This window comes from Tiliqua scincoides, chromosome 9, assembly GCF_035046505.1.
Source record: "Tiliqua scincoides isolate rTilSci1 chromosome 9, rTilSci1.hap2, whole genome shotgun sequence".
Classification (NCBI taxonomy): domain Eukaryota; kingdom Metazoa; phylum Chordata; class Lepidosauria; order Squamata; family Scincidae; genus Tiliqua; species Tiliqua scincoides.
The window spans coordinates 7915316-7986423 of NC_089829.1; the positions used below are offsets into that span (position 1 = coordinate 7915316).

The following is a 71108-nucleotide window of genomic DNA, read 5'->3' on the forward strand; positions in this document are numbered from 1 at the left end:
TTCAACAAACCTCTTGCGATCACAAGCTCACTGTTGCATAGGCCGTTCGTTTCCATTGAGTAGGATAGGATTACAACCTAGGTGTTACTGAACACAATAAGCTTACTTCCAAGTCAGGTAAATAACACTGTTTTCAATAATACTCTATGCTTGCCGTATGCTTTGGATTTTCCTGTCTGAACAGGTTAGGAAAGCCGTTGCAGAGAGTCAAAAAAACAAGAGTCATGTTTCTTATTGGCTGTTTAAAAACAATATTTGGTATGTGCCAAGTAATGGCTAGTATATATTTAGGCCAAAATATAAAAAGAGATTTCATTGACATTTAAATATTTCAAGAAGAATGTTTCACGGAACCAAAAAGAGAAGAAAAATCAAGTTTTTCCATCACAAATACTGCAGCATTAAAACAAACACTTAGCAAAAACAAAATATGAGTGAGATATATATATAGTTGCTTCCTTTAAGTCACAAAAAGCACAATATAAATACAGAATCTTGTGTGTGAACTCATTTTTCCCTGTGGCAATAAAAATACATTCTTTACAATTAGTGCAAGTCCCATCTAGGCAGTCACTGCAGCCTCTCACGCCCTTAAGTCCTTCCTCCTCGGCTGGATCAGTTGAAGGGCACCTCATATTTGAAAATCACACTGAAGATCTTCCCGCCGAGGCGATCAGCCAGCCAGGAGTTCTTGATGACGGCAAGCTTGAGGCTTTCGCACTTGAGCGCTGCGTAATAGTTGGTGTGAATGGAGCGGCCCATCCCCTCAATCACCACCAAGTCCGTCTTCCGCTCCCGGACGAGGTTGGCCAACCCTTTGTCCAGGCGGCTGTAGCGAGAACAGGAGGAAAAGGAACAAAATTACTTACTGTGAGTTTCTTTGGTTGGTGCAAGGAGTCCAGGGTGGGTTATTGCCTTGCACACTCCAGAGGGTGGACTAATGCTAACTAGCCAAGGCTTAGGAGGCCATCCAGTTTTCTGAACATACAGCAGCTTGAGACTTAACTATAGAGCTTTTATGCCCCATTAGTAGGCTGAGTGACTCCCTCTAGTGGCCACTCTTTCCTAAAAGTAGAAAAATGCCTCTCTCAGACACAAAAAGTAAGGTAGGTGTAGAGAAGGAAAGATCAATGGAGAACAGAAGGAATTGCTCTCCCAAGTAGGTCTCCAAGGCCAGACCCTTCTTTACAACCTTTGCAAAATTATTCCAAGTCCTGCCTCTAGTGTGGAGGGGAGAAAACCCACTCTGGATGCTCTCCTTCCTCAACAGAGCAAAACAGAACAGTGAATGCATCCAAGCCGTTCAGACTTCAGGCCAAACTCCACAGAACTCCAAAATCCTCAGGTCAAACTCCACCGAAGAGAAGTACAGGCATGAGCAAATCAAGCCATCATGGGACACCCTACTGCCACCTTTAATAGCAATTGACATGCTTTTCCCTTCCTCTTCATTTTATCTTCACAGCTATTTATATGTGGCTGGTCTTATGACCGTAATAAAGTTCTACTACTACTACTACTACTACTTCACAGCTAGTACTCAAATTACAATGAAGTCTAAGGGGGAACACTACCCTTGGCTACTGGAGGGGGCATGATTTCGCTAAAGTTGGGAGGAGTGGGGTGTTGGGTTAAGAGCTTGCCTTCCCTTCATAATTCAAGTATTGCTCAGAAATACTTGCTGAGATCTGCTAGGCTCAGCCTTCTCTCTCCCTCTCTTCCATTTACAATTCGTTAGGGAGAAAAAGCCCAAACATATCCTGCACATGGTCCCATTTAACTAAAAAATGGGAACTCCACCTGCACTGAGTGGATCCAGGCCACTTACCTGAGGTCCAAGCAGGGCGAACTCGAGCCTGTCTGTACCAAAAGCAACTTCTCTTCCTTCAAGGCAGCTCTAAAGAGAAAAGACCCCCAAAACGTTTAGCGATAACTTGATAACAATGAGACTTTATCTTAATGCTAAAATATTTCTAAAACAATATAAAGCTGGTCTTATTATTTTGCTTTCGATGCACCGCTATTTATAAAATGCTTATGTTTCCCCTGTTTACACCACCTTCTGTCTTCCCACCCCACTGTCTCTCTTTTATCAATATCTAGATTGTAAACCCCGTGGGGCAGAGATATGTGTTGAGAGCAATATAAAAATAAATAAAACACCAGTGGCAATTCCTTTTATTATAGCCAAACTTGCTTAAAACACAAGAGCTACATATGATAGACTTCAGATATTTGAGAACCTCAATATTTCAAGAAGTATTTAAACATTTTACTAAACATCGAACTTGTGTTTTAATCCAGTGGACGCTCAGTTTATACCCAGTCAATTATGATGCTTGAAATTTTTAATGTACCTTCTACATCAATTGTGATGCAAAAAGTAACTCAGCCAACCTATTTCTGAAAGCCGCACATCGTATATTGATTGTGGCTCACGAGTCACAGTTTGGGCACCCCTGTAAGCCACCTTGGGTACACTTGTAAGCCACCTTGGGTACACTTTTGGAGGAGGAAAGTGGCCAAGTGGTACATGCTGTAGCACAGTGTTTCTTGAACCAGTGGTATGGGTACCACCAGTGATACTTGAGCTGGTGTCTGGTGGGCTTGTGGAACACCTGCCACCTGGCAACAAGACCAAGAACGTAATCCAACAAACAGCAGTGGGGACTTGGCTTGGTGGGCAGAAGTATGCTTTCCTGCGCTCGAAAAAGCCCTCCTGTCTACCCTGAGCCTCTTTCTGGTGTTGGCTGTGTCGCTTCTGGCCTCCCAACCCAGAAGAAACTGGTGATGATGTCATCACCAGTTACTTCTGGTGGTACTTCAAATAGGTGGACCGTATGCAGTGGTACAGCAGAGGACAAACCTTGAGAAACACTGCTGTAGCATTTTCAGCCCAAAAGGAAAAGAAAGAAGTCTGGCAGGTAGAATAAAGGGAAAAACACCCATCTTTATGTACATTTAAACAAACAGAGGAATGTATGAGCCATTAACTTTCTATGAACTTTGGCCAAGAGATGACCAGAACAGCAAACAGGCTCCTGTCTGCAATGCATACCTAATACCTGGAAGGTTTTTGCCAGTAATCATCAAAAGTTTCTGCTACCAGTATATTGTTGTTCCAAGGTTGTTTACAGACTATATTCAAAGAAAGCAAATCCTTACTGAGTAGCACTGAAAACACGGGACAGGTGAAATTAGACATGCCCAAGTCCCACTAATCTTTCATGGAACTTGGTTAGGGTTCAGTTTGATACAACCCAATATCTACAATAAATGACATGGCTGAGATCTCTGAGTCCTCTAGTCATTTAGGTTGATCCAGTTATGTAAAGGATTTTGGGGTGAACCAATTTTTAATGCCGTTTTATAAATATGCTTTTAACCACATTTTCCCAAAAGGGTTTTTAGGGCCCACAAGGCCACGTACACGCACAATTTCCGAACTCTCTCTTCCAACAAACCACTCGCTTTTCATTTTCATAGTAAATCTCAGATGACCCTTTTCCCCTCGCAACCCTGTTGGGGGGGGAGAGGGTGAGACACGCACAACTGGCTCTCACCGTATTACTGGATCCATAGCTGCTATCTTCTCCGCGACAATCAAGGATTCACTGTAGGTGACATCGTTCAAAGCAGGCCCAGAATTGCAGGCCAATATAACCTGCGGCAAAGACAGGAAAAGGCATCGGTCATTCTGGACCCACAAGAATGCTTTGGAAATCCTGGTGTACGTGCACATGCATTTGCTGGAGTACCCCTTTTCCAAGTACTCCCTCCACACCACTACCACCAGACATGCAGAAGCGAGTGGCGGGCTCCTCACTTGTCTTTTGCAGCAAAGAAGAAACTTCTCCGGTTGCTATGAGGAGGTGATCAGGTTGAGCCCATGCCTGATGTGAAGGGCTTGGCTGTCACATAGTCTCCCTTTGCTACCCATGAACTGCCTGCAGCCCTCTCCACATTCAGAACAAAGTCATGTGATTGCTGTGGCAGTGGGGCCAAGTGGCGCTAGTATGAAAAGCACCAATTTAGGCTATCAGAGTACCTTTTTTTATTGCCTGCTACATGATGCATCATGCAAGAAATATCTAGGCCCATTGTTAGCCAGGATGCAGGGCTGGGAGGATTCAATCATGCTTCAGTCTCTCCTTTCCACACCTGATTCTGAGACTCTGGATAATGTCGCTTCCTTTTTATCTGGGGTAATAGCCAGGCAGAGCCCTGGAACTCTGGGTAGTGTGTGGGGAGAAGACTGATGTTTATGTTCATGTTGTGTTGTCTTTGTATATTATTGTTTTGTTTTGTTTTTTCCTCTGTATTTTATGCCAATAAAAGTCTTAATGAACTGAACTGAGCTATCAGAGATTATAAGAACCCACCCATTTCCCCTATAACAAGCATGTTGCTTTCATGAGCTCCTTCCTTTCACTATAGAAACAGCAGTGTAGCTGGCAACTGCCTCCCAGGGAAAAGGAGGATTTAGGCCTCCCTTGTTCATGGGAACAGGAAAGGGTCAAAAATGTCCCCTACTAAAAGACTAGTTCTCTGCCAGCATAGGGTGTATAAAGGGCATTCGTTCTCCCTTAATTCCTAAACACTCGCAACTCAAGATGTGAAATTTCACAGACACTTTGGGGGCAGCATGCCCAATGGCTCTGTTCTTGGATTTTTACCTTGGAAAGTCACAGTAATTCAACTGACCTCTGTGCCCCGAGAGAGCAGTTCCCTGACAAAGGGGAAGACGCCTAAAATGATGTCTATTCCACTGTTATCTGCAAAAATTAAGGCACATTTATGAGGGGGGGCCTGCAAAGGAAACAAAAGAAAAAATATGAGAGGTATCATTCAGACAGGAAGTGGACAGGCTGCAAGGCTTAAGCTACACAATAGTGGTATAGCTAGAGGGGGTGCAAAGCAGCAAGTTTTGCAGGGAGCCTTACCAGGGTGGGCAAGGGGCCCCCTCCCCTTCGAAGCCATCCATACACCTCCATTTCGCCCCCCCCCGGAATGGCTCCAAAGGGGAAGGGGGCCCTTGCACACGACAGTGAGGTTCCCTAAAAAAACATACTCACTTTTGCACCCCCTCTAGCTATGCCACTGCTCCACAAGTACATCAACATACGTACGGAGTTCAGCCACCCTACCTCCTCCGCCAATTTGGTAAAATTGTTTTGTTTTTTTAATTATTGTAAATTGTTTTTTAATGTATTTTTAAGGTGTCTGTAAGCCGCCTTGTGTGCCCGCTGGGCAAAAAGGCGGGGTATAAATTAATAAAATGAAATAAAAATAAAAGCCTTTTGACAATCTGTCACAAACTCTAGTAAAATGATTCTGCCTGAGATAAAAGGATATGCAGCAAGTTTGTTTACAACCAGAGACCACACAAACTCAAGGGCATGCAATGAAGTTGGATTGTCAGGAGATTCAGAATGCATAATAAAAATATATATAATTTACTGCCGGCGAAGCAGCTATAGTCGTAAGAGGGCATCTGTCACTCATGGACCTTCCTTGTCCAGAGGTGGCACAGCTCTGAATATCAATTGCTTGGGATCAGAGCACGCAATACTAGGGGAAGGCTGGGGGCTTCCTGGAGGTTCCTAGTAGGAAATGAGATACTGGACTAGACGGGTCTTTGGCTCTGACGTCCACAAGTAAACTCCCATTCGGTTCAAAGCTGGTGTGCTGCCAGGAAGCCATGAATTGCAATGGCCTTTTCCCCTTTCACCTATGAAGCATCAGAACAGTGGAGCAAGATGGAGGGAGGGCAGGAAAAAAAGGGAACTCGTGTGTCTCAGGTTGCTTTAAGTCACCTGACAGGCACCCACATACAGCCAGCTCTAGAATTCTCACCATGTACTGATAGTTGAACACTGAACATGGGAGCCAGAGCACACAGACAGCATGGATAGTTGCCAGTCCGGGTTCAACAGGCTGATCCCTCGGTGCCCAAAGTCCGGCACCTCTCCTACTATTGAGCAGGAAACAAAAGGCAAGCTGGCACTCAGGACAGTACGGGTCTCATCACAGGGAAGCAAGACTGCAAACAGTGCTGAAGCTTGTATCCCTGCTACTGTATTGTTAGCCACTATGTCCCTTGTGAGGACTTGTTCTGAAGAAGGGAGTACAAGTATTTTAAAATTTGATCTGGGGAGGTTGCTCCTTTGCACGCGCTCTCTCTCTCTCTCTGAATTGGTTTTTAATTCTTGGGAGAAGCTGTAGGTGGGGCCATACAAAATGGACATGCATCACTGCAAACATCTGTAAAACCTTTGGGGCACTGAGCATTTCCAAATTAAAAACCGTGAGTGCAGAATTAAACCTGAATCAGGGCACAAAGACAAAACCTTAACTGTCCTATTGCTGCATCAAATGCTCCAGGGCCACCTGGATTCTCTCAGACCTTGCCACACCAGTGTGATTTAATAGCTGGCCCCCAACACTACCTGAAACCACCAGGCATATTCAACAGGTGCTCTATCCAAAGAGAATCTCTTAACAGCTCAATTGCATGCTATTCAGTTGATCAAGATGACAGGCTGCAGGTACCTTGAGTCGTTCTAGCCACTCATCGTATGAATCTTCCAACCAGGGGCGTTCTGTATGAGGGCAAAGAAGAAATGTGTTGTCATAACACCATTATAGCCTAAGGGCACAATCTTAACCCCTTATGTCAGTGCTTTCCAGCACTGACACAACAGTACCTATGGGACATGTGCTGCATCCTGCAGTTGGGTGTCACTCACGGAAGCCTCCTCAAAGTAAGGAAATGTTTGTTCCCTTACCTCGGAGCTTCACTGCCCTTATGACAGTGCTGGAAAGCACTGCATAAAGGGTCAGGATTGCGCCCGAAGCAAATAACAGCCCAGTACACATTTTGGTGCCTTTAGACTTATTCTTGGTTATATCTGGGGTGCCAATTCCAAAAATGGCACTGGTTTTGCCCTATCAGCTCTAGTTTTGGAGATACATTTCAGTAGACTCAGTGGGATTTTGATGAAAGACCATCAATATCAGGCTATTCAAAACAGCCCAAACCTCGCTAGCATTTAATATGGCAACAGCCCCCAAGTGTTGGGTAGCTAAGTTTCCATCAATTAAAATGTAGGAAAACAAGTTCAGGACTGCCACTGCAGTGATCTGAGGTGGACATGTCAAACTGAGATAAGGCAGAATAAAGGATCAGATAAATTTGGGGGTGGGGGAGCTCAAGAAATTCTCTTGGTGCCGGAACACACACAGAAAAAGCATCAACATTTTATTTTTCATTATTAAAAACAACTTATGCATGGTTTTTCATCCAAAGAAGTTCACAAAAAAGTTTACCTAGTGAAATAAGTACAGATGAGAGAGACAGTAATTCACTGAGGCTGAAAGCGAAATATAGGTGTAGAGCCAAAGCTGTCATTCCGCAAGCACAAAGCCTGTTCCAGGGGCCATTTCTGACTCGTTCAAATGAAAGGAATTATCCACTTTTGGAGAGCATGTAGCTTAGTGGTTAACCACCTGCTTTGCATTCAGAAGGTCCCTGCTAGAGTCCATGGTAGCATCTCCAGGTAGGGTTAGGAATGATTCTAGTCCAAAACTTTGGTGAGTTGCTGCCAGTCAGTGGAGACCAGTTGCCTGCAAACTGGAGACCGCTGCGTAACAAAAAATTCTTCCCTGGTGCAAATGGAGTTTATAGTTCTGCTGGGAAGCCTCTTCTCTGTGCCTCCGATCACGCCAACCTTTGCCCCGGCCACCCATGTCTACTCGGCAATCTGGGCACAAAGCCTGCTGGGAATGACAGAACCCTGAAGCAGCTGGCTGGCACAAAGTTTGGGGGTAATTGGAGGTGCAGAGTAGAGGCTCTCCAGTGGAATGCTCACCTCAGTTTGTGCTGGGGGAAGGATTGCAATGAGCACCTGATCTGCGGGCCAGGGTTTGGTGTGCTAGATGGGCCAAAGGAGCTAGATTACTGAGCTAGATGGGCCAACGGTCTGACTCAAGGAACAGCAGCTCCTCACGTCTCTACGTACCACGCTAACTAACAGCTCCAGTGCATGTCAATAGTGTCTGTGCAGGACAACTTCCCAACAAGATTGTGTCCTGGGTGCAAGCTGGCCCTTGGCGATGCACTCTGGCCTGCCACCGGAGGCAGCGCAGGTATACTGCCCCATGGAAGAGTTGCCCTACCCACCACGCAGCAACATCCCCAAGGCCCGTTCCCACCCAGTACCTTGCAACTTCTCCTTGGCTTCCTGAAATCCAAACTGTGGCTCTGTTTCGAGGACACTGGCGCCAGGAGAGAAAAGGAGAACAGAAATGCTGTTAAAGAATGGGAGACTCCACAAGGCTGTGCCGTTCAAACAGCCTTGCAGCTGAGTACACACACATACTCAGACAGAATTTCAATACATAACCAACAGTCTCAAAACGAGGACCAGCAGACATACAGGGTTCATGATAGAGGGCTCAGAGCGGTAGTGTAGAAAGACGGGGTTGCACGGTAAATACTGCATGCTGTGTAAGCGACACTCCACTTGCCATCAGAGCCATTCCAGACGCAGATCGCAACATGCAGGCACCTGCGCCATTCTGGGCTGTCTGTGCCCCAAATGGCTCTGACAGCGAGTGAGAGGGGCTTCTTACATGGCACATTGTGGTACCTGTGGTATCTACCATGCCATTATCCCTCTGGCTACACTACAGGCTCAGAGAGATGCAGCACAGGACTTCACATTCCAAGGAGGATGAAAGAGCACCTCTGGGAGGAGACTGACAAATATTCAAGGGTATAATTCTCATTTGGGAAGGAGAAACAGTTATGACTCGGGATGGACTCTTTCCTTCAGAAGCACTTCCAGGGTGGTACCCAGGTCAGCAAAAGTTCTCGGATGTGACCCAAGGTGCTGTGCTTTGCCAAGTCAACCCATCGATCCATCTAATATGGTACTGCCAAAGCTGACTGGCAGCAGTCTTCTCCAACCCTTCCTGAGGTGCAAAGGATTGAAGCTGGAACCTTCTGCATGCTCCCATAGAGCTCTCTTCAAAGGCACCCTGGAAAGGCTTCAGCCCACAAGGTCTGTCATTCCTCAAGTGTTTAGATAGCAGCTAATGCAGACTTTAGACTAACTCAAACCCCTGCTTGGCAACTAATTTTTCTTTTTGTTTGTTTAAATGGGGAAGTTCTCAAAAATCGAGGGCTGAAAGGCTCTGCCTTCTGAGTTGCTTCAAGAAAACGGCTTTTTAACAGCTTCCTCCACAGTGCCATCAGAAGCTGTGGAAGAGGCTTCAGCCCCTTAGCCCAGAGCCTAGATTAAGCATGTACCTGGTCACCATTGGGAACCTGGAGCCAATGTCCCTGTGACTGGTGTTCCTCTTTAAAAAAAAAATGGCTCTGGAGGTAATGGCAGTTTTAGCAACACTTAACTTTCCCAGTGTGTCACCATTCCTGTTGGTCACCATTCCCTCCACCTTTAGAACATGGCAGAAAAAAAAGGTGACCAACAGGAGCCAGACAGGAGAGTGATGGCACTTTGAGCACAAAAGCTGTTGCTGCTCATGTCAGCATGGCAAAACAAACAGACGAACCAACCAAGCACATTTAGCCCACCCAGAAAATTAGCTTCTCAAGCACTTCTGAAGCTTAAAGAACAGTCAAAAGAAAGAAAAATAAAGCTCTCTCTCTCCCCCCCCCCCCTTAATACGGGATCAAACTTTGTGAGATGTGTTGGGCTGAGAGAGAGCACTCAGAATAACTCAATAGCGTTTCTGGCTGAGAGGGGATTTCAACCCACCCACACAGAGGTCCAAGTTCAAACACAGCTAATCATGACACCACCTTGCTTCACACAGGAATGAAATGTTCACACCGGCGTGAAAAAGGTTAGAGAAACTTTAGTTTCATTCACAGACACAGGCTATGAAGTGCTTAAGGCACAGAACTGAACGCTTGGGCATGATGGGTCACATGAACGCTTGGGCATGATGGGCCCTGGAGTTGCCACTGCCCTACTCTTAGGATAAGGCATGCAGCTCTCACTAGCTGGAGGCCTCATTCACCCATTAGCATAGTTGGATCACTGTCCCATCTAAACCCATGCAGCCATCCTTAATTGGCACTCACTCCATAGTTTCAGGGTCCACCCAATAAATAATTTCCAACACTTTAGGCAGGGGTGCAGGGAGAGACCCATACAAGTTCCACATGTATCTAAGAAAAGGGTCATCGGACTTGCTACGATGACAAAAAACACTAAACTGGTTAAGATGAATGAACCACTCAGTGCTAATAAGGGAGATTCCTTTGCAAGACTTGGAGGGACACCCTCACTTGTGCAGTTTAACAATGGGTGAAGGGGAATCTGCTACATCCCAACGCATTGCGAGAACTCAGCAAATGTTTGCAGAAAGTGAAGCACATGCTGGGAGTGTGCTAGTGATAGAGGAATACAAGGGACATTCAGCATCTTTTAAAAATGGAGGTTTGCAAAGAGTTTTTAATACCTACTCCGAGACCGCTTTTGCTCCCCAGTCAAAGACATTCCCGGCAAGGAGTCCTTTCACCAGAGCAAACTGCCTGTCCTCCCAACCTAACGAATCCAAAGACTCAATGACGCTCTGATAGCATTTTAAGGCAATGCCATTTTCCTTTTGCTTTATCTACAAGGGAGAGACACAAGGCAACATCATTTAAAGGAGGAAGAAAAACAAGCTTATGCCTTTAACCAGCTCATAGGCCTCCCAGCAAATCCCCTCCACAACGCACCACCCCAAAGCTTTCCCCTTTAGCTTCATGGCCACTAATGGGTCAAAATTACTATTAACAAGCAAAGCATGGAACAACTCATAAGAAACATGTCTCCTGAAGATGATTTCTTAAAAGAATGCTCAAAAAAGGAGAATGATGATCACAAGAACAAAGTCAACAAAGCAAAAACATCTTGGCTGAGATCCACATAAACGCACCTCTAGGTCTCTATGCCTAAGTAGACTCTGGCTTTAAATTACTCAGAGACTCACCAACCCCGCATGGCAAAACACTATCAAAATGGAGGACTTTCAAAAATCTCATCTGTAACGTGCTAAGAGGCCTGCAGTTCAGAAATGGCAGAAACTGGAGGGTTGCTGCTTCACAGCAGACAGAGTTAAGAAGGAGCGACCTACCTTGGAGTAAGGATCAGGGAAGTTGAATTCGTTTAAACAGTGTTCTCTTGTCTCCAACAGACTTCTGACTGTTAAGGTGCCATAGGCACTGAGAAGGAACAAGGATAGCAAAAAGTCAGCTCTAAGGGATAAGGATAATTCTCGGGCATTACCCTTACTCCCACACTCCCATGGTCTGGTCTGAAGGCATGGAAAGCACCAGTCTTGCTGCAGGAAAGCAAGTCTGTGTCCGATTGGAGCCTGGATGGTTGCGTGGAAATCTCCAGGTATATCACATGGGACCATCAATGAAATAGGTATGCCTTATACCAAGACAGGCCATTTGTCAGCCTAGCTCAGCAGCGACAACACCAACTGTCCAGAGGTTGAGGCCGGATTTTTTCTTCGCCCAACCTGGAGCTGCTGGGAATTGAAGCCGGGGCCTTAAGGTGGTTTCTTCCCTCCTAGCCATCATGCAAACAACTGCTTCAAGTCTCTGCTTCTTGCTCTCCCCCCATTTATGCCAGCCTTACTGATACATCATCCTGTCCCATGGTGCAGAAATATCCACCATGCCTTGAACTAGGCATTATGTAAAACATGGAGGAGTTTTTCAGGCACCATGAGAACTGGGATCTAGTGTGGCGCTTGGAGAGTCCTCAGTTTAAATCTCATCTCAGCCAGGTTTGCCCAAGTAACTGTCAGCTCTCAGTTTCCATATAAAACACGAGGGATGCTACCCTGACTCAGTGCTCCTAAAAGTGTGAGTTGTGAGTCCAGGCACACAGCTGGTCTCAATTTGGGCCCTCCTGCACACCCTTGCACTGGTTTGGCTAAAAACAGAAGCCCTACTACTTAGACACCAAGGCCACTTCTGGCCCAGCAACGCACTCCACTATCCACTGCAGGCCTCCCAACGGCCCTCAGAAACCTCCATAAGCCACTTCTGGTTTTTGGAAGCCACTTCCTGTTTTCTTCCAAAAACTGTAAGTGGCTTAACAGAAGTTTCTGAGAGCCATTCTGAGGCCTGCAGGGACTGGGAGAGTGGCTTGCTGGGCTCCGAGAGGTCTCTAGCACCACCAGGAGCATCGTAACCCACCGCAGAGGATGTGGAGGGTAATGCGCTGCAAAAATTGTGAATCTCTGCCCTAACTTACAAGGTTGAGGAGCAGGTTACTGACATAAGATGCGCGAGCCCTGCACCTTGGAATAGCAGGTGCAACATAACATGGAGGAACTCCCATGGCAACATCAGACCTAAGGTGGTGCACTGGTGGTTCTGGACACCCTGCCACCCTGGAGCCATTAAGCAAGGTGCCGTTCCCCAGAACTGGAAGTAATTGCAGTGACGTCATCATGTCACCGCAATTACTTCCAGAATCGTGCTGATGGCTGCCAGGTTTCAGCCAATATCAGCATGATTCCATGCTGGGCCACCTCCTCCTTTTTCCCCCTTTTTAAAGGGGGGAGGAGGGGGTTGCTCAGAGCGATGTGGAATCATATTTTTTTTTAAGTGAAAGAAACCAGTGGCACTACTGCCTGCTTCTTTTGCTTTGAAGGAAAACAAAAAAAGAGGCACCTAGGGGGGTGTTGATGGCACCCCCTCCACAGCAATGGAACCCCAGGGCATTTGCCCCTCTCAATCCCCTGCAGGTTCACCAGTGAGGCGGTGCAAAGTCCCATCTATAACATATGCTGGTGGAGCACCAGCTGGATGGATCTTGGAAACCACATCATTTTGCAAGACAAGATATGCTGAGTGAGCCTTTCGGGGCTCTACTCCACACGATTTTTGAACAAATGTGCCCTGAGGGAGGCTCGTGGGCAAAACACAGGGCAAGAAAAAGACATGACCTTTGTAAAATGTTCAAGTCCTCCAATGTTTGCTCAGGTGCCTTTGGATCATTCAAAGACACCCTCTGCCCTCTAGTGCCTGTATCTGGAATGGCAACGGAGGCGGCAAAGGAACAGAAAAGAGTGGGAAACCACCTTCAGAGCATTAAATTAACCAAACACAAGACTTGAGAACTGAAGCTAAGCAAAAGGGTTTAAAAAATGACAAAAGACTGAAAACCTGATTGTTTTGTACATAAGTAAAATTGTAAAATGGCTAAAATGGAACTGGGGAGGGAGAAAGCAGTCTCCAGCACTACTGCTCCCCAGTCTGCAAAGGAAGCTTCCCTGGGGCCAGGGGGCTCCCTGGGTGGCAGTGGCAATGTCCTCCTGCCTCAGGGGCTGGCCAGGCACAGGTGCGAAGTACGTGTCAGGGGCCCACAAAGCCCTAACCCCTGCTCACTGTATTTAGGTCAGCTGTTCACTGCACTGTTGGAACTCAACTTCTTGGTCTTACGGCCTACTCCAAGCGCGCACAAAAGGCCGCCAAGTCCCTTTTCTGCCGTCAGCGCCGACTTACAAAGGCTGCTGTCTGAGCGTCTGAAGTTTGTCCCAGTACTTCTGTCGGAACTTCTCTGCCCGCTCCGCTGCGTCAATGGAGTCTGGCTGGCTGGCCGCAGCACGCTTTGCAACCTGGCAAGGGGACAAGGACAGAGCGGCAATGCCAAAGCCGCGAGCTAGGCTTCCAACGCCTCACAGCTTTGTGAGAAGAGTCAAAGAAAGCACAAGGCAGGATAACAGCCCAGGCTAGAACGGGCCCTTTGCAATTGAAAAGTCACTGAATTAGGACAAGAAAGCACTGCTGGTTTAGAAGATTTGAAGTCACGTGGCCCTGTCGCTTGGGAAGTTTTGAGGAAGGACAGCAAAAATTCACTCTTCCACTGCTACAAAACCTTTTGCCCGTGGGCTCCAGGGTCCACAGAAATTGGTCATGCTTTGTAGCTAACCTCTATATGTGCTTATCACCGATCTCCTCCCCCTAGTGCTCTGCCATGTGCATTATCCAAAGGATAAGATACAAACCTAGTAACAAACAAAAAACCAGAACTCATGGGTTCAACTTTCTTGCTAGGAAATCCAAGGCTGCCCATGAATCCAGCTAGGGGTGCATTTCATGAATGATCCTTACCCCGTCCAAAGCCTCCTCAAAGCACGTGAGCCAATACTTCCTAGCCAGGGCGTCGTCTGTGAGGTCAACTGTGTCAGGGACATAAGTGGATGGGTCCTTCAGCAAGGGCAGGTTGACGAGCATCCTCTCCAAACGGTCCATTTCCAACATGTCAAACTGGGATGGGAGAGACAGTTTGTACATGAATGACAGTACAGACCAGATAAGGTCAGCAGGAACACCTGTTAGAGTGGGCACTGGACTAAAAAAAAATCTCCTCCCCAGCACCATGTCCCCTTTGCACCAACATCATGCAGGGGAGCAGTCAGGAGTTACATAAAGATGCCATCAACACCACCCAGCATTCTGGATCTCTCTCATGACAAGGGAGATGAGCAGATTTTTCCAGTCTGGTGTGAACCACTCACAAAACACAACATTGCAAAGGAGCCAAGATCTTTGAAAGAAAAACTGACTCCTGGTCCTAGAATGGTTTGTGGCCATCAAAAGCCATGCAAGGCTACCCAACAGGAGCTCCATAACCCTCCTGCCTAAACTGCTTGCTTGAGCAGTTGGTACAGTCCTACCCTAAGGAGACTCACCGTGCCGCTCCTCTCACGCTGCATGGGACAGATATCGGGCGAGGTGCTCATGAGGCCAGAACTGCCAGCATAGTTTTCTCCCCAGCTGTACTGGTTGGGATCTAGAGAAGGAGAGGAAAAGGGACACAAACTCAAACAATGATGTGCTCCAGGGAGGGAAGGGAAGGTTTGGCATCAAAGTGCCAGTCACAACTTCAAAAAATTAAAAAGCAATCAACAAATTAACCAAAAGTTTCCAGGAAGGCAAGAGAGACCTTTGGTCGAGCTAGGAAGAAAAAAAAAAGAGATGCTTTTAAAAGGCTTTTTTTAAAAAAAGAATTCCCATAGCTTAGTCCATTCCATACCTACCACAGCTTTCTGGTTTTAAATGCAGAACATGACACATGAACACATAACCACTGAGAATGATCAAGAGCGCAAGGGGATCATTGGCACTGACCCTCCCCAGAATTAGAACAGTGCCACAGGTAAACCAGCAACCACTTCCTGTAAGTGCTTGTAGGCTTCAGTGCAGCTCAGTGCCCCAGGTCAATACTTGCACATTTCGCTTGTGCACATTTGATGCTTTATCTCTCTGGTGGTCACAAGCACAGCTAAGTTGAGCAAACAGCAGACAGGAAATAAAACTGCTATTTTATCTTTGCTGCAGGAGGCACAGGCGCACATCTTGGCCAAAAATAAATAAATCTTTGCTTTCCTCTTATGTTTGCTTATTTTCTCTTCTGATTTATAGACTTTTTAAACCCCCCCCCCCAAGGCCTCTGCAAGGTCTCAGAATCCCTAAAACGGACTGAGGCTGCAATCCTATGCACATTTTCTTGAGTGTAAGCCCCACTGAACACGAAGGGACTTGCTTTTGAGACATGCCCAGGATTGCTACAGCCTTCTGCTTGAATTCAGCACTGGTTCAGAAGGAACACATGGCATCCCAGACCAGCCTTAGGTGAATTCCTCACCTTCACACCTGGAGCTTCCCCAAAGACAAAGGATGCTGGTCCATCTCTCTTGCCAAGACTGATCTGTGCCCGCTGACTGGGCAGGCAAGCCCACCTGGTTAGGAAAAGGTGGGAAGTGATGCCCAGGTAGTCCTAACTCCTCCCACTGGATGACCCCACATCTTCAGCAAACCCAGGCTTAGAAGCATGCCCAGAAGCTCCCTTGGCCAAGGCTGTGGACCATCACTGAGAGCACCTGGTGCTTTGCAAAAGGCACACCCATTCACTTGGCTGCATTACAGGGTCTGGCTTCCTGGAAGAGTACAAGTAGGAAGCATAGGGCAAAGTACGCAGAAATCTGCATCAGGGTCTTCAGTGGGTTTTCCTTGCTGGTCTTGGGTGCAGAAGGCAGACACAACTCTGCTTCCCCATTTTTCATTCCCTGGTTGCTGCTTGAACTGTGCCCCCCCCCCCAGACACACAATGCGTCTCCCTGTCCCTTATTCATTCAGCCTTTGGATAAACTGCTTTCATTGTTGCCTGCTAGTACTGGTTCCTCCAATAGCAGTTTGGTGGGACACTCGGCCCTCACTATGGTTTGAAGGAAGTTTAATTTCCTTTGGACCAGGAGCCCTTCTTTCCTAACCTGGGAGGGGGGTGGGCAGGTTTTCCCCAAGGTGACATCTGGGTTTTTCCCTCAGCCTGAGATAGGGCAGGTGGAAGCTACTGTTTTGCCAAGAACTCCCAGTTTGACCAGCAGAGCAGAAGGGAAAGAGATCTGCCCACTGCTTCCTACTGCCATTAACTGCTAAGCACTATATTTGTTTGGCCCTCCTCACTCTTTTCCCTCCACCATAATAATACTATACACTGGGGCCAGGAGAAAGAAGAGCAGCTTCCCATGGGCTGAACACCAAGATGATTGTTCTGTACGCCGGTGGTGTCCTTTCTTCTTATGCTTGTGACCACCTCCTGAAATTCCTCCTTTCTGGCTGCTTTCACATCCCTCATCAAAACTCACTTTTCCATGGCGCCTTTGAACGATCCCCTAGTCCCCTATACCATAACCAAGGGTAAGTACACCCAACTAAAACAGCATATTCCTCTCTTCGCCCTTGCTTGGTTTCCTCCCTGGGTCAAATCAGAAATCTGTAAGCACCTTGGGGCAGAGACCTGCCGTCCTGTACTCTGTGAAAGAATTAGAAACACTAATGGCACAATGAACAGTAGCAGCCCCATCACAACATAAGTCATGGCAGGAGACCCGGCTTCCCTCCAACTACTTTCACTCAGGGAGGTGGCTGATTTTGAGCACAGGCACAAAGCTTTGGCTGAAGGAGTTGGCCAAGCCCTTTAAATCCGTCACGGTGAATGGAGTGAGAAGCCGGGAGTTCTGTGCCCAAGAAACCACGAACGTGCAGAAGAGAGCAAAAGAATGTGCAATATTAGAATTGATGCTTTTCGGTCGCACTGGGGGCTCCCTCCTGACAGGTTTTTGAACATTTCAGGACACTGCAGTGACGGAACATGACAGTGCTGCACTTACTGTCTTGTTCAGCTCCTTTTAAAAATGCTCCAATAGCTCCCAGGTAGCCTTCGTGCCTCAGGAACAAGGCCTGAACTTCTCCCTGCAAACATAGAACAACGCTTGGATGGCCCCTGGAAAGCTTTTCTCCGATAATAAATTTACAGCTCTCAAGTACTTATTTTTTTATAATATTGGCTCTGTGCGGAAATTTTAAAATTTTATTACTAGAAGCAGAGCTCTTGAGGCCAAATCCTTTCCACTCTGCTCTGAATACAGCATTTTGCCTTAGGCCCCATTTCCTATACAACTGAGCTTACTTACAATCGTAAAATTACTGAATAATGGATGCTGACACTTGAACAAGACCTTGGCAGTCACTCTTTCTCCCAGTTACCCTTGCCTTAATTTCTCTTCCCCCCTTTTGGTTCCCTTGTATCTCATGCTACACTGGTCTCCTTGGTTCTGTGCTAGCTAAATAGCTGAAACAGATCCAAGCAGACCAAAGGGTCTGTTGAGGCCCAACAAAGAGGAGGAGAACCAATGTTCCCTTACTCCGTGGACACCTTCGGTTTCCTCTTTGGACCCGTGGAAGCACCGCTACACCATAGGCCGGAGGCCACATTAGGATTGAGCTGCCCATGTAGCAACCAGAGGTGGCTTCCATGTGCACGAATGCTCTCCTGAGAGCAGGACACTGCACACAGCTATCGCACAGAGAAAGCACTGTTCCAGATTAATTCATCTGCTAGTGTAACATCTCTTTCTGCAGCACATTATACTGCCTCCTGCCCAAGGTTGCGGAGCACTGCCACGCCTCAAATTTTGCCATCACGGATGCATCTTGCTGGCTACAATCCTATACACACCAACCTGTAAGTACCTCTGAACACAGCGGGACAAGTAAATGCACAAGAGGGACAAGTAAATGCTCCCAAGTTTGGTAATTAAGTGCCCAATCCTATCCAATTTTCCAGTACTGTTGTAGCTGCATTACAGCCCCAAGGTAAAGGAACAAATGTCCCCAACCCTTAAGGAGGCCTCTGTGACGGCTTCCCTATAACAGGATGCAGTGCACACCCCATTAGCATGGCTGCACCGGCACTGGAAAATTGGAAAGGATAGGGCCCTAAGGAAGCTACTAACATCCTAACAATCCTATTTACTTGAGAGTAAGCTCCATCAAATACACACGGACTTACTTCTAAGTAAACATGCATAGGATGGCACTGTAGATCAATCAGCTTTTAAATCCTCTTATGAAGGCTAAGGCCTCTTTATGCAAGTCTTGTTAACTGCTTTAAAAAAACCTATTCTTTTGTCTTTGTATCTTTTTGTATTTTAAAATAAAGAAGCAGGGGTAGATCTCTTATGTTTTTGGGGAGGGGGAGACAGCAGCGAAAATCTCCATTTGTCCCAGCATAGAATCTTTTTCAATGGCTGCTTGGGGGGGGGTGCCATTTTTTAACTGGAAACCCCATGGAAACAGTGACCCATTTCCCCCACTCCCCATTTATTCTGCTACTTTTCAAACTTTGGGGTGGGTTAAAAAAAAAGGTATTTAAACATCCTTAATCATTTCCAAGTTATGAAAACATCCTTAGAAGAATCCAGCTTTCATTACCTTGGAAAAGAAATTAATACTGTACGTGATTGTGCGCATGGTGACTGGATGCCCCCGGAGGAAAAAGCCTCCAAAATATATTTTGTTCAGGTTGTGGAGTTTGGCATAGAGGCAAGCGAGCTGCCCGATGTCGTTGCTGATCATGTGCAATAAGCTCTTAGCCATGTCTTCTTTGGAAAAGTCTAGTGGAAAGAGAAAGAGACAGAAGAGAGATAATGAACACATCTGAGAGCACTCTTGCAAAACCTATTAGAGATTCACTTGAAGGAGAGTTCCACTGGTTCCTCTAGAACAGGGATGCTCAAACCCTGGCCCAGGGGCCATTTACAGCCCTCAGGGACCCCCACTCCGGCCCGTGGGGAGTCCCCATCTCCAATGAACCTCTGACCCACCAGAGACTTGCTGGAGCCCACGCTGGTCCAATGCAACTGCTCTCAGCGCAAGGGCCAACTGCCGGCCTCTCATGCAAGCTGCAGGCGGAGAGCTCCCACTGTTGCTCACTGTTTCATATTTGTGAAGCAGTCGCGGCAGCAAAGGAAAGGCCGGGCTTGCTTTGCACAAAGTCTTTTATAGGCCTTGAGCTATCGTAAGACCTTCAATCATTCATATTAGTTCCATCTCTAATATATTCACTTATGTAAATATATTCAAATGTTAAATGTTAATACTTTTTCCCCCTGGCACCCAACAGTGTCAGAGAAATGATGTGGCCTTCCTGCCAAAAAGTTTGGACACTCCTGCTCTAGAATGAATCCACCCAGATTCACAGATCTAGAATCTATGGACTCCAGGGCTAAGTTTGGTTCTCTCCACTTGCCTCCGGTTCATAGAGAGAAACTGAGAATCAGGGAACTTAAATACAGCAGAGAAAACAGCAACATACAGCCATTGCTCAAGCCACTCAGAACACAGATGCAAAACCTTCTACCCCAGGGAGTCTGTGACAACCCCTGTCTGCAAGAAGATGTTCAAGACACATTAGTTTTGTCAGTCATTTGGAGCATGAAGGAGGCTTGGGAGCAGGTTGTTAAGTGCTGTGGAAACGACTGCTTTTTCTGTCTCTGTTCAGTTCCATTAATTTTCCTTTTAAAACGGTCTTTCGCTGCACACATTTTAGTCTTTCGTTGTTAAAACGACATTGAGCTGGTTAGTGAAAACAAAAAATAAGAAGGAAATTTAACAAACTCCATGGGAGAGCCTCTATTTTGAATGCAAGTGGTCCCAGCTCAGCCTCCAGGTTGGACAGGGAAAGATACGCGTGTCCCAAACTCTGGAGAGCTACTGCCAGTCAGCGTAGAGTCAGACACTACTGTGCTAAATGGACGAGAGGTCTGAATAAATGGCAGCTTTCTATATTCAGGGTACAGGGTCTTTTCACTGTCGTGACCTAAGTTGTCAAACTCCCACTCTAGGAAAATTTGGCTGGTCCAGTCCTTACCAGCTTTTAATACCCACCTTCTCTGATGGGCACTTTGTGTGTCTGTTGTTTTTAGCTGGTTTGATCAGTCCCTGCCTCTTGCTTCCATTATTGTTTTGCTTTATGCAGCGTTGCTTTTGGTTAGTTTTAATAATTCTGTCATAAGCCACTTTTATTGTTCCTTTGGGGATGGAAGGGGAGGGGGCACCCATTTTGAAACACATAAATCCCTGCATGTACTTGGAAGTTTTGTCATTCCACTGGCACTAAGAAACGTATTCCTGGGCGGTACCTTTGTCTGCTGTGGCCGATTTCCCAAAGCTGCTGGCTATGAGGTTTCCACTCAGGCCAAGAGTCTGGTAGGCCCCGCCGTACACGTCTTTCACCAGCATGTCGACGTTTGTGTGCTGTCCCTTTGAAGCAAGCTGCAGAAGCTCGTCAAATTTCTAAACATAAAAAGCAAGCATACATCACCCAAAAAAGTATTATCCAAGTGCTTCTTGATATACAGATCGTCCTTATCCACGCTTGTAATCCTGCAACCCATACTCAGGACATGAGGCATCAGTGCTACGATTCTCTTTAAGTAGCAAGTAGTTAATAGAAAAGATGCATTTTGTGTTGTCGTCCCCTGGTGGTTCCTCCTAGTTTGGACTTACTATGCCTCACTGATCTAGTTCTCACTCAAATGGTAAGCCTATCTTTGGGCTGTAGTACCTAGGGCAGGCGTTCATAACGTGGGGTCCATACATGGACTTCAGAGGGTGTGTGAACTGACTGCAAAATAATTTTTTTAATGTATAGTTGGACTCTGCATCTGTGGGGGTCTTTTTTCAGAACCCCTGTGGATAACGGAATCCGCAAGTGAGTGCCAACAGAGGACCTCCAAACTTGACCAGAAGCACCTTCTGGTCGCACCCGGGGGTGTTCTGAGGCTCAGAGACGTTGCATGCAGCCTCCTGGATGCTACTGGAAGCACTTAGAGGTCCAGCACCCTCGCCAAGTTAAATCCACGGGTGCTAAACCTATGATTAAGAGGCCCCACCTGTATATGTTTATGTACATTTTCCTGAGGGGGGAAGGGTCCACAGCTTTCATTAGATTCTCAAAGGGGTCCAAAACCCCCCAAAAAGGTTACAAAACATTGATGTAGGGGACAGGGCTGTAACTCAGCAGTAGAATATATGCTTTGCATGCAATTTATGGTCTACCAATGGCTCCTATTTATGATAACTAAGCATTCCCACCTAATCCCAGTTGCAGAGGAGTAATGGCAAGAAAAAAAACCTCTCCTACTGGTGGGATTCCTAGTGATAGCCGATTGGACTACTGTGGGGAACAAGTAGTCCAACTTGTTCAGTCCATACTGAACCAGACAGGACTTTGGCCTAAGCCAGTAGGGCTTTTCTTATGTCCCCTCCAGGTAGGGCTAAGGAAAACCTGAGATACTGGAGAACCATTGACAGTCAGTATCTAAGAACTTAAGAGCCCTGCTGGATGAGGTCCAGGTCCCATCTAGTCCAGTTTCCTGTATCTCACAGCAACCTACCAGATGCCTCAGGGAGCACATACAAGACCACAAGATACTTGCATCTTGCTGCAACCTCCCTGCATCTAGCATTCTATTTACCCTCACACCCCGTATCTGCACATGTGTGTATACGGACACATCTGTGCACACTTCTGCGGAAGCTGGAATGCTCCCCCAGACTGAAAAGTCCCCTGCACATGTCACATGAGCATGTTTTGGAATAGATTAGGACCTAGGTTAACTCTTCTGCCAGACATGCTAGCTACGTGTCCTCTCTTTAGCTTATATTTTAAAAATCCATACACACAGACAATTCAATTACCTGAACCATCACATGAAGTTATACAGCCCCACCAGGTTTATCACCTTGAAGCGAACTAGACATTTGTCCAAGAACACAGCACCGACTTGCACCTGCATTCAGTTCCTTCTCCAAAATGTGGCTGAGGAATCTACACTGACCACACTGTACCATGATGGCAACTCGGCCACCAACATACCTTTGACTTCGTAAGCAATGCTCCAAGACCCCAGAAAGTCCCTCCTCCAATGGAACTTCCACCAATCCATTCAAATTTGTCCTCTGTTTCCACCTGCCAAGAAAACAGACAAGAGCCCCTCAAGATTCAAACCATCAAGCTTCATGTTTATCTTTTTAATTCACATGTAGTAAAAGCCAAGGGCAGATTTAAGCAGATTTTTACATACCTTGACAATGGAGACTCCAGAGCCAATATTGACCAGCAAGTAAGGGAAAATGTTTGGGTGGTTCATCTGAAATCGGAACTCTGGGTCCGCATCCTTCAGGTAAGCGAATGCCTCGTGAGGGATGTTCTTGAGCACAAAGTTACAACCCTTTATCAGGCAGGTCATGACATCTTCTTTATCTACTCTGAAAGGGGGGAAAAAAAGGAACCACAATTTCAAGTTTTAAAGAGCAGCCATCAATAAGCCAATGGCTTATTCTCAATAAGCAGCTCAGACTTAATTGAAAAAAAAAGAACAAAACCCCAAAGCAGGTGTTTGAATCCTCTCTCCTCAGTCTTAATAGGCAGAAATTTCCACCTCCCTTTTCTGCAGGCTCCCCCCCCAAGAACCACCAGAATAACCTTGGACTGGGGTGCTTTCAGGACCAACTACTCCCACACTTTCTGGGTCATCCCCTTAGATCATTTGGTGCCAGACTCCTGTGTGAGGGTCAGATGCGGGAACCACTGCAATCCTTCCCTGGTATGAATGGCACTTACCGTTCCAAAAGGGAGCCTTTGCAAAGCTCCACCGTTTGCCCCCAGTCTTCGCTCCAGCCAGCCGTTTCTGGGTTCAATGGCCCCAGAAGACTTTGTACCAGGATTTCTGGGCAAATGCAGCTGGCTGGCATGAAGACTGGGACAAAAAGAGGGGCTTCGCAGAGGCTTCAGGACAGAATCATAACTGCTGTCCGTGCTGGGGAAGCCTTTGCTGGTGCACAGAGGTCTCCACTCCAGGGCCCTGCTAAGAGTTCCACCACCATTTGAGGCAAAGGGAAGGTGGCAAGGAACAGGTCCTTCTCTGTTGTGGAACCGCACCTCTGGAACACACTTCCAGATAATCTATGATCTGACAAGGCTTAAAGACACCTCTGTTTCAACTAATTTTCAAGGGGGGTTGGGGGACTGCCTCACTGCCGCCTTATAATTACCAAACTATCCTCTTGCCACTACCCCTGGTATTTAGGGGAATGTTTCATCTATTTATTACTGTTGATTGTGTTTCAATTTCTGAGTGATATGTCTGATTTTATTGTAAGCCGCTTTGTGCAGTGTTTAACGCTGCAGGGTATAAACTCATAAAAAGAACGAACAGGGGCGTGTCATTATGAGGCTTGATAGCTTTTATGAGACAACCAACCTCACTGCTTCACCTCGGTCCCAAGTTTTAGCCCACCTGCTGATACACACCTACATCACTCATTTGGGTGTGTTTATTACAATAAAAAATGTAATAAAATGTAATAAATTTGTAGCCTACAAGACAGGAACCCAAACAAGTTTCCCAGGCTGGTCTCTTCTTGCTACAGAAAGTAATTGCCCTTCGTTGGGCAGTTCATACTCAATTTATCTTGCTTTGCCAATGCATCACTAGCAAGTCAACAGTCACTTTAACTGGCTTTTCCTCAAGATCTTGTTTACATTGGACTCTCTTAAGGGACAGGCCTGTATCTGTGCTGGGCTTCCTGCCCTGCTGAGTCAGATCATTGGTCCAGCTTACTTGGTATCGCTTACACTGACTTGCAGGGGCTCGCCAGGGTTTCAGGCTGAGGTCTTTCCCAGCCTTCCCTGAAGATGTCAAGGATTGAACCTGGGACTTTCTGCATGCAAAGGAGGCGCTCTACAGAGCTATGTCACCGCCCCTGTTTCCCAGTCCCTTCCACATAGGAAATCTAACATGGAAAAACTTATGCATGCACACCCCGTGCACAACTCTTGATTCCCACTGGCCACACAGCAATGTCCCCAGAAACCTACTGCCCTCCCCTCTATCCAGTCCTTCAAGATACCACTCAAAAGGCCTTGAAATTCCACAGTGTCAAATTTTGGCAGTCAGAAGAAAGCAAACTAAGGCTGCAATCCTAACCACACTTTCCTGAGAGTAAGCCCCACTTAACAAAATAGGACTTACTTCTGAGTAGACCTGGTTAGGATTGTGCCCTCAATCAGTTAGTACAAATTTGCAATAAAACCTGCATTAACCGACGTGCTGGAATGGCTCAGCTCCACTTATTTGCTGGAAAAAATGGTTTCATTTGCCAAGCAAGGTTTGTCTTGGAGCTCTTTCTACCTGAATTCATAATGGCAGCCCTCTGCTACCACTTGTTAATTACTATGCCACAATGCACACGGATGAAGGTTGGAACAAGTGTACGGCTCCAGCTTCTGAACACCGCCTCCTGGTTTACCTTGCTCCGGGGGGGGGGGCAGGGTGAGGCCACCATTGTTACCACATGATCAAAGCATACCCCCCCCCCAAAAGGTGGGTCATTCTCACATGAGGTGCTCCTTCCCGGTCCACTTACTTTAGTCCCAGCTTCTCCTCAATAAGGTCTTTGAATTTGTACGCACCACCTCCCGTGGCTTTGATCACTTTCGTTTCCGTGTTGACGAGGTGGTCTTTGATGAAGTCCAGGCAGGTTTCGATATAGGCGTTCTCAAACTTTATGAAATGAAGCCGGGCTGTTATCTCCTCCTGAACGCTGATTTCGTACGGTGATTCGTGTTCTGTGTCCTTTGAAGACAGACAATGAGCAACACACAAACAACTCTCTCGCTCTCTCTCATTTCAAACTTTGTATCACAAGCAAACTTCAGGCTTCTTGGATATACAGCAACTTTTCATGGGACCTCCAATGATCCACCAGCTGAAGCCAAGGGCAAAATGGAAGCTCTAGGGGACGGACTCAGTTAGCTGCTGTATCCCATGACCCATAAAGCCATAGATCTCCTCGATAGATACAAGTATAAATATACATCCAATACACATATACATCCAGTCCTGATCAGAGATTCAAACGCAAAACTGGTCAGCAAAGCCATGCAGAGACCTGGTAACAGGCAACCAATAAATATTCCTATTTTACAGGTGATGAACACCAAGGGGGAGAGAGCAGCAATTGACACAAGGTTAGTCAAGGCAGAACAATTCTTTTATAGGTACAATTTCACTTGCTACTTAAAACTGCTATTGAGTCAGAAACCCTTGCCAGTTTATGCCTGTCACCCAGAGAGGTGCCTTCTCCCTGCCCTGACATAAGCTACTGCTACTAAGGCTACAATTCTATTTTCCTTTGCTGATGCAACCGCTGCAATAGGGCATGAGCTGTACCCTGTGGTGGGAGCGGTCACAAAAGCCTCCTGAAAGTAAGGAAACATTTGCTCCCTTATCTCAGAACTGCATTGCAGCTGCATCGGTGCTGGAAATCTGGACAGGACTGGGCCCTTCTTATATTTCTGTTTAAGATATTTCTGTTTAAGAGAGACTAATAAATACAAATTATTATAAACCTCACACTTACCTTTCCTGACTGATCAAAGGATCGCACTCTGGCCACTTTATGCTGTACTGTCGAGTAATAAGCCAGCTTGGCCAATGACCCACCTGTCAGGCAAAGAAAAACATCCGTTAGATGACGTCTGGACATATCTGCCTGCATGCTGCTGGGAGTGCAAAGAGCTATCCACTCAAGCAGGGGTATCAAACATAAGGCCTGGATGCAGTCCCCAGAAGCTCTTTATCTGCCCCCCCCCACTGCGATAATTTGGCTCTCCCAGCACTACCACTTCTGCTGAGGCTCTGGAATGGAGACACAGAAGGAAGCCATAGAAGGTGAAGAATGTTATGGGGCAGAGGTGTCAAACATAAGACCGGATGCGGCCCATGGAAACTTTTTGTCTGGCCCTTAAGCTTTCAGCTGCTGAGCAGTGCTGAGGTGTTACTGCTGAAAGGGCAGCCCACATGAACATTGGGCCTTCCCATATCTTGAAATATGATCAAGATTTGTGTATTTTCTCTTCTGTCATTTGCAACTAATGAGTTCCTAAGTGGGAAAAAGTGGTGCATATTTTTGGTTATGACCAGTTTAATGACATCACTTCTTGCCTAATGACATCACTTCCGGCCCTCAGAAGGTATCAAGAATGCTATTCGGCCCTCTTTATGAAACGAGTTTGACACCCCTGCTATGGGGCAGAGCAAGAGGGGTGAGAGGAGACACTGCTGAGGGTCCAGGAGAGCCTTATGTGGCCACCTTTTCAGCAGTGCTGCATCTGACAAGACGCAGGGCCTTTCTCAGCTGCTGCAAAGCAACACTGCAGTAGAAGTGGCACTGCTGAAAGGGCAGCCCACATGATAATTGGATACTCCCATATCTTGAAAATACAATCAAGTTTTGTATATTTTCTCTTGCCATTTGCAACTAATGAGTTCCTACGTGAGAACAAAAGTGCTGATTTCTGGCTAGTATCTGCTTAGTGATGTCACTTCCGGCTCTCAATCAGCTCCATGAAAGGTCTTCAACCCACTACATGAAACAGGTTTGACACCCCTGCACCAGAGCAAGCCGTCGAGTAAGACGTTAGGCAGCATGCAAGATCACCCAAGGTTTTGTCTCTGGATAGTCTTGACATCGCTAAAGAAGCCCACTTGCATTGCTTCAAGGTTAGACCTGCAAGCTCTTGGGGGGAGGGGAATGATAGGCACGTGAAAGTAGCTCTAGGTATGACCTTCCTTCTTTAGATTAGCAGGGGTCATTCCTGCATATCCTTCCTCTGAAGGCTGGTACACAGGGGCACGCTGGAGGCACTAAGGGAGGAACTTCTGGGGCAGCATTAATCTTCCCCCCCCCCTTCCCATTTGCAACTGGGTTTCCTCATAGGCCCCTGCACCACTGCTTCTGAAGAAGAGTCCTGTTGGATCAGGCCAAAGGTCCATACAGTCCAGCTTCCTGTATCCCACAGCAGCCCACCAGGTGCCTCTCCTGTTTATGGATGGCAAAGCCCAGTTGTGGATGGGGGAGGCAGTCAAAAACAGCAATGGCATTATTACATTGAGCAACACATACGACTGCAGGCTGATGGGGCTGCTTCAGGAGTTGGCTTGGAGGGTTGTGGGCAACTGAGGGCCTTCAGTCACTGCTGGATGTGGGTGACCCCAGCGTTGCCCATGAACATCAGATCTGTCATGGTAGGTAAACTAACATTTTTAATGCCAAACCACTAGAAATCAGAAAGTCTTGCTAAATTACTACAACTCACCCAGAGTAAAATCCAGTCTACCTTCCACCCAGAACTGGGTTAAAGGACATGCTATATTCAGTGGGAATCTCAACGCTATCCCTCTGTCTCTCAACAGGAAGTCATTCATTCTCTCCCACAGATGTTAATACAGTATAGGCCAGCATACGTACAGCTATTTTCAGCATACATACAGCTAATTTCCTTTATCTGCAGGCCTAATCATCACGATGCTGCTGAAAAGTCTAAACAGAAGCCATTTCTCCTCCTTCTCAGCCCCAACATACTCCAGATAAGGAGCTGTGTGCTTCCTCGAGGGGGATGATGACACTTACATACAGGAAATTCACGCCTTTAACAAAGTATTCTGCTTTTGTAAAAAAAAAAATGGAAACCTGCACATCAACATGAACTTTCTTGATAGGAGGTTCCACAAGATTAAGAAAAAATAAGACAGAAAAGCATGTAAATAGTTCCTTCGGTATCTGAAAGGAGGGGGGGAAGGCACATTTGAATTGCAATAAATCAGGGATGCATAGACAGGTGATCAAAGGCACACGCACTCAAAAGGTTACACAGTACACCTTTGAATGTTCCTGAAAAGGGGGGGGGGATGCTTATGCATAGAATAGCAGCGTGGATAGAAGACTTGGCTGAGCTACCAAGAGTTTCTGACTGGCCAAAACTGCCGATGGGGATAGCATGGGCAGTCGGGGTATACAGTTTGTGCTGATGATACTGAGCTAGATAACCAAAGGTCTGACTCTGTATGGAACTGTTTCTGACATCTATGTCCAAGGGAACTCAAGCTACATTCTTATAAGCAATTGCCCAGCTGGGGTGGGTTGGGTGAGTTGGGTGGGTTGTCCTCTTCATCTGGAAGAGGACAGATGCTAAATTGCCTTTTCCAGGCTCAAGACTAGAATCTCAAGGGAAACATGGAAGCAAGGAGTCCCATCAGAAGACTCCTTTCCAGTACGCACCACCTTTAGCAACAAGGTTTTCCAAAAGGCCAGGTTTCTTCCTACTATCCATAAAGCAACTCACAAGCTCCTTGCTTGGAATTAGTCTGGGAATGAAATTCATATTCACTTATTTTTATCAATCAGTATTACCCCCTCCCTCCAAAGGCCCCAAATTGGTAGGTACAGACTCTGCTAGTTCTGAACACATCTGTATGGGTTTCTTCTTTAAACGTTATAATTCAGCCTTCATATGAGCAGCAGTGGAGCAACAGGTGAAAGGAAGCCACACAGGACACATCTCCAGTTTTCCCTGTCCCATTTTTAAGCCAGTATCATCTTTTTGGGAGGCCTGGACAACAAATTTCAGACCACAAGGATAAAAGAAAGGCTGGGCATGCAAATGTATGGAATTTTTTTCTGTCCCTGTGAAGAAGCAGGCAGAGAATATATTTTTAAGTGTGGAAATATTTTATTTTCACATTTTTATACCACCCTAGTCCCAAAGAACTCAGGGTGGTGTATGTGGTTCTGTCCCTCATTCTGTTCTCACAATAACCTTGGGAGGTAGGTGAGGCTGAGAGAGACTGGCCCAAGTCATCAAAGAAGCTTTGTGGCCAAGTGAGGATTTGTACCAGGATCTCTCAGATCTATGCCCAACATCAGAACCTCTACACCAGTGGTTCTCTCATATTTAGCACCGGGACCCACTTTTCATAATAAGAATCTGTCAGGACCCACCGGGAGTGATGCCATGACCGGACGAAACATCAAGCAGGAAAATTGTTAACAATTCTAGGCTGCAATCCTTCCCAAGCTTACCCAGGAGTAAGTCCCATTTGCTATCATTGTTAAAAGAATATATGTAGCAGTTTGTTAAAAGTGCAGGTCTGAAACATTTCCTCAAATGCAATTACATACCATGATAGCATTGAGTCTAATATATTAAAAATAAAATATTGACATAAATGGGAACCCATCTGAAATTGGCTCACGACCCACCTATTGGGACCCGACCCACAGCTTGAGAAACACCACTCTACACTATCCTGAGACTGGATCAAAAGCCATGGATATTTTAGCCCTGAGCACTAGAACCTTCTGCTCAAATTATCACTCTACCCACATCCAAGAACATTTTATCTTCCCAACAACCATGTGAGGAAGGGAAGACCAGATGTCACCCAGCAAGTTTTGTGTCAGAGTGCAGATCTGAAGAAAGTTATCCGCACTCAATAGAATGAGTATTTTCTAAAGTTATAAGAAACAAACAGAACACAACACATACACATACCCCTCTCTCCTCAAACAGGACTAGAAACTTCCTTTTGAAAAACAAATGCCAAAATCTTCCATAAGCCAAATTCGACAAACAAACACCCACCTAGACCCAGTTTATTTATTTTAGATAATATATTTTTATCCACCTTTCCCCAGCAGGCACTCAAGCCAGTTATTCTGCTGTTTCAACTTCTTCTGCATAACAGCCAGGATGGTGAAGCTTCCTGGGTGGCCTTGGTTGAGCCAGCGACCATCTGGCAGCCTCACCTACCTCACAGGGTTGTTGTGAGGACAAAAGGAGGGGAGGAACTATATATACATCACCCTGAGCTCCTTGGAGAAAGGGTGGTATGAAAGTATCAAAAATAAATAAAACAAACATTTATGGGAAGCTTCTCCCCTGTTTGTTAGTATTTTAAATATTAAAAACTTTGAATGAGAAGCACACTGAAGCATGAAATGGGATTTTTTTTTCTTGTATCCAGTTGAATGTTGATCTAAAAGCATGGGCCGAACAATCTCCCCCATCTGCAAACACCACAAATATTCTAGAGGGCAGTGACACGTGACGCCGGATAGTATTTTAAATAGGATTTTGCTATTTTTTTTCTTTAAAAGTGCTGTGGACACCCACTGAGGGATGCTCTTGCATCCAATGTTGACAGCTAATCCCTTTGCTTTAATTCCACTCTAACCCAGTGAGGACAGAGCGGCCTTTAGCATTAGCCCACATTTCCGTACTAAACATTAATGTTGCAACACATGCAAATTGGAAATGGAAAAGGAAATGGAAGGAAACAAATGGAAATGGAAAAGGTGCAAAAGAGAGCGACTAAGATGATTACGGGGCTGGGGCACCTTCCTTATGAGGAAAGGCTACGGCGTTTGGGCCTCTTCAGCCTAGAAAAGAGACGCCTGAGGGGGGACATGATTGAGACATACAAAATTATGCAGGGGATGGACAGAGTGGATAGAGAGATGCTCTTTACACTCTCACATAATACCAGAACCAGGGGACATCCACTAAAATTGAGTGTTGGGCGGGTTAGGACAGACAAAAGAAAATATTTCTTTACTCAGCATGTGGTCGGTCTGTGGAACTCCTTGCCACAGGATGTGGTGATGGCGTCTAGCCTAGACGCCTTTAAAAGGGGATTGGACAAGTTTCTGGAGGAAAAATCCAGTATGGGGTACAAGCCATGATGTGTATGCGCAACCTCCTGATTTTAGAAATGGGCTGTGTCAGAATGCCAGATGCAAGGGAGGGCACCAGGATGAGGTCTCTTGTTGTCTGGTGTGCTCCCTGGGGCATTTGGTGGGCCGCTGTGAGATACAGGAAGCTGGACTAGATGGGCCTATGGCCTGATCCAGTGGGGCTGTTCTTATGTTCTTAAATTACCGCCCTTGCTTTGGGAAACCCCATGCTTCAGCTCAATTAAAAAAAGACAGACCTTTTTAAACCTTCCCTTTCATGTGCTGAAAAACCAGGTATTGTTTGCCAATATGTAGTGTGGACGGTAAGAGTGGTTAAGTTTAAGGTGACAATTTTGGTTGTTTTTAACAGTATTTATGTGCCGCTTTCAACGAAAAAGTTCACAAAGCTGTTTACAGAGAAAAACCAAATAGCTAACGGAAATGACAGACATTCCCACTTAAAACAGAACTATCACCAAGTGAAAAATTGGAACTAAGTATGAATGTCACCTGATGAAACTCTCCAGGCCCAATCCTACCCAGTTTTCCACTGCTGGTGCTGGTGTGTCAGTGGGGTATGCGCTACATCCTGCGGTGGTGGGGCAGTCATTGGGGGTTTTTCAAGGTATGGGAATGTGTATTCCCTTACTACAGGGCGGCATTGTAGCTACACATTGTAGCTGGAAAGTTGGATAGGATTGGGCCCTGAGTCTCTCAAGAAAAAAAAGGATGGAAATGGTAGCAGAAACATAGAGGGAGGTCAAATATACATGGGAGGACCTTTCTAATCCCACTGGCTAGACAGCAGGTTGATAAAACCAATAACTATCACATGCAACGACATGCAATTCCCAGCTAGTTTACTTTTGGAAGTCTCTTATGAGAAACTACTGTATACCTTCCAGAAAAAGGTTATATGGCCCAGCCCTACCTATGTCAACAAAGGTCTCGCAAGTGCACATCCACAGATAACATGAAAGCTGTCTCGGTTTTCATGCTTGCAAACTTAAGGACTTCCCAGGCAGTCTCCATGTTCAAGCCCTTGCAAGTGCCAAACCCGTTTTGTATAGTCCTATAAACTTCACAACACTGTACATTCCCCATTTAGCCCCTGCCTCAATTTTTGCCCGTTGCTCCCTTGTGTTGATGTCTGAGTTGTAAGCCCTTTGGGGCAGGGACTAAGGGCCCAATCCTATCCAATTTTCCAGTGCCAGTGCAGCTGTGCCAAGGGGGCATGCACTGCATCTTGTGGTGGGACAGCAGTCACAGAGTCCCCCTTAAGGTATAGGAACATTTGTTCCCTTACCTTGGGACTGCATTGCAGCTGCACTGGAGTTGGAAAATTGGATAGGATTCAGCCCTGATTCTTTGCAATCTTACTAAAGCACCAAGCCTGTGGATGGGGTTAGACAAATATAATATTATTTTACTGTTTAGGCCTGCTTGTTACAGCCTCCTTCAGATGTCTGCACCACTTTCTTGACTGCAAACACCTCAGGGCAGAGGCCTGCACTATGTAAAAATGCCACACTAGTGGCACGGTAGGCTAAATCACATTCTCAAGGTACCAGTCTAGTTCGCCCCTCCCAGTACCAAGGGCAAGGAGCCCCCACTGCCACAATTTCCCTTAATATTTACTTTACACTCCCTTGCCCTCCACCCCCCAAAAAGCTCCTCCTACTAATAAATTAAAGCACAATGTGGGGTGCACCACTTCCAACTTCCTCAGTACTAGAGTCCTTTCCTCCAAGGTGGTACAGTCACCCCCCAAGCAGTCCTCACCATAATGGGTGACCCTGACCCTTGAAATTGGGTCAAACCCATTTTAATCCTCCCTTGTGGGAGGAAAGGAGTTCTCTTTATTCCTCCAAGGTGGAACAGACGCCCCCAAGCATTCCCTGCCATAAGTGGTGACACCCTTGAACTTGGGTCAAACCCCCACTGGGCAGAAATGAGCCTTTTCCTACAAGGTGGCACAGTCATCTCCAAGGTGGCACAGTCATGACACGGTCAACTCCAAGCAGCCCTCACCATGACCCTTGCCCTTGAAGGTGACCACCCCTCAATCCTCCCTACTAAAGAAAATGAATGCCCCCCGCACAGCAGCTCCCTGAAGGAACTTGTTTATAGCCCCACTCTGCCTCTCCTCCCCCCTCCACTAGAAGCCTTCGAAGCACGGCTGGAACGCCGGGCTTTGTAGTCTCCTCGCCGGCGCCTAGCCTGGCAGGGGCGAGCACGAGGACTCCCGCTCCCGTCGGGCACCGCGCCGTCGGCTCCCGCGCGCTGCACGCCGGGACTCGCGGTCCGTCCTTCCCCAGAGACCGGGAGCACCCGTGGGGCCAGGACTCCGTCTCCCGGCGTGCCTCGCGCGGACACCCTCTCCCTCAGAGAGAGAGAGAGAGGGGCGGCGGCGGCGACGCCGGCCGGGCTGCGGGAGGGCGACGGAGGGCGCTGCGGCCCCGGCCTTACCGATGTCGATGGCGAAGCGCTTTGCGTTCTCCAGGTTGCGGAAGATCTCGTCGGGCGGGAGGGTGATGCTCTTGTCCAGGCTGCCGGCGCCGCCTCGCCCGCCCCGCGCCGCCATTTTGGACGCATCGACCCGCTCGGCGCGCCCGGCCTCATTAGGCATGCAGATATATGCGCATCTCATTTGCATGCTGATGAGGCGGGCAGGGGAACAGGCGATGCGCCGAGCGGAGGAGCGGGATGCAGCCCGAGGGGGCGGGGCCACTGCGTGTAGCCCCGCCTACATCGTCTGGAGGCCACGCCCACCACCCACGCCTCCTGCTTTTAACCATTCCCTCCCCGTGGCCCTCCTGATGGTGCGTCCTTCAGTGGTTCTCAAACCTTCAGCACCAGGACCCACTTTTTAGAATGACAGTCTGTCTGAACCCTCCAGGAGCGATGTCATTAACCTGGGAGTGATGTCATGGCCAGGAGTGGTCATTAACCTTTGAGTGATGTCATGGCTTGGAGTGATGTCATGGAGTGTCATGGATGTCATGGAGTGATGTCATTCACCTGGAAGTGATGTTAATGCTGGGAGTGATGTCATTGACCTGCGAGTGATGTCACGGCCAGGAGAGATGACATCAAGCAGGAACATTTTCAACACCCCTACACCCCCCCCCCCCCCCCCGTGACAAAATCAAATCAATTAATTAAGGCTACGATCCTAGCCACACTTTCCTGGGAGTAAGCCCAATTGACTAGAACGGAACTTACTTCTGAGTAGACATGCATAGGATTGCGCTCTGGGTAAGTAAATTGAGAGCCCAATACTATGAGTTGTAAGTCCCATTATAGTCAATAGGTCTTACTCCCAGGAAAGCGTGGATAGGCTTGTAGCCTATTTTTGTCTGTTCTAAGCAATAATGTTTATCATCATCATCATTATTTGGAGTTGGACACTAGATACAGAAAGGGAATAATAAGGCCCTTAAGAAATATCTGGCCAATGTATGTATAAACAGTGCCTATGAGAAAGGGATGCTAGGAATATCCCCTGCCTGGGGTCAAAAAAGGGGCCCAGGAGCAAAAGGAGGGGCCCCAGAAATTTCCTGGGATGTTACATTTTCTTATCACGCCCGGACTGACTTCCCATATGGGATTCCTGCAACCTTCCTGCACATCCTGTGCCATTGCCACACCAGCTCCAACCAGGCCCCCCACAGGGCATGCTGCGGGACTACAGTTGCTGCAGAAGAAAGTTTTCATACCCAGAAATTTCACTGGGTCTCAGCTGGTCTCTTGGAGGGCAAAAGATGGAGACTGGGCTGACCAGGAGGCCAGGTCTACTGAGCAGATAGACCTGGGCTCTGAGGACTTTCTGGCTGACGCCTCCCCTCCTCCTGCCACCCTCTCCCCCTTATGGGGAACTTTTCCTGTACTAGGATACAGGGATCTTGTCTTGTATGCTCCCTGAGGCATCTGGTGGGCCACTATGAGACCCAGGAAGCTGAACTAGATAGGCCCTTGTCCCAATCCAGCAGGGCTCCTCTTATGTTCTTATGCCCTGATTCTATATATACAGAATGGATCAAATGACTTGATTCTGTATATAGAATCTGGATATCTGATCCATTGAGCTCTGCACTATTGGTGTGATGTGCTGTAGGTCTCCAAGGAAGGGACTGTAGCTTAGTGATGGAGCACCTGCATAGCATGGAAAAGGTCCCAATTTCAGTCCTTCACATCTGCAGGCAGTGCTGGGGGAAAAGCCCCCTTTGAAATCTTGGATAACTGCTGCCAGTCAGCGTTGACGATACAGAACTGAACTAAAACAACCCAAGGGTCGGACTCAGTAGGAGGCAACTTTATGCGTAAGGCCTCAGGAGGCATATTACCCAGCCCTGCTCTCTGACTTGCTAGGGATTCAATCAGGAACCTTCAAGTGGGTGATCACGGAAGTGCAGTGGGTGGGGAGACAAGTGAGGCAAAGCCTCCCCATCAGAGTCTTTCGAAAAGCGCCACTGCCATGTGAGGCACCCAAGCACCCACAACCCATGCGCTTTGCAGGGGCTTGGGCTCCTCACGTGGCAGTAGCGCTTTTCGAATAACTCAGGTGGGGCGGCTCTGCCTCAACTGCCTCCCCACTCACTCTACTTCCCTGGTGTGCTCTTACCATTGAACTAGGGGTCTTCCCTTGGGCCTGTCTGAAATGCACCTCCCCCAATTCCACTGTGTTTTCTGCAGGCTGTGATGTGGGGGACAGTATCAGAAACTTGAGGGAGTGTGCAAAAGTTCACAGTGGTGGTGGCAGACAATCCAACATGTGCCTGTTGATCACCATTTTCCCCCAGAATCCTTTGCTGTGTTCTTCCTGGGCAATGTCGGTACAGCCAACAGCTCCACGAATGAGGGCAGCGTTTGGTTTTTCCCTCCTGGGTAACCACACCCAGCCCAAACACACATGAGATAAGAATCCAGGCTCTGATGTTGGTGCAAGACCTTCCTTGTGTCTTTATTGTTTTGTATCACGTGGGGTGTCATTTTCTAAAGCTGCCCAATTTCATGCTAGCTTACCTGGCAGTAAGTCCCAGTGAGTGGAGTAGGACATACCTCTGAGTAAACATGCATAGGTGAGGCTCCACACACCTGCATGTTATACAGAGCCATTGCTTCGGATGTCCATGCAGACCAGAATAATATACCACAGGCTGGATCATCAGATCAAATTGTCGATCAAGGCCAGCATTCTGCTTTCGGTCATGACCAACTAGAAGCCTCTGGAAGCCTTCAGACCAGGAAAGCAATAGCCCACCCTTGCTGTTGAGCCTCCCTAGCAACTGGTATTCAAGGTAGACTGCCTCTGAATCTGGAGGGTCCACACAGCCCTGAAGAGTAGTACTGTAGCCATTAATAGACTTCTGTTCAATCCCCTTTTAACATCATCTAAGCCAGTGATTTTCAACCTTTGTCATCTCAAGGCACACTGACAAGGTACTAAAATTGTCAAGGCACACCATCAGGTTTTTTTTACCATTGACAAGGCACACCATGCTGTTGGTGGGGGGCTCACATCCCCTAATAGCCCTACTAATAAATGACCCTTCCCCAAACTCCCGTAGCACACCTGCAGACCTTTCGCAGCACACCAGTGTGCCATGGCACTGGTTAAAAATGGCTGATCTAAGCTAAAGGTCTTTATCAGATCTACTGTAGTGGCAGCCAATTCTATCAATGAATGGAGTGTCTGTTCTGTGTCTGTGTGTGTGTGAATGATTTTCTCTGTAAACCGCTTTGAACTTTTTGTTGAAAAGCGGTATATAAATACTGTTGTTGTTGTTGTTGTTGAAGAATGATTCATTGGATACCACAGAGATTTGCATAAGCTGTTTTAATTTTTTCTTTTAAGCGCTGTGCAAACGTTTCAGAAACACCATCACAGCTTCCAGCGAAGTACACATTCTGTGCATCCCGCGCATCAACTTGACTTCATCCTCCAAGGATGGTACATTGAGAAAGATAATCTACCATAAAACTTATGGTACCCAAAACACGTAAATACAATTTGTACAGGCCGCCTTTCATAAAAGACTTCATGCAACTTTTCATATATTAGAAAAAATAAAAACAGCAACAAATAATATACTCAGCACCACGGGCTGTTACTCTCTGTCCTGTGAGGATCCCTAGTCATGTCTCTGCCTTTATAAAAAGCATCCCTGTACGATCCCATGCTCACACACTCTACCTTGGAGAGTTGACGGTCCCTGAAGAACATCCTCTACGTACCAGCATCATATGGTGTGACGCTTTTTCACAGCCTTCTCCATACAACCTACAAATGTTATAGGACTTAACAACAGCAGCAATACAAAGGGCAGATTTTTTTATTTTGCAAAAGGGTCTTCTGTGTTTGTGGATGCAGGTGAGGCGCAGAGGGGTCTACTCTGCCACTGTCATGGGACCTTGGGAACTGTAGTTTGGGAAGGATGCCCAGGCTTCTTGGTGAGCCAAGAAAAACTACAACTCCTAAGGCTTGCAGACTAGTTGAAACAATGCCATTGAGGGCTCAATCCTAACCCCTTACGTCAATGCAGCTCTGTGGTAAGGGAACAAACATTCCCTTACTTTGAGGAGGCCTCTGTGAATGACACCCAACTGCAGGATGCAGCACATGTCCCATTGGCTCTGCTATGCCAGTGCTGGAAAGCACTGACATAAGGGGTTAGGATTGCGCCCTTAGTTATGCACAATCAGTGGCTATAGAAAGGGAATATTCCCTACTTTCATCTGCTCTGGTTGAAAGGCAGGCACCCAAAACACAAAGACCCTTTTGCAAAACAATCAGCCCAAACTTCTTAGAAGTTAACTCGTTTGCAAAACAAACAAAATCAAGCCCCCTCCCCCCCCCAAAAAAAATCTCATGTGCAAGACTTCTTCCTTACCCCTTCCAATAAGAATAAAACCTTAACAAGGTTAACATGAGTTGGTGTCCCTCTTGGAACAGTGACCCCAAATGTGAGGCTTACTCTGGCCCACTCTTTTAAGAATGGCTTTCTCTCTGCAGGGCAAGAGAACCGAACGTCACCTTTCTGCAAGAAAGTGGCACACGACAACCACGTGTCGTATTGGCGGGCGAATTGATTCCCTACTGGTGAGAGAAGCAATGAAGATTTGGCCATCAAATCTCCCATTCCTCTGGGATGTCTGACGAGTGTCCCAACTCAAAGTCCTCCTTCGCTACCACGGCCTCCACAGTTTGCAGGCCGGCTTCAAGGGAGCTTTCAGTGGCGATGCCTTCTGGAGAGGAGAGGAAGGGCAAGGAGGCAAAACGCCCTTGGATGCTGCAGCCCAAGGCTTCTGGAAGTGACTCAAGAGCTTGGTCTGGGTTTCGGCGCTGGATGAGTGGATGGCCAGGAACTGCAGAGTCTCCTTCAGGCAGGAGGAATAACCTTTGCTGTATTCCTGGGTGATGCTTGCAGAAGAGGATACCACTGCTGTGAAGAAAGGGAGATGGGATTTAGAGACGAGGTTGGCCCAAGCAGAATTTGGATTCGCGATAACAGGCAAAGACAATTTAAAGAGCAGATTGAAGCCACAGCCTGTGGTTCTGTAAGAAGTGGCCAGGATCTCTAACCCAACCCCCGACGCCCTCATCAGACTACAGTACCCAAGAGTCATGCCAGTTTCACGGCACAAACCGCGAACCAGTCCATCATTTAGATAAGACAACAGTCAAGACCAGCACTTACTTTGGCTGTATTTCAGGTAGCTCACGGTCATCTCCAGAACATCGGCTTTTTCCAACTTGGAGTTGGGCTGATGCCTCTGGAACTCCTTTTCCAGGAGCTGTTTAAGTTGTTCAATGCTGCTGTTGATGCGGTCACGCCGGAGCTTCTCCACCATGGGCTTGTGCAGCTGCAAGGCGAGAGAGAAAGCAACAACCCAAAGTTAATCACCTCTTTTCTTTGGCTGGTGCATATTCTCCAGTGGTGTGTGGGCAGGATTGGGAACCCCCAGTGGAATCCTAGAGATACTTACTCGGTTCTTATCTCTGGAGGCCTGGATTTCCAAAGTGAGCGCATGAACTCCGGGTGCCATGGTTCAAGCAGAGAACCAGTGACTGGTTTGGCTCTGGTGATGTGTTGTGTGCCAAAGGGAGCCATCCAGGGCCTCTATTTATACCTCTGAGCTGCATACAAATGTTGAGATTCAAAGACTCTTGGAGTTTCCCACACTCCTGGCCAATCCAGGCGCTCCTCCAGGACAAAAGGGGAGGCATCTATTACAGCATGGTAAATTGACTGTAAATTGCTTGGGGATAATACCCTGCTCCCCAAGGAGCAGGTGGACAGGGGAGCAGGGGTCACAATAGAGGCTGGCCTCAGGAAGGATGGGATGGGAACGTGGGAAAGACTTGGCGCCCATTATTGTACAGCTCGGGGGCCTGACGTCACGAGCGTCAACATCTCAATATGTTGCCTTTTCCCAGGCTGCACCAACATAGAACACAGGAGGCCGAAGCTGAGGAAGGTGGGGGGGGGGAGAAGTCTTCCTCCCTCCTCCCCCTTCCCTCTTTCCATCTTGCCTGTCCCTTCAAGGGGGGGAGGATCCAAATTAAATCGCCTAAGACCTTTTCATTGACATTAAAGTGTGCTTAAATGAATACAGTGTGGGTCAATTTTCAGAGGTCAGCCACCAAATTTCAAAACAAGAAACATATGTTCGGGGGGGGAGCATGGAGGGGGTGTTTGTGGGAGGGCAGTTTGGAGGAAATAACAGTCTAAAAATCCCATTCTCTTCTACCTACTCCCTGCCTCCATTTTTTTGATTGGCCAAACAATTATAAAAATGATATCCGTTTGCTCCCCGCCCCCCCCCCCCCGCACTGAAAGATTTTGTGTAAATTTAAGTGCATGCTCTTTAGGGATGGGTGGGTAAAGGAGCATTGCCTGCATATTGATTATATTGATCACATATGGATAGGAATATTTGTCTTTCTGTGAAGCTTCTGGGAAAGGGTAGAAATGCACCAGAGTGCTGTGCAGCACCTAGCACATGGAGGGCGCTAATGATTGATGATGATGATGATGATGATGATAAATAACTGTGGATGGGGAGAAGATAAAGGAAAACCGCAGCACAGATTGTCCAGAAGAAGAAAGACGCTATTTAGGATGTGCCCAGACTCCAATGCCTTCTCCTGCAAATTCTTAGGGGACTGCTATATCAGCATACCGATTGATCGTACTGGGAGAGCCTGTATGGTGATATAGTCACGAGCAGCATGTTTGGACTGAAGAGTCCTGGATTCGAATCCTCTTCAGTTACAAATCTCACTTGGTAATCTTGGACTGGTCACTCAGTCTGTGAAGATGCAGATGGGAAGAAGACCCATTTAGTTAAGAACATAAGAACAGCCCCACTGGATCAGGCCATAGGCCCATCTAGTCCAGCTTCCTGTATCTCACAGTGGCCCACCAAATGCCCCAGGGAGCACACCAGATAACAAGAGACCTCATCCTGGTGCCCTCCCTTGCATCTGGCATTCTGACTTAACCCATTTCTAAAATCAGGAGGTTGCGCATACACATCATGGCTTATACCCCATAATGGATTTTTCCTCCAGAAACTCGTCCAATCCCCTTTTAAAGGCGTCTAGGCTAGACGCCAATACCACATCCTGTGGCAAGGAGTTCCACAGACCGACCACACGCTGAGTAAAGAAATATTTTCTTTTGTCTGTCCTAACCCGCCCAACACTCAATTTTAGTGGATGTCCCCTGGTTCTGGTATTATGTGAGAGTGTAAAGAGCATCTCCCTATCCACTCTGTCCATTCCCTGCATAATTTTGTATGTCTCAATCATGTCCCCCCTCAAGCGTCTCTTTTCTAGGCTGAAGAGGCCCAAACGCCGTAGCCTTTCCTCGTAAGGAAAGTTCACACTGGACTCTTTGGGGAAAGGGTAAGATAAAAACGGACAGTGACAATAAATATTTCTCCTCCTCCCCATAAAGGTATCCGATGAAAAAGAGTTCTGTATAACAGAGGGCACAATCCTAACCAGCTCTTCTCAAAAGTAAGTCCTATTTAGTTCAATGGGGTTTACTCTCAGGAAAGTGTGGTTAGGATTGCAGCCAAAGAAACCTGCATTCCTACACCCTACACAGGCTGCTCCAACTTCATGTTGCCTGAAGAATTCTGTGTGACCCTAAAGCTTGCACACACTGAACCCCACAGAGTGCTGGGCAAGGAGTGGGAAGAGGCTGAGCTGGAACTCCCTATGTGCTCAAGAAGCTCACAGGCTACTCACTACCAGGAGTCACAACCCATCCCTGTTCATTACTCACTACCACTCACAGGCTACTCAATCTAAGCTACTTCATCGAGTAGGGAGAATAATGATGTACAGTATACTATTCCGAGCTCCTGGAGAGAGATTAAGGGCGCAGCCCTAACCAACTTTCCAGCACCAAGTTAAGGGCAGTGCAGCTCCGAGGTAAGGGAACAAACATTCCCTAACCTTGAGGAAGCCTCCGTGACTGCCCCCCCCAACTGCAGGATGCAGTACATGCCCCATTGGTACAGCTGTGTCAGTACTGGAAAGTTGGTTAGGATTTGGGCCTTAATGAACTAAAAATCTATCGATTTGCACCCCTTTCCGGAACAAGGAATTGCTTTGGATTTGAAAAGGGTTTGGAATTTCAATTGCTGGCGTCTCTAGGTACAGCTGGGAACGGCCCCTGCCTGAAAACCTGGAGAGCTGCTGCCAGTCAGGGTTGACAATGCTGAATTGGCTGGACCAAGAGTCAGACTCCGGAGGAAGCAGCTGTGTATGCTTGAGACACCAGTTCTGAATTCTACATGAATGCTGCTGGTGCTGGTGAGTGGGGGGCGGGGGGTGGTTGAGGAAAGGAAACATGGGTCAGGTGTATAGTTTGGGAGTGTGTGAAATGACATGAGTGGTTGGCGGCCAGGGCTGAACAGCAGCCACACAAGGGCTGGAGGGGGTTCCCCTTCCTTTGCAAGAGCATTCTCCCCCCTCGCCCACCCCGCAGAGTGTTGGTCAGATGGTGGAAGAGGCTTCAGCTCCCTTCTCAGGCACACGCCTTTTGTCGACAGTTTAACAGCGTGAATGGGGCAGTGTGTGGGAAAGGCAGATTTGTGGGCTCACACCATCGGAGGTGAATGGTGAACCAGGCAGCCAGGCCCCAAAGAGCAGTCTCTTTGCGGAGGGGTGGGGGTGACTCTGCTTCTCTCCCACCCTCCCTCATGCTTTTCAGATCTCTTCCCCACCCCACCCCGCCCGCTCCCTCCCATGGCCATGAAAGCAACTTGCCTGGTCTTTTCCATCTGGTGGTAGTTAATTCCTGTAAAAAGAGAGGTGCCGGGGTTCAAGGCTGAAATATTGAGAAATATGCCTTTTAACCCCAGCAGCGTACAGGTTCACTGTGCATGTGTTATGGTGAAGGGAATGAACTCTGCGTATGCTCTGTGGCACTTTGTTCTTGTGTGTAATGAAACGGCATGTGGCATTAAAAAAAAATAAGCTTCTGGGGCTAAGCTCCTGTCTGTCTGTCTGTCTGTCTGTGTTCCTTCCAACATATTTATCTCTTCTCTTTCACTATCTCTCACTCTCCTTCCTTCCTTCCTTCCTTCCTTCCTTCATCTATCTATCTATCTATCTATCTATCTATCTATCTATCTATCTATCTATCTATCTATCTATCTATCTATCTATCTATCTATCTATCTATCTATCTATCTATTCCTTCCTTCCTTCCTTCCTTCCTTCCTTCCTTCCTTCCTTCCTTCCTTCCTTCATCTATCTATCTATCTATCTATCTATCTATCTATCTATCTATCTATCTATCTATCTATCTATCTATCTATCTATCTATCTATCTATCTATCTATCTATCTATCTATCTATCTATCTATCTATCTATTCCTTCCTTCCTTCCTTCCTTCCTTCCTTCCTTCCTTCCTTCCTTCCTTCCATTATCTATCTATCTATCTATCTATCTATCTATCTATCTATCTATCTATCTATCTATCTTCTCCCCACACTCCATTTACAGACGCTTAAGAACGCTTACGCTGAGTGGGGAAGCCCCCCCCCCAAACGCCAGCTCTTTGGTGTCAAGGAGCGTCCCGTTCCCAGTGTCAAAGGACCAGGAAGAATGTGGATCGATCAACCCGGTCCCTGGGAAAGTGAACGGCTCCAGATGGTCTATTGGGACAGGAATTGCTGGAAGCCACAAAAGGGATTCTGGCAGCGGCACTAATGGGCCCTGTAACCAGGCACACGTCCTTTGTCCTTCCCCTGAATGTCCTCAATGGGCAAGAAAGTGTGGGAAACACCAAGAAACCCAGCCCCACACTCTGAGGTTAATAGGGACATTGTCAGAGCAGTCTGCCTGGCCTGTGGGATCAACAGAACAAATATCCTTCTTCCCCCCCCCCCCCGATTCCTGCGAGAGAGGCCACTGCCAAAGGAAGGAGGGGACATCCCATGTTAGAGTCAATTTCGAGTAAAACTTCTTGGCTGCGTACAGTTGAGAAATTATTGTTAGTAATTTTATTTAATAATTTTCTTATTCTTATTTGTCACAGCCCAACTGATGGTGGCGGGTGTTTTCTAAATATCAAGTCCTTCCCAAGGACTTAGGATATTTAGAAACATATAATCACAGAGTTGGAAGGGACCTTATAGGTCATCTAGTCCAACCCCTGCCTTTAGAGATACAGTATTTGTGTTAAATATGTGCAGTTCCTAGTAGAGCTGCTTTTTGCAGGCCATACGTGGTAATTTTATTTATGCTTAAGGTATGCAGGTGTTTTCCCACATTTTTCAGTACGGTGCCGCAAGGGTCCACTATTATTATGAATAATAACAGCACAACCACAATAACAGCAACAACTACTACCACTAGTACTACTACTAAGTAAGTAAGCAAAGAAACAATAAATAAATAACACCATCAATATGCACAGTGCATTACTCAGTGAGAGGACAGGACCCTGCCCCCAAGAGGCTTGCAATCTAGATAGGTCTACAGACAGTAACTATGGTTGGCAACCTTCAGTCTCGAAAGACTATGGTATAAGCCTACAGCACCTGGTATTCCCTGGCGGTCTCCCATCCAAGTATTAACCAGGCCTGACCCTGCTTAGCTTCTGAGATCAGATGACATCAGGCATGTGCAGGAGGAAGAGATAAACCAGGGAAGGATATCTGATCATCACACAGCACAGCCCTCTGAGTGCTGACACAGAAGTAAGTCCCACTGTGTGTGGGACTTACTTCCTGGATAGCAGCCTCAGAGTGTGGCTTGCTTCTCGGATAGGAGCCTCAGAGCCCAATCCTATGCACAACTACTCAGAAATAAGTTCCATTATGGTCAATGGGACTTACTTCCAGGTGAGTGTGGATAGGATTGTAGCCACAGGCTGCAATCTTATCCACACTCACCTGGGAGTAAGCCCTATTGACTATAATGAGACTTATATCTGAGCAGGCATGCGTAGGATTGCACCCACAGTTGAATGTGTTTAAGCTTCACAACCGCAAGGAAAGTGGACTAAGAGTGCAAGTCTTGGCATGTCTACTCAGAAGAAAACTCCATTAAATTCAATGGGACAGTCCTAGGTAAGGCTGCATTAGGTTTTCAGCCTGTATGAATGGTATAATGTATGATCATGATGCTGCAGCTAACAGCAGGGCTGGCCCAAGCCCTCTTAATGCCTGCCAGATGCTGGCCCCCTTACTTGATGATGTAGCAGCCTTGGCTCCTCCCACTCTTCTATGTTCTAGCTCACCACTCTCCTCCCCTGCACATTTCTCTTCCTCTCCGTCCCCATTTCCATGTACAATTCAGGGAATGGGAGGAGGAGGAAAAATGGAGTCAAGAGATAGGTGAACAGAGCTAGATGCCCTCACCAATCTACTACCTTAGGCAACCTCCTCAGTTGGCCTCATGGATGGGCCAGCCCTGGCTAAGAGACTGAGCAATGAATCCAGATTCCTTGGGTTCAACTCTGCCACAAACTCATTAGAATGCCTCTCAACCTCTACTTAACATACTTTGCAGGGTTGTCGTACAGATTGCTTTAAGATAATAGAAAACACGAACTGCTTGCAGATTACAAAAGTGCAAAACAAATGCTAAAGTACCGATCCAGTACCCATCCTATTTGGTAGTGTCTGATAAGGCTTATCGTCTTCCCCAAATTTGCCTTCTCCTTTATCAAAGACTTCGAGGCTATTGGCCATCAACCACATCCTGTGGCAGAGAGTACCACAGGATTAAATCTGTGCTGGGTGAAGAAGCGCCACCTTTTGTCTGTTCTGAATGTCCTGCCACTTAGTTTCATCTTATGATGCCCTGCCTCTGGTTCTAGTTTTGTTCTGTGCCCACTTTTTTCCATATCATGCATAATTTTATTTATTTATTTCATTTATTAAATTTTTATTGGTAGACCTGTACTCCTCCATGAACTGGTCCAATCTCCTTTAAAATTCATCTAACCCTGTAATATAATTATATATAATATAATTATTGTAATATAATTTTATATTATTTATTTTAGATTTTTAAAAATTAAAATACATTTATTATTGAATATAACAACAACAACAAAGTATTTATATACTGCCTTTCTGGTCATCCGATTACTCCTCTGAACTATATTCAAGGCGGTTTACATAGGCAGGTGTTTCTAAATCCCTCAAGGGGATTTTTACAATCATGGAGGTTCTCTCTTTCACGAACCAACATTTCAGAATGGATCTTCCTGGTTTGGTCTCACTTCTGGCCTCCAGTTCTCCCAGGTAGGCTGACAAGCAGCTCCATCTCTCATATGGAGGGCAGCCAAGATGCTTCTTGCTCACACCAAGAGCAGGTGGAATCACTCAGCTGGGCTTGTCAGCTGCTTCAAGGTCTCGCCATTCTCAGCCGTTCAGGGAGCTGCCGGTGTCCTCGAACTGGCGACCTTCTGATGTTATCTTCAGGCTAACTGAGGCTCTACCCTCTGGACAGACCTCCTGCCCAGCCTAATATCAATAATAGGTTGATGCAGCACCATGGCTAAGAAACTGAACCGCAAATCAGGATGTCCCAGTTTGACTCTTGCCTCCGCCATGAATTCTCACTAGGGTGGCCTCTGGCAAGCTGCTTCCTCCCTCTTGGCCTCAGTCTTCCTCATCTGCAGTATGGGGGGGGGGTAATAATACTCATTTCTCAGAATTGTTGTCAGGGCTATGCTATAGAAAGTGCTATAGAAACAGTCAGCATTGTTATGAATGTTCAAAATGTGTCCTCGTGTCTATTCTGCTGAAGGTAATTGTAGGTTATCGAATGCTGTTTTTCTTTCATGCTTTCTTTGCTGGCAGCTATATGGGGATTAATGAGCACAAGGCTGATTTTAGAAGCTAGATGGACCCGAGGCAGTTTTGAATGTACAGTAACACACCACAGCAGGTATCCCTCTGCCCCCCTTCCCAATGCCTTGTGGGCATCTGTGAGCATCTTGGGAATATATAAACACCAGTTTTCATTTAAGCGACATGGGGATCTTGTCATTGATTGGTTCTGTGTCCTCAGAGGGAAATGAGCGAATGTTTCTTCCCAGACAAGGGACTCATTTATGGAAGGAAACAAAAATAAATAATCAGATTTTTTTTATTGGTGTTTTCACAGAAAATTCAAATATTCAGCATCACATTAAATGACGTGCACCATCACTTTATGAAAGCATCCAATTCCATCCCCGAACAACCCACGTTCAGTCAACAATACAGATACATTTCTTTTTCATTATGAAAGATACCATAAGCACAGATGCCCTTCACAAAAGGTAGCAAAACATCTCTCCAATGAGAGAAGCCTGCACAGACGAAAATGTCTTGCACGGCCATTCCGTTATCACAATAACTTTTTCACCAAATGGTCTACCAATCTAGTATAGGATTCTGGGGCAGGGAGCTAATTTTCTGGATCAGAGATTCTCTCAGAAAACTAGAAGGTGGGGGGGGAGACTAAATGCTTTGATACAAATATTGAAGATAAGTTCAGTAAAGCCCTTCTTTCTGAAGGACAACACGAAGAGAGCTCGGTCACCTCCTTGGCTCTTCAACAGATGCTGCTGAAGTCCTTGTGATGGTGTCTCTTGCCAAATAAAACTTTTGCTGCAGGTACAGCTCTGGGCAAGAATGATGGCACAGTCTCTCTGTCACATTTGCCCAGTCATAGAAGGCAAAGATCTGCCAGATACAGGCAGGATCCTTCATTGTGAAGGAAAACTATTTTCCGAGATTTCAATTTCTCGCTACAAATGAACAACCTGACTCTCCTCCTCTTCCTCCTCCTCCACCTTCTCCCGCTACTTGGAAATCAAATGTTTCCTACTTTTAAAAGAGGAATCACACAGCCAAAGATCCCTCTAGGATTTCTTTTTGTGAATGGTTCCTAAGGAAGCCCCATCTGAGCTTCTTCTACCACGGCCTCCAGATGGCCATGGGTGGTAGTGGGCTTTTTTGGGTGGTGTGTTTCTTGCTCAGAGGGCAAGGCGATGGCGGAAGGCGGCTCAGGGTGGACACGGGTGGTGGGGAGCGGTCTGCAATCACATGGACTTTGTAGAAGTGCTTCATCAGCCGGGCCTCTGTCTCTCGCTTGGGTTCGCAGAAGGACAGAAAGTTCAAGGCTTCCCTCAAGCATCGCAGGTACCCGGTGTTGAAGTCAAGTTCGGGATTCTTCTGGCTGAAGGCTAGAGAAAAGAGAACATCAAAGCACAGTGTTAGGACAATAGTCACATGCAAGGAAGGAGTCCAATGGAAGAACTCAGATTCACTATCTAGAAACGTAAGAATTTACTTTATACAGTACAGAGTTCATCCAACTGGTTCAGCATTGTCTTTCTGATTGGCAGTGTCTCTCCAGGGTTTGGATGAGGGACTTTTCTGGCACATCCTGCCAGGGATTGAACCTGTGGCCTGTGCACAGCCTGTCACTGAGTCAAATCTCTCCTGAAACAAACTTACAGTGCAATCCTATTCATGCCTTCTCAGAAGTAAGTCATACTGAGAAGTAAGTCATACTTCTCAGTAAGCGTGTATAGGATTGCAGCCCTAACTAGCAAGAAAAAAGAAAATACAAATCAGATGAAAAAATATCCTACAAATGACCACTGGGCTCTAGCACCCCATTTGTTGCTTGCACAGAAACAACTGTGGTTGTGATATGTTTTGCAGAATAAAAAGCTTACAAGGAACAGGCCAGGGGTCTGTGAATATAGATGTTGATCGATGGCTACAAGCCATGATGGTTAAATAGAACCTCCAGGTTCAGTGACAGTGTATCCCTGAATACTATTGCCGGATGTGACCTTGGAGAGCGCCAGGCTAGGTGGACTCTGGGCCTGCTTTTATGTTCTCAAAATCCTGCTCGGTACTCACCTTGTCCATGCATTTGGCGTTGCTGTTTCAAATAATTGACAGTCACTTCTAGGATGTCCGCTTTCTCCAGCTTGGAGTTGGGCTGGTGCCTCTGGAATTCTTTCTCCAGCAAGAGTTTTAGCTGCTCGATGCTGCTGTTGATGCGGTCCCGGCGCATTTTCTCCACCACTGGCTTCCTCAGCTGTCAAGAAGGAAGTGGGACGTTCATTAAGTTTTCAAATGTTGGTGTGCAAAATCTGCCCGGCTACATTCAGGAAGAAGCTGCAGTGTAGAGTTCTGTGGATGAACTAAATCCAACCTTCTACCCACCTGTCTTAACATTTTACAACAGCAGAGTTTCCATCTGTCTGTCTTTGGACAAAATAAATCTTTCACATCTCTCTACTCAGACTTGATCCTTCCTTCCTTCCTTCCTTCCTTCCTTCCTTCCTTCCTTCCTTCCTTCCTTCCTTCCTTCTCTTGTAAAATATATCTAAATCTACGCCAAGCTCTCCCTGTTACCAGAGCAGCTTCCTATCTATCAGTTGCCACACTGATCTCGCATTCTGTCCAAGGTCTTTTTCACACCCAACCACTGATCCCTTGATCTAACTGGATCCAACTGGATCCCTGTCAGCTGAACATGTAAACGGGTGACACCAAAAACACCATGTATCGAGGCCATACTGAAGCTTCTTTCTTTGTATGTATTGAGTTTAAACACTTCCAAGCTGTCACTCTTGCGGATGTCACTCAAAGTCGCCAACAACAATATTCTTATTCAGCATTATTAATAAAAAATATTAATAATTCAAAAATACTAATTTAATAATCAGTCAATGAGGTGTTGCTCCATACTGGACTCTGCCCATCCATGCATCATGTGGTATTGATGCATGAGTGGTGCAGGTCTAGGGGAAAGGTGTTAGATGCCACCGCTCCAATTCTTGGCATCTCCAGGCATCTCCAGGTAGATCCAGGGAAAACCCTGGGTGGCAATTCTGGAGAGATACTGCCAATCAGTGCTGGCAGTCCTGAGTTGGATTGACCAAAGCCTGACTCGGCATAAGACAGCTTCCTCTGACCCCACAAAAAGAGATGAGCTGAAGTTACCTTGTTCTTTTCCTTTGACAGCAGCCGCTCCTCTTCCATGTGGGCCAGGCAGCTGTTGCTAGGAGCCATCTTCCACCCTGCCAAGCTAGGCACACAGATCTGCACCTTGAGCGTAACCCTTATGCTCTAAAGCTTGCCCAGCACGTCTATTTATATCTGCCAGCCGCTCAGCAGTTATGTGAGTTCGGAGTTTTGCAGGGTTTCCCACAGTCCCGCAGCCAATCCGGGCACGCGGGCAGATAATAGAGAAGGCACCTCATTACTGCATGCTACATTGACCGTCAATGCCCTGGAGAGAATAACCTTCTGCCTGTACCAACTGGTGGATTGTGCAAAGCTGTATGGCAGGGGAAGATCTGGGAAAGCGTTGGCCCTCCAGCTGGCTCAATTGCATTCCACAGTCACAATCCCCCCATCCCGCTTGCATCCATTGGTGCCAGGCAGGAGGGAGAGAGCATTCAAGATCAATAAGACGCACGGCTGGGGAAAGGCAGGAGAAGGCAACCCCAGTGCTCAGGGACTTGCTGGTATCATTGTCTATTTATGGCATACATCACTTCGGAGCCAAGGATCTTGTGATGCTTGAAAGATGACCCTGTTTATTGCAAGTGTAAGCTTCCAGGAATCATAGTCTGTTTAATCAAATGCTTAAAGGGTAATCCTCAGTTAGGAGGTGTATAGCACATATGTGGGCAGAGAAAGAGGAATGGAGGAATTAATGGGATGTAAAAGATCCAATGACCATTATCATTTTATAACCACACACACACATATTTAAAGGACCAATTCCTATACGATCTTTAACTCACAGAGCAATCCTATCCTGTTCTGGAACAGGCAAGCCAGGAGGCCTGCACTGCATACAGAGCAAGAGAGGGGCCTAAAGTGGCTCAGCCAGAGGCAAGAGGAAAATCTTCCCCTTACCCCCAGATAAGCCACCACAGACCCAATGGGTCTCCTTGAACTTGCGCCCCCTCTGGAGGAGGTCAGAAGAGAATGGAGCGGCTTGTAGCAGTTCTGCGCCACTCGGGAATGGGGGCTAGGTTCCGGCGTGTCCGCCAGGTTCCAGCCCCATCTCCCACTTCCCGGAATGCCCTCTGCCCACCCCCTGCCCTGGAACACCTCACTCCCGCCTCCTCCTCACCTCCTTCCCACCCTCCCCAGACCCTTGTGTTGGCCCAAGCTTGGCTGACACAAGCCTCCCCTTTGGAGTCCGCGCGGAGGCTGGATTCAGCCTCCACGGGCCGGCACAAATCCCTGGGCTGGTCCGGCCGACTCTTGAGAAGGCACAAACATGGCATGTTTGCAACCCTCCTGGGCCAGCGCAAGCGCCGACCCAAGGCGCAGATTGGATTGCGCCCTCAGTTGTACTTCTGATTAGGCATGCATTATGATGATGACGGTGATGATGAATATTTAGATACCGCTTTTCAACGAGAATAGTTCATAAGGCCATTTACATAGCAAAATATTCAGTAAGTGGTTCCCCGCCCCCCAAGGGCCGCACAATCTAAGAAACTGTTACAGAAGAGACTCCAGCAACAGCCACTGGAAAAGGCATCATGCTGGGGTGATGAGCAACAGATGTTCTCCCCCTGGTTAACAGAAGAGGGCACCACTTTAAAAGGTGCCTGTCTGCCCAGTTAACAAGTGTGCTGCCTGCATGGGGTTGCCCTGTTGGTTCTCTTTTCCTGCTGCAGCTAAACTTAAACACATGCAAATGTGACGATTGCATGTCCCTCCCCTGCTTATCTCTGCTTCCAGTGTTTCCTGTGCGCCTATCTAGATTGTAAGCTTCTTGGGGCAGAGCCACTTCAGCGTATATAGGCAGAGGCTGGTGCTGTTAGTCCCCTTTCTCTTCTGCTGTGTAGCTTATGTTCCTTCAACTAAGGCTACAATCCTAACCTCACTTTCCTGGGAGTAAGTTCCATTTAACACAATAGGACTTACTTCTGAGTAGACCTGGTTAGGATTGTGCCCTAAGGCAATCACATATTCTTTCCTGGCTTTTCTCTGCCTCCAGTTATTTCTTGTGGGTCAATTTGGATTCTAGGCCTCTCTCAGGGCAGGGCAAGGTCCTCTAGCTCTGTGAAAAGTACCATGAACGTTTTCAGTTGGCAACTTTCAGTCTCGAAAGACTCTGGTATCGCACTCTGAATGGTGGTTCTGGCACAGTGTCTAGTGTGGCTGAAAAGGCCGATTCAGGAGTGACAATCCCTTCCACACTGGGAGCAAGTGTAGTGTGTCCCTGGTCTGTCTCCCTGGCTGTGGGCCTTCCTTCTTTGCCTCTTTGCCGCAGTCTGTTGGCCAAGTGTCTCTTCAAACTGGGAAAGGCCATGCTGCACAGCCTGCCTCCAAGCAGAATGCTCAGAGGCCAAGGTTTCCCTTCTGTTGAGGTCCATTCCTAAGGCCTTCAGATCCCTCTTGCAGATATCCTTGTAGCGCAGCTGTGGTCTACCTGTAGGGCCCTTTCCCTGCACAAGTTCTCCATAGAGGAGATCCTTTGGGATCCGACCATCGCCCATTCTCACAACATGACCACGCCAAAGCAGGCGTCTCTGTTTCAGCAGTGCATACATGCTAGGGATTCCAGCTCGTTCCAGGACTGTGTTGTTTGGAACTTTGTCCCGCCAGGTGATGTCGAGGATGCGTCAGAGGCAGCGCATGTGGAAAGCGTTCAGTTTTGTCTCCTGTTGTGAGCGAAGAGTCCATGACTTGCTGCAGTACAGAAGTGTACTCAAGATGCAAGCTCTGTAGATGTGAATCTTGGTATGTTCTGTCAGCTTCTTGTTGGACCAGAATCTCTTGGTGAGTCTGGAAAATGTGGTAGCTGCTTTACCGATGTGTCTGTTTAGCTCGGTACCCAGAGAAAGAGTGTCGGAGATGGTTGAGCCAAGGTACACAAAGTCATGGACAACCATACGTTTTAGCTTTATATAAACTGGCCAACCCACATACTAGCTCTGCTCTCCCCTTCCTTCCTTCCTCTCTGTTCCCCTCTAGTAAATACTCGTTAACTTTAACCCTGGATGGCTTAGATGTACCGAGTATCATTTTCAGTAGGGCTCATAGGGTATATCTGTAGCAATATCTAGCTGTTTACGTACATACAGAGCCAGGGTCAGCCCAAGACTTAGTGACATGTCAAATGCTGCCTCCCTTACCCCATGATGTGCCATCCTCTGCTCTTCCCATCATCCATGGGAATGGTCTGCACTCCCCTCCCTCCTCTCCGTCCTCCTCTTACTTTTCTCATCAGAGAATGGAAGAAGGTGGAGGCAGATAGGATATGGGAGCACCCCCATCTGCTGCCTGAGGCAACAGTTTCAGTTGGCCTCATGGATGGGTCAGCCCTGAGTAGAGCCACCTGCCTTGCATGCAGAAGGTTCTAGGGCCTATTTAGCAGGCACTTTCGAACCTGGATCCAGCCCTACTCCCTGGATTCTCCATTTCATACAACCACCCTATAATCTGCCTTGGGTCTTTTCAAGAGGGGAGACTATCAATTGATGTGATCAGTGAATGAAATTCTTGCTATGCCCACGGACCTATGAGCTTACCCATCTCCTCCTTTTTTTGGGGTCCCCGATTTTGAAGGGCAGACCCCCCCCTCCCAAAAAAGCACCAGCAGCTGGCAATGATAGTGAACTGACTCTGTGCCAGTCTCCATCTTTTAGAGCACGTGTCTTTAAAAATGCTTTTGAAAGACACCGAGTGGCCCTGAGACATCTCATCGCACAGCGTTCCCACAAAACAGAGGGGAAAGGAAGAAAAGCTTCAGTGGCCAACATCTGTCTTGAACAAGACACAAGTCCTTTCAGTCCCGGACAATGAAACTTATGGAGCTGGCTGTTTCCCTGACCTCATTCCCTTCCTGAATGCAGTCCTGTGTGAAAGCAAAGATCAGGACCAAAATCAGGAAATGGTCCCAGGGAGGCTTTTAGGATTCCTTTCATGTCCCTCACATAGTCAGACCCGCTGCATCTTTGCCCTGTGGAATTACAGAACTGTGGACCTTGGGGGCGCTTTGGAGGGTTTTTGGGAATACTGAGAGCTAAGATCTCTGTGAAAAGCATCTTTTCTTCTAAAAACCATGAATGCACCTTTTTTAGATTGTGGGCTGTTTAGAGCTAGGAAACCATTTATTTATTTGTTTAACTTTGTAGACAACTTTGCAAACTAGAATATATATGTGTGTGTGTGTGTGTGTGTGTGTGTGTGTATGTATATATATGTGTGTGTGTATTTATGTATATATGTATGTGTGTGTGTATATTTATATGTATATATATGCAGACTCAAACTGTGGATATGATGCTACAGATTTTTAGACTATATTTTTTTATGGCCAGAACTAGGAAACCATTTATTTATTTGTTTAACTTTGTAGACCACTTTGCAAACTAGGAGATGTGTGTGTGTGTGTGTGTGTGTGTGTGTGTGTGTGTGTGTGTGTGTGTGTATGCAGACTGTGGATATGATGCTACAGATTTTTAGACTATATTTTTTATGGCCAGAACTAGGAAACTATTTATTTGTTTAACTTTGTAGACCACTTTGCAAACTAGGATATATATATATATGCAGGATATATATCCTAGGATATATATATATATAGGATGTATATATGCAGACTCAAACTGTGGATATGATGCTACAGATTTTTAGACTATATTTTTTTTATGGCCAACTGCTCTGCATTCCTTGGAAAAGCCAATAATATCCATTGAAAGATGGTTTCTGTTCACAACAGCCCTTCAAGGTAGGTGGGGCCAGAAAAGTGGAAGGTGTGTCAGAACCACCCACCACCAAGGAAGAATTGGAACTCATGTCCACCTTGGTCCAAGTTGGTCTCAGTGCATCTTTGCGATTGGGCTTCATCTGGGAGTAACCAATGCTGTTGGAAGCACTCAGCCTTTCAGCAGGAAGCCAGAGACTGACAGGTAGCTCATTGATGAAGCTGGTTAAAGAGACCAAAGGGGGTGTCAAAGAGCACATCCCTCCCACCTCTGGAGTGGCAGCCCCTGACCCGCGTGGCTTGATTGCAATGACTAACCAGATGGTCTTTTGGGAGTTGGATTTTTTTTCCCCTTGAATGCAGGCTCAAGCACCATCACTAATGTCTCCCATGGTCTCCAGGCACACTTCTATTGTACTGGCAAGGAGGGGAAAAGTGTGGGAACCTCCATGGAACTCAAACCCACACAGCCGGGCTCTAATAAAGCTTTTGTGAGATTTGAGCTTCGGACAATGCACGGTGAACCCACGTGATCCTTTCAGCCAGGCCTGAAAAAAAGAAAAGTCTGCAAAGGACACCAAGGTATTTTCTCATGCATCCTTGTTTGCCAAGAAGGGAGCCAAGGAGGTAAAGAATAGGGGATCAAGCACATGGCAAGAGCCAGCAGGGGAAATTGGCAGGCCTAGGGAGAGCCCGATTCAAATTTCCTTCTCAGCTGCAGCTTACTGGGTGATCTTGGGCCAGGGATGCCCTCTCAGTGTGGCCCACCTCACAAGGTTGTTGTAAAGATAAAAGGGAAGGGGAACTATGTAGCCTGCTGGGAGCTTCTTGGAGAAAAGGAAGCATAAGAATGCCATAATGAATCTTTGAAAACTGGCCACAAAGGAGGATCCCGATTGGAATCCCCTCCCCTTCCCCCAAAAGCAAACTAGGTTCCCGTAATTGAATGAATTGTGCTTCTTTTTATTGACTCAACAAACATCTGTACTGAGGTTGTGTTGAAATGTATGTTTATTTCTTTTTCAATAAATTAGGGTACAATTGAGACCCGTACTTGAGCCGGCGCAAGTCCCTTGCGCCGGCCCAATAGGGTTGCAAAGTGCTGTAAAATGGAGTTAGGCCGGTGCACAGACATGCGCCGGCCTCCCCGCCCCGCTGCGGGCCCCAAACGATGGGTGAGTTGTGTTGAGTGAGCTTGGCCGATGCAGGGGGTGGTGTGGGGAGGGCAGGGAGGAGGCGGAAGGGAGGCATTTTGGGGCAGGGGGAGTTCCCAGGGGCGGGCAGGTGGGGAGTGGGAGGTGGGGTCAGGATCTGGCAGTTATGCTGGATCCCTACCCTGTTCCTGGGCAGCCTGGGGCAGTCCTGGGCTGCTTGGATTTGCGCTACCTCTTGAGGTGGTGCAGATCCGAATAGCCCCCTTGGGGCTGCTGTGGCTTGACCCGGGGTAAAGGGAAGCAATTCCCCTTGCCCTGGGCTGAGCCACTTTCAGCCCCAATCCTGCCTTGGACAGAGTGTAGGCCCGCTGGTCTGCCTGCTCCAGGGCAGGTTAGGATTGGGCTGTAAATTACTTAAAAATAAAAATGGAAACATTACGTAAAAGATCAGCAACAGAAAGTACTGGATCACAACTCTCTCTCTCTCTCTCTCTCTCTCTCTCTCTCTCTCTCTCTCTCTCTCTCACACACACACACACACACACACACACAGTGGATTCAGGCTGCAATCATATACACATTTGGGGTAAGTTCCATTAAATCCAACAGGATTTACTTCTGAGTAGCCATACCTAGACTTGTGCTGCAAGGGACTGTGCTGTGAAGCAGAACTTCCGTGGGTCAAACTGTGTCATGAACTTGACTAGGAGGTATTATGCAAGCTACTGCCTTTCAGCCTCAGTCTTCCTAGATGCAATATGGGGATAAACATATGTGCTTCCTTTAGAACAGGGGTGTCCAAACATTTTGGCAGGAGGGCCACATCATCTCTCTGACACTATGTCGGGGGCTGGGAAAAAAAAGAATTAATTTACAATTTAAAATTTGAATAAATTTACATAAATGAATATATTAGAAATGGAATTTATATGAATGAATGAAGGTCTTGCAGTAGCTCAAGGCCGATAAAAGGCCTTGCACAAAGCAAGACCAGCCTTTCCTTCGCTGCCACTGCTGTATGACAGACGTGAAACAGCAAGTAGTGGAGGGAGCCCTTGTCCCACAGCTCAGGTGAGAAGTCGAACAGTCATCCTCTTGCTGACAGCAGTTGTGTTGGGCCAGCACGGGCTCCAAAAACTCTCTGGAGAGCCAGAGACTCATTGGAGACTGGGGGCTCCCTGAGGGCCTGATTGAGAGCTCCCATGGGCCACAAGTGGCCCCCGGGCCGGGGTTTGGGCTTCCCTGCTTTAGAAGATAGTTGTAAGAAAAGAATTACTCACCCAGAAATCACTATGCAAATGTTGAGAATCGTGTGTGAAAATATAGGTGCCCTCAGAATCGCACGCACACAGACACACACCCCTTTGGTTGAAGAAAGGAGTTAAGATGATTACAAGTGCACTCCTTCCCCCGAACTATACATTAAGCAAGCAACCGTAACTTCCACACTGGGTGAGTGAACAACATTTTTCTATGTAGATACATAAAAAGCTGCTTTCTGCGGTGTCAATCCTTTGGTCCACCTTGCTAAATATCTCCAGCACTGATTGGAAGCAGCCCTCCTGAATTTCAGGTGGGGGTGAGGGGCTGCCCCGAGAGATGCTGCCAGGGATCAAAGTTGGGGTCCTCTGCTGGCAGTGCAGGGGCTCTTTCCCAGAATGCTGGGTTGGCTTACGGCTTAGCCTCTGTGCTCAGCCACCCTTCCTCTTGGTTTTTCAGTCCTGACCCTCGCCTTCGATATGGTTGGAAGCCAGGGTAAATACTGCCCTCGCATTTAATTGAATCATGGCATGTTGGATTTAGAAGGGACCTTGGAGGCCATCTAGACAACCCCCCTGATTTGCACAGGCAACTGCTACTGCACATTTGACAGGTGGTAGTCCAGGTGGATACTTTTAAATGCTGCTCTTACTGCTGACGACCAACCTCAGGCACAGCTTAGCTTAAGTTGCACACACACACACACACGCACGCACACACACACACACACACACACACACACACACACACACACGGGGTGGGGGGGTCAGGGATCAGGGATCAGGGATCAGTCAGGCTGGACACTGGCCAACGGCCAACATCCCTCCATGGGTCAATCCATTCAGACTGACCCTGCCTCTCAGTCCTACTGGCAGTTGTAGCCCCCAAAGTGCCATAGTCATGTGACCAGAGGGTTGCTATGGAGTTTTTGCCCCAGAGCCCCCTCTTTACCTGGTGCCAGCACTACACAGGTACCTCCAAATTTACTCCTGCCTCTGCTTTCCTCGCCTTATTTTGCTGTTTCTCCTGTATTTAATTTTAGATTGTAAGCTACTTGGGGCAGAAACTTGTTCTCTGGCACTCTCCCCTCCTGACCGAGGAGGTAAATCAGATAGAGGTTAAAAGAGAAGATGTTTCAGACCTCATTGATAAATTAAAGATCAATAAGTCACCAGGCCCTGATGGCATCCACTCAAGAGTTATTAAGGAATTGAAGAATGAAGTTGCTAAGCTCTTGACTAAGATATGCAACTTGTTCCTCAAAATGGCCACGGTGCCAGAAGACTGGAGGATAGCAAATGTCACGCCTATCTTTAAAAAAGGAAAGAGGGGGGACCCGGGAAACTATAGGCTAGTCAGCTTAACATCTATACCGGGTAAGATGGTGGAATGCCTCATCAAAGATAGAATCTCAAAACACATAGATAAACAGGCCTTGCTGAGGGAGAATCAGCATGGCTTCTGTAAGGGCAAATCTTGCCTCATGAACCTTATAGAATTCTTTGAAAAGGTCAACAGGCATGTGGATGTGGGAGAACCTGTGGACATTATATACCTGGACTTTCAGAAGGCGTTCGACACGGTCCCTCACCAAAGGCTACTGAAAAAACTCCACAGTCAGGGAATTAGAGGACAGGTCCTCTCATGGATTGAGAACTGGTTGGAGGCCAGGAAACAGAGAGTGGGTGTCAATGGGCAATTTTCACAATGGAGAGAAGTGAAAAGCGGTGTGCCCCAAGGATCTGTCCTGGGACCAGTGCTTTTCAACCATAAATGACCTGGAGACAGGGGTGAGCAGTGAGGTTGCAAAGTTTGCAGGCGACACCAAACTTTCCTGGTGGTGAAGACCAGAAGTGATTGTGAGGAGCTCCAGAAGGATCTCTCCAGACTGGCAGAATGGGCAACAAAATGGCAGATGCGCTTCAATGTCAGTAAGAGTAAAGTCATGCACATTGGGGCAAAAAAATCAAAACTTTAGATATAGGCTGATGGGTTCTGAGCTATGTGTGACAGATCAGGAGAGAGATCTTGGGGTGGTGGTGGACAGGTCGATGAAAGTGTCGACCCAATGTGCGGCGGCAGTGAAGAAGGCCAATTCTATGCTTGGGATCATTAGCAAAGGTATTGAGAACAAAACGGCTAATATTATAATGCCGTTGTACAGATCAATGGTAAGGCCACACCTGGAGTATTATGTCCAGTTCTGGTCACTGCATCTCAAAAAAGACATAGTGGAAATGGAAAAGGTGCAAAAGAGCGACTAAGATGATTACTGGGTTGGGGCACCTTCCTTATGAGGAAAGGCTACAGCGTTTGGGCCTCTTCAGCCTAGAAAAGAGACGCCTGAGGGGGGACATGATTGAGACATACAAAATTATGCAGGGGATGGACAGAGTGGATAGGGGGATGCTCTTTACACTCTTGCATAACACCAGAACCAGGGGACATCCACTCAAATTGAGTGTTGGGAGAGTTAGAACAGACAAAAGAAAATATTTCTTTACTCAGCGTGTGGTTGGTCTGTGGAACTCCTTGCCACAGGATGTGGTGATGGCGACTGGCCTGGACGCCTTTAAAAGGGGATTGGACAAGTTTCTGGAGGAAAAATCCATTACGGGGTACAAGCCATGATGTGTATGTGCAGCCTCCTGATTTTAGAAATGGGCTACATCAGAATGCCAGATGCAAGGGAGGGCACCAGGATGAGGTCTCTTGTTATCTGGTGTGCTCCCTGGGGCATTTGGTGGGCCGCTGTGAGATACAGGAAGCTGGACTAGATGGGCGTATGGCCTGATCCAGTGGGGCTGTTCTTATGTTATTATGTACAGTGAGTCAGGCACGCAGGTATACATAGTTGTTTCAAATGTATGAATCGTGTATCAAGATATATGCTGATGGGGCATGCGCATAGGTTTATATAGTTGTTTTAAATTTAGATAAATAATAAGTAGTATGTCATTGAACACACACACACACCCCATATTAGCACAGAGGGAGCCTGAGACTTAGAAGGTGGTGGTGGTGGTGCTGACTCTCTCCCATACTTCTGGCTTAATATGAAAGCACTGAACTCCTGACCAAGGTGCCCCTTGGAGCTGCTCGTACCCCCTTCCTCCCTGCACGCCCCCGTCCCACCTTTCCTCTGCCTCGTGGAAATTTCCACAAGTCCCCTCCATCGGGCGCACAAGAGGGATAGGGGGATTTATTATTTCCTGGTTTACTGACTCTGAAAAGCCCGAGGGATTACGGCTGCTTTGCACATGAATAGCCGGAGTGTGTTGTACAAAAGGCCAGGGCTGTGGGATAATATATTTGGATGTGGGAAAGCACTGACCCTCCAGGAAAGCAGGCTGGTGCCTGATGCTAGGAATCAATTATGTTTCAAAGGAACACATTGCCCCGGGTATGTCGGCTGAGCTCAGCCGGCACCCTTACAGTGGGGAGAGGCGTCCCCCCACCCCATCCCCTTGCAAGGCTGTTCATTCCATTCTCCCCTACCTTAGAACCATAAGAACATAAGAACCTAAGAACAGCCCCGCTGGATCAGGCCAAAGGCCCATCTAGTCCAGCTTCCTGTATCTCACAGCGGCCCACCAAATGCTTTAGCAAAAGAAGCATTTGAGCACACATCTAGATGACACTTTGGAGACTCCTTCAGGTACATTTGAAGCTACACAGGAAGGCAAACCAATGAAATGCTGTTTGGTTGGGTTTTTAAGCAGTAGAATCGTGCTTTCTGAGTGCGCATCCATTATCTTCATGTAGTCTCTACAACAGTTTGGAACCAGTCAGCAAATAGCATTCTCTATTTCAATCCAGTAAAGAGTATTCTCCCCATATTGCAGCTGGAGAGACTGAGGCGGAGAAGGAGGGGCTTGGCCTATGGTCAGTGAATGAGTGCAGGGCAGGGGAGAGATTTGAATTGGAGAGGTGTCAGGGGTTGACCTGATTATGCTCCCCAGACCCAGGGCCTATGGGAGGAATTTTATCAGGGGGTACAAAGTTTCTTCTAGGCCCCTTTCCAAAAGGGGAGGGGGACAATGGGGGCAGGCAGAATGGGGGGGGCAAAATAAGGCAGGGGGAGGGTGCTGACAGCCACAATAGTCTTTGGAGCCCAGGCCTACGAGGCTTCTTGATGCGGAGCCCAGGTCTACCCGTCCATGCAGCTTTGGCAGTTACATAAAGTAATATGGAAAGCCAAACACATTCCTAAGTCTCTCTAAAAGCTCTGAAATATAGAAAATCAAATTACAGAAAATTAGCATCATCGTACTTAGGCTCACACTAAAATGGACCAAAATGAACTTCTGCAGCAGCAGTAGTCCTGCACTTGGGTCCCCGAGGTTCTATATATCTGTTTATTTATTAGATTTGTATCCCGGCTTTCTCCCCAAAGGGCACCCTTCATGGTTATGGGACCCACAAGCCAAAGAGCTACTGTAGCAAGCCAGTTTCCTCCCAGATTTGACACTATTCAGGAGGGTCATGGATGCATTCCTGAGCCCAGTGTGTATGGCTGGCAGCAGCAGTTAACACTTCATGCGCGTGGTTGTGTCCAGCCATCATGCGCAGTCAGTGATTTCAGGTGAGATAGGAAAATATCAGATCCCAGGAACTTTCTGCGCCCCCTTCTTTGACTCCTGGGCCCCCTTTCTGACCCTGGGCCTGGTTTCAAATTACCCCCTGTCTTAGGCCCTGCCTAGACCCCTTATGTGTAGGGGTTATGGATTTATTTATTTGGGGATTTCTATACATCCTCTACCTAGGTGAAGAAAACCTGGTGGTCAAGGTGGTTTACAACATAAAAGATAGAAACATAAAAGATAGAAACAGTAATTGAAGCCACTGTAGCCTGGCATCAGCAGCTAAAATATAAAAACATGTGACTAACAACTAAAAACTCCTATATCCTCAACTATCCAGGGTGACCAGATGTCCTCTTTTCCCAGGACACGTACGCTTTTTTAGTCGTGTGCCTTGGAAAAGAACTTAAATGTCCTGAAATCAATATGCACTTTTCTTTAGCTTTTATTTTGCCATGTCCTACATTTTTTCTGGGATGTCTTACATTTTGGGGTGCCTGGTCTTCTTTTTACAGTTAAGACATCTGGTTACCCTGCAACTATCACATCACTCTCCCTGCTCTAGCCACCACCAAAAGCCCACCCCTATGTGAAACTTTCTCCTAGGCAAATTCTCCTAGGAGAAACTTTCTCCTAGGTCAGGGGTGCCCAAACCCCAGCCCCGGGGCCACATGCGGCCCTCGAGGTCTCTCAATGCGGCCCTCAGGGAGCCCCCAGTCTCCAATGAGCCTCTGGCCCTCTGGAGATTTGTTGGAGCCCACACTGGCCTGACACAACTGCTCTCAGCGTGAGGGCAACTGTTTGACCTCTCGCGTGAGCTGTGGGATGAGGGCTCCCTCCACTGCTTGCTGTTCCATGTCTGTGATGCAGTAGCGGCAGCAAAGGAAAGGTCAGCCTTGCTTTGTGCAAGGCCTTTTATAGGCCTTGAGCTATTGCAAGACCTTCATTCATTCATATAAGCTCATCTTTAATATATTCATTTATGTAAACTTATGTAAATTTATTCAAATTTTAAATGTAAATTAATTCTCCCCCCCGCCCGCCCCTGACACAGTGTCAGAGAGATGATGTGGCCCTCCTGCCAAAAACTTTGGACACCCCTGTCCTAGGTGATCAGCCACCTAGCTGAACACTTTCCAATAGGGCTTGATAGTGTCCAGAGAAGGTGCTGATTGTAATTTGTCTTGGGAGGAAGTTCCACATGGGGGGGCACTACTGAGAAGGCTCTTTCTCCACTACTGCTCCCCCTCCCTGCTTCAGTCAAGGGGGCACACAGAGAAGGGCTCTCTCTAATGATCTTAAGGAACCAGCCAATCTATATGGGAGAAGACAGGCTTTCAGATACTCTGGCCCCAACCCATTAATAATCATCAACCTCATAGTTTTTGCAGCTGTTTTATTATTCCTTTTTTCTTCCATCCATCCATCCATCTTAGAAAGCGACCACTCAGTCAATTAAAAGTTAAGTGACCATTTTTTTAAATATTTTATTTATTTATTACAGATACAGGTAAGGAAAATGGGTTATACTTAGGGCTTGTACAACACAGGTTACACATGAGGGTATTGGCCCTAGATTACAACATGCATCGTTCAATTAAAAAAAACACAACACACAATAATCATCAGTACAAAGGCTATCATATTTATCAGTATAAAAATTTAACTGACCATTTTTAATAAGGAAGCAAGCAGATGAATACATTAATGAAAGGTTGGGCTATATGGTCTTAAGGTGACCCAGCCTGGCTGTTTCTTTGAGAAAGTGTTGCGCATTTGATCCATTTGAAAATCAGGGTTTTTTTCAGTTTATATTTTGGTATTTTTAAAATTTATGTATACATTTTTAATAATTTATACATTTTTACATGCAAATATTTCCAAATATTTATATGTAGTGATATAATTTTTTTCATACACATTTTAATATTTTAAGTGGAAAAAAAACTTTAAATAGGCCAAGGGCATGCCAGCTTGGGCTCTCCAATACAACGGGCTGGGGAGTACCCGAAGGTCATCTATTCCAACTGTTCATTAGTTTATTTGCTTGCTTGCTTACTTATTAAGAGTGGTCAGTCCATCTTTCAGTAGCCTGAGTGGTAGCTTTTTAAAATTGTAGAATTATATTTCCTCCGGGGTCTAACAATACCTCCATCTTTATCTACCAGGCTGGCTGGGCAAATAGCCACTACCAGTCTGACAACACTGCACAAGTTTTGACAGAAAAATGGCTTGATGCTGTAGGACAACTGATAGATGAAAGATATATGGGGGAAGGGGGGGTCAAGGGAAACCCATAGCTCCATGCTAGAGCACTTGTTTGGCATACACAAGGTCCCAAACTGAACCATCAGGTCAGTCTGGGAAAGACCCCTGCCTAAAATCCTTGGGAGGCACTGCTGGTCAGTGTTGACAGTGTTGAAGGAGATAGACCAATGTCTGACTCAGCAGGCAGCAGCATCAAAGGGGCTGTGCTTTGTTCAGGGTATCTCCTTACATGCAGAAAGTTCTAGCTGAGAAACAAAAGACCTGGACAGCAGGTGAGGAGAAAGAGAGGTAACCTTAAGGCCAGGGAGAGCTGCTTCCAGTATATTTTCATATATCCCAGAGCCCTGGCTATCTAGGCCCCTGTGCCACCAAGGGCCAGGACTGCAGAATGCTGCCCCCCCAAATTGAATGCCCATCCACTGGAAACCTTCTAAGGGCTGGAGGAGGCTGTGCGCCACCTCCTCCAGTCTCTGGAAGGCCTTAAACATCACTTCTTGTTTTTGCCCCAAAACTGGAAGTGAACTTTAAAGGCCCTCTGGAGGTTGCACACGGCATCCTCTGGCCCTCCAAAGGCCTGAGGGAGGGGCAAGGAGGGTGGTGGGTGGGTGAGGAGAAAGCCCCCACTTTGCAGATGTAGTGGCCTGGGGACTTTGCCCCCCTTGACCCTCCTTGGGTATGCCAGTGTCCCAGAGTTTTTAATTCATTTGATGACCATTTGAACAAGTCTCAGATTGCAATCCTACCCATACCTACCTGGGAGGAGGCCCTATTAACTATAATGGAACTTACTTCTGAGTAGAAATGCATAAGATTGGGCTGTTCACCTCTCTCTAAGTTTTGTTTCCAAGGGGAATTTAGGTGCCAAGGACATAAACGGTGCACAGGGACACCTGAAATCTAGACGGGTCCAAGACTGTTTAACTGTCGATTGATCTTTACTTTTTCTCCTTATCTCCCCTGCCCTCCTCGGCCAGATGTTAAACCCTCAAGAGATAAAGGAATTGCCTTCCCAAGTGCCTCAGCCAGGCCTGACAGCCCTTGATCAATGGCTCTGCCCTCCACCACAAACAGAAAATGCTATGCAGATGGTCTCCCAAAGCAAGCCTTCCCCCCCCCCCATGCCTCCCCCAAGCACAAAAGAAAGTCAAATACCATCTCTAATTCAGTTTGTAGCTTGGCACACTTCCTTTCTCCCCTGTGTTCAATGGCTTGAATAGGGACCCACTGTGGGAAACTCAAACCAGCTCGACACTCACAGCACCACATCTGCCTGTGGCCGACAGACACAGGGGGAGAAAAATCAGATTAAACTACCCAGAGAAGAGGGGGAGGAAGTGAGAGCCAAAGCTGCTGATTAGAAATGAAAGAAAAAGGGTGCAAAACTGAAAAAAAATGGAATGCCCTTTACAAATACAGAGGGCTTTCAAATTGACAATTTTGGTGCAATCCTATGTATATTTCCTCAGAAGTAAGTACCACTGAGTTCAATGGGGCTTACTCGCAGGAAACTATGTATGGGATTGCAACCTTTATGGCTGATTTTTAGAATAGCTTCTTTACTAGAACAGCTGCCTTAAGGGATCTTTTGGGGGTTCGAAAGGCAGAATACAAACCTCTAAGTCAGTGGTTCTCACACATTTAGCACTGGGACCCACTTTTTAAAATGAGAATCTGTCAGGGCCCACCGGAAGTGATGTCAAGACCGGAAATGACATCATAAAGCAGGAAAATTTTGAACAATCCTACGCTGCAATCCTACCCATACTTACCCAGGAGTAAGTCCCATTGACTATCATTGTTAAAAGCATATACATAGTAGACTGTTAAAAGTACAGGTCTGTAACATTTCCCCAAATGCAGTCACATACCAGTCTAATATATTAAAAATAAAATATTGAAATGCATGGGGGACCCACCTGAAATTGGCTTGCGACCCACTTAGTGGGTCCCAGCCTACAGTTTGAGAAATGCTGCTCTAAGTCAAGCACTATAAAACAGTGCTCTGTGCCAGTGTTGCAGTGGAGTCACGACACCTCCCCATAGCAATGCCACACTAACAGCACAATCCTATTTATATCTACTCAGAAGTAAGTTCCATTCAATGGGACTTACCCAAGGAAAGGTGTGTACCACCAAATGAACTTTAAATGGCTTCATTAGAATATTTTCTTCTCTTGTCTCTTATTCCTACTTGGAAACTTATGCTCCTCTAGGCTGCAATCCTACAACACTTACCTGACAGTAAGTTCTATTAACTTCCACAGGACTGACTTCTGAGTAGATGTGCATAGGATCAAACTATTTCAAGGTCATTTCATCCCAAACTCTTGGAGGAGGTTGCAAGAGTTCAGAACGAATATATAACGAATATATAAAAGTGAAAAACGAGATTTTTAAAAATCCCAAATACATCAAAAAAGGATATTAGAATGCTAGGTTAAGCATGTTTACTCAGAAGTAAGTTCCACAGTGTTCAGCAGAACTTAATACCATAGTATATTTACATTGGACACACAAATGTAATGCCCTAATGCAGCCATTTTCAACCGCTGTGCCATGGCACACTGGTGTGCCACGAATGGACTGCAGGTATGCCGTGGGAGTTTGGGAGATGGTCATTTATTAGTAGAGCCACTGGGGGATGTGAGCCCCCCACCAACAGCATGGCATGCCTTGTCAATGGTCAAAAAAACTGATGGTGTGCCTTGACAATTTAAGCACCTTGTCAGTGTGCCACAAGCTGAAAAAGGATGAAAATCACTTCCTTAATCTAATGTGAACTACATAAAGTACTGGCTTTCAGGTTGCCTGGATAGGAACCTGTGCCCTTAGGCAAATTTCTCAGTTTGCCTCCTGCTGATCTGGATGCTTCTTCTTGGCTCAAATCCTTTGCAAAAAGTTTCTAAAGGAGCATGTGAAGGGTGTTCCTGGTGAAGGCTATATTTCAGAGGGAAGGCTGAAAAAGGTGACTTGTGTAAGGCCCTCTAGTGTATTCATGGGGGAGGTGGACCAGGGACTTCCAGGTTCTCAATGTCGGCATTTTGCGAGAAATACAGGGATTTTAGATTGTGCAATGGAAGGGTTTCGCATGTAATTCTTACAACTGGTTTATTATTATCCCCCTAATGCAGATGGGGAAGACTGAGGCTCAGAGAGAGTGGCTTGCTGCAGGCCATTCATTGGGTTCATAACTGGGCTGAACATCCAACAAAGAACATTCTGCTTTGTAGCGCAGCCTTCAGCCACATCAGCTCTTACCTTGCTATATTCCACATGAGAGCTCTTCATAGTGGCGCAACTCAGTGATGAACAGCTCATTCCTATGCATGTGGATGTAAAGCCTCACCATGCTCAGAGATGCTTGCTCCCAGAAAGGGTGCACTGAACTGCAGCCTAAGACAGTGATAGCCCGGTCCAAGCCCTGTCTACTCAGATGTAAACCACCCTTGGGTTCAATGGGGTTCATTCTCAGGAAAGTGTGCATAGGAATTGCAGCCTGAGTTGTGCAATCAGGGAGGCTTGTGTTCCAATTCCACCTCTGCCTTGAGTTCACCAGATGGCCTTAAGCAAATCACTCCCTCTCAGCCTCGGTCTTCCCCATCTGCAATATGGGGACAATAACGCCAAACTCACCCAGCAGGGTTGTGAAAAAAATGTGACGTGCCTTGCGCACTCCAAAAGTATTTCTATCGCGGCCTATTTCATGCAAGCCCTGCAGGTTTTGTGAAGAAGAAAGGCTGTCTGAGGGCAAGCAGAGTGCACGTGTGCTGTTGTTCGAGGCTGTTTCCCTCATTCGCCTCCCACCCCCCACCGCCCAGACACATGGCTAAGTAGCTTATTACTCTGCGGGCAGAGGAAGCTTGAGACCCTCCAAGTTTCCCACACATTTTCTTAATGACATTCATCCCCTCCACAATGGACGTGTGCCTGCCCACACAAGCGCATTAGCGATGGTCCTTGAGTTGGCATTGTGTTCAGTGGGAAAACTCTTGTTCCCAGAAGGCCATCTGGGCAGCCGCGCTGGAGGAGGCAGCAGTGGCCATTTTTTGAATGCACAAGTAAGTCATTGCCCCTCTTTTTTTTCTTTCTCCCTCCAAAGAGGGCCAACATCTGGCAAGGATGCAGGAGGGAGGGAGATCGCATGGCGCTGGGTGTTTCTGAGCTTGGGGTCTGTAGCTGAGACTGCCACTACAGACCACGCTTCCATTCACACACACATGCAAAAATACCCACTCCAAAATAATCTGACGTCATTTCATTTTTCTCATCTATTTTTCTTCTTTCAACTTGATTTTGCATATTTTTTTCACCACCCTTCCTCCAAATTGTTCAGGGCGGTGTACGTGGTTCCCTCTCTCCTTTTGTTCTCACAACATCCCTGTGAGGTAGGTGAGGCTGAGAGAGTGACTGGCTCAAGAACACCCATGGCTTCCCTGGATCTTTCAGGTCAAAGTCCAATTCCAGAACCACTACACCACCCTGGCTCTTATCTCATATTATTTTTTGCTAGCCATGGGTACATAGGAACATAAGAACAGCCCCACTGGATCAGGCCATAGGCCCATCTAGTTCAGCTTCCTGTATCTCACAGCGGCCCACCAAATGCCCCAGGGAGCACACCAGATAACAAGAGACCTGCATCCTGGTGCCCTCCCTTGCATTGGCATTCTGACACAGCCCATTTCTAAAATCAGGAGGTTGCACATACACATCATGGCTTGTAACCCGTAATGGATTTTTCCTCCAGAAACTTGTCCAATCCCCTTTTAAAGGCGTCCAGGCCAGACGCCATCACCACACCCTGTGGCAAGGAGTTCCACAGACCAACCACACGCTGAGTAAAGAAATATTTTCTTTCGTCTGTTCGAACTCTCCCAACACTCAATTTTAAAGATGCTCTGTTGCTCTAGGACAGAAGTGGGCAGACTTCCGAGTCCTGCAGGATTCTGCGTTTCACCATCTGGAGCAAAATCTGCCATGAACTTGCTGGGGACTTTAGGGAGGGGCTTCTTCCCAGAGTCAGCTGCAATAAAGAGATTGTGGCACTGGCTTAGCTCAGCAGGGATGTGGTGAGGGCTCCTTCATGCCAACTGTTTTTTGTTTTTTTCCATTCAGGAAACGTGATGCTGATGTCTGACATCATTATCATGGCACCATGCGCAGGGATGGCAATGACAAGAATAACACATTTTCCCAGGGTTTCTTGAATTTGTGCAACATGTGCCTGGCTCAGTGAAAACGTGCGCCGATGATTTTTTGGCTTCTAAAAAAAATGTTGTAAAAGACATCCAAATTTCAAACTGGGACAGGGAGAGGAATAGCGGGTGAGAGTCTAGAAGTGGCTGCTCAGAGAGGAAGGAGCCCCCCCCACTAGAACACACCCCCCCATTAGAACACATGCATAGAGAGATTAAAGGCATGCTTTCTGAAGGGGGGGGCCTGGGAGATGGGGTCATATAAACTTTCCCACCACTTGACATAAAAGGCTTGGGGGCTCCACAGCTGCTGCCTGACACAAAGGGTTGCTAGCTTTTCAGGGACAGGACAATTGAAGTGTGTGTAGGGGGTGGGGGGGGTGGAGTGGAGGATGCAGGAAAGGAAGGGGGAGCTTACTCTACAGATGCAGGCCACCTTCAGCCTTTACCTGATTTTTTTAAAAAAGTAAATTGGGAGAACATAAGAAGGTCCCCTGAAAATGAATCCGATCCAAGTGAGATCTAGTCTTGCAGCCTCTTTCTCACCAAGGATTACCAGGTGCCACTGCAAAGCCCGTAAGCGGGGCATGAGGTTGTTCTTTCCCCCTCAGCTCCTGGCATTTGCAGGTAGACTGCTCTTGAATATGGAAGTTCACTGGAAGTTCAACATTATGGAACTCCCTTCCCCTTGACTTGAGAATGGCTCCCTCTCTTGAGAGTTTTCGGCGAGGCCTGAAAACACTGCTGTTTACACAAGCCTTCTGATTCTTTGGCCTTCTTAACATTTTTATACATCTTTTAGTTTTTTACAGGCTTGATTCCTCGGTGACTTGCTCTTTTTATTCTGTCTTTTAATCTGACTACTGTTTTTATGGCCTCTGTTAATGTGTTTTTAAATGTTTTGATCTGCTATTGTGTTAATTTATGTTTTTTAAATCTGGTTTTTGTTTTTTTTTACATGTTGTTAGCCGCCCTCTGGGTCCCTTTAGGGAGAAGGGCGGGATACAAATAAAGTTGTTTATTATTATTATTATTATTATTATTATTATTATTATTATTATTACTGTCACTGTGATGGAGCGCTCCTGCTGGATCAGATCAACGAGCAATCTAGCCCAGCATTCTGATTCCCACAGTGGCTCACCAGCTGCACCTGGGAAGCCCCAAGCAGGGCACTGGATGTCAGCTGATTCTGGTATTCTGAGGTACACTGCCCCTGCAAATGGAGGTTCTATGACTATCTTAGCTATCAGGAAAAGAAGAGCCCCAGCTCAGTATGGTGGTTAAGACACTGAGGTATAAATCAGAACTTCCCCTGTTCGAATCTCGTCTTAGTTAGGTGGCCTTTGGCAAGTGTCTGGGGCCCTGGCTGGCTCACTGCATGTTGGAGGGAAACAGAGGTTGGGTGGATTGTGCCTCTTCTTCCCCCTTTTACAGTTGCCAAATGCTCTAATTGCCAAAGGAGTGTCCAGGATGTGGGGGAACCTGTGTGACCATAACCAGGGGTGTGTACCCAGATGCATGTGTCCCAGCAGGACTCACCTGTGAAGCCACCCCTCCACTCTTGCTATGCATTCCTTTTAGCAAAATTTAGTAACTGCGTGAAGTGGGACAGTGGTGTTAGGCGGCGGGGCAGGGGCTGAGTGGCTGGCTGGCGGCTAGCTTACGGCCACCAAGTGGGCTCATGGAAGAGGGAAGATCATAGCTGCCGCCTTCTTAGTTCACAGTTCAATCAGTTAGCAACCATGGAATGTGGACTCACTTCGGTTGTGTCTTTGTATCAGGGCTATAGTACTTCAGACTGGAAGGGAGGGCTCACCACATGCCAAGGTGGACAGGCAAATTCCCTCCACATGTCAGGGCAACTGATCTAAGCTCTTTTGCTGACAAACTGATTTTCTACGTGCAAAGATTTGGGGTTTTTTATATGATCATTCCATTTACTACTTTGGCGAAAAGTAGGACTGTGTCCAGAGAATGTATGGAATGTACATGAACGCCTTTGTCCCTGGTCATCTAGGGGAGATACTTTCCCAAAGTGTGTCTCCTTTAGTCAAATGAAGACTCATTGTGACCAAGGCGCCCCCCCTTCCCCGCCCGCTGATGGCTGTGAAGTGCACCTTGCGAATGCCGGGAATGTGATTGATCTCTTCTGTGGCCTTGGCGCATGGAGGGCCAGCTCGTTCCCAGCTTCCCGGGTGCGTAATCCCCGATTCCAGTCTTTCACGTACCATACACTCCCCACCTGCTCATCTGGGAGAAGGTCATTATCCTGCGGCTATTCATCGCCAACAGAGCATGCAAGGAGGGACGCTTCTCCTATTGTGTCCTTTCCTGCCTCCTGATTGGCTGCGAAGTGTGGGAAACTCCAGCAAAGCCCAGACCCACAGCATCTCACTGAGCCCGGGCAGTATAAATATAGGGCAGAGCGGCTAGTCGAAGCATCT

The 71108-nt window shown here is 46.9% G+C and overlaps 2 protein-coding genes across 2 annotated transcripts; both read right to left on the bottom strand.

Annotated features, from left to right (window-relative positions):
* Positions 1-431: 431 nt before the first annotated feature.
* PANK4 (pantothenate kinase 4 (inactive)) lies at positions 432-33605 on the bottom strand. The gene is made up of 19 exons (XM_066637006.1): positions 33437-33605; positions 25814-25896; positions 24818-25026; positions 22474-22657; positions 22266-22358; positions 20527-20680; positions 18818-18999; positions 17215-17296; positions 14734-14834; positions 14153-14308; positions 13544-13656; positions 11152-11239; positions 10496-10647; positions 8222-8277; positions 6553-6602; positions 4705-4809; positions 3564-3664; positions 1829-1897; positions 432-829 (listed from the first exon to the last, which is right to left on the bottom strand). The coding sequence occupies exons 1-19, from the start codon at positions 33594-33596 to the stop codon at positions 616-618; spliced, it is 2352 nt and encodes a 783-aa protein (XP_066493103.1). The 5' UTR covers positions 33597-33605; the 3' UTR covers positions 432-615.
* Positions 33606-38155: 4550 nt separating this feature from the next.
* On the bottom strand, positions 38156-49532 carry LOC136660276 (transcription factor HES-1-like). Its single transcript, XM_066637405.1, has 6 exons — positions 49464-49532; positions 48372-48552; positions 47416-47683; positions 38957-39017; positions 38662-38833; positions 38156-38412 (listed from the first exon to the last, which is right to left on the bottom strand). The coding sequence occupies exons 1-6, from the start codon at positions 49530-49532 to the stop codon at positions 38156-38158; spliced, it is 1008 nt and encodes a 335-aa protein (XP_066493502.1).
* Positions 49533-71108: the final 21576 nt, after the last annotated feature.

Coding starts and splice junctions, on each gene's coding strand:
- PANK4 (XM_066637006.1), bottom strand. CDS start 33,596: ATGCCTAATGAGGCCGGGCGCGCCGAGCGGGTCGATGCGTCCAAAATG. Junction 13,657..14,152: donor TTGAGGAGGCTTTGGACGGG/GTAAGGATCATT, acceptor TCCCCTTGCCAG/GTTGCAAAGCGTGCTGCGGC. Junction 8,278..10,495: donor GGAGCAAAAGCGGTCTCGGA/GTAGGTATTAAA, acceptor TCCTGGCGCCAG/TGTCCTCGAAACAGAGCCAC.
- LOC136660276 (XM_066637405.1), bottom strand. CDS start 49,532: ATGGCTCCTAGCAACAGCTGCCTGGCCCACATGGAAGAGGAGCGGCTG. Junction 47,684..48,371: donor ACGCCAAATGCATGGACAAG/GTGAGTACCGAG, acceptor TCTTTTCTCTAG/CCTTCAGCCAGAAGAATCCC. Junction 39,018..47,415: donor ATGGCCATCTGGAGGCCGTG/GTAGAAGAAGCT, acceptor CTCTGCTTGAAC/CATGGCACCCGGAGTTCATG.